Source organism: Pimephales promelas, chromosome 3, assembly GCF_988280905.1.
Source record: "Pimephales promelas chromosome 3, fPimPro1.hap1.1, whole genome shotgun sequence".
NCBI lineage: Eukaryota > Metazoa > Chordata > Actinopteri > Cypriniformes > Leuciscidae > Pimephales > Pimephales promelas.
This window is the reverse complement of record NC_142771.1, coordinates 13683929-13756017: the sequence shown is the minus strand read 5'-3', so window position 1 is coordinate 13756017 and position 72089 is coordinate 13683929. Positions and strand designations below refer to the sequence as shown.

Here is a 72089-nt window from a genome sequence, read left to right as displayed (position 1 = left end):
GGGTAACACTGTCGTTTTTTTTTTCAGGTCGAAATTTTGAATTTTGATATCTCAGCTCTGGAAGGGTCTAGAACCTCCATTTTTGCACTCAGGTCAAAGTCTTGTGGCCCTCTATCAGAATCCAGAGTTTTGAGAAGATTGGAGAAACTTAATTTTTTGCCCGAAAATGAAAAAAAACGAAAGGGGTAACACTGTCGTTTTTTTTTCGGGTCGAAATTTTGAATTTTGATATCTCAGCTCTGGAAGGGTCTAGAGCCTTCATTTTTGCACTCAGGTCAAAGTCTCGTGGCCCTCTATCAGAATCCTGAGTTTTGAGAAGATTGGAGAAACTTAATTTTTCGCCCGAAAATGAAAAAAAACGAAAGGGGTAACACTGTCGGTTTTTTTCGGGTCGAAATTTTGAATTTCGATATCTCAGCTCTGGAAGGGTCTAGAGCCTCCATTTTTGCACTCAGGTCAAAGTCTCGTGGCCCTCTATCATAATCCAGAGTTTTGAGAAGATTGGAGAAACTTAATTTTTGCCCAAAAACGAAAAAAAAATGAAAGGGGTAACACTGTCGTTTTTTTTTTTCGGGTCGAAATTTTGAATTTCGATATCTCAGCTCTGGAAGGGTCTAGAGCCTCCATTTTTGCACTCAGGTCAAAGTCTCACAGCCCTCTATCATAATCCAGAGTTTTGAGAAGATTGGAGAAACTTAATTTTTCATCCGAAAATGAAAAAAAACGAAAGGGGTAACACTGTCGTTTTTTTTTTCAGGTCAAAATTTTGAATTTCGATATCTCAGCTCTGGAAGGGTCTAGAACCTCCATTTTTGCACTCAGGTCAAAGTCTTGTGGCCCTCTATCAGAATCCAGAGTTTTGAGAAGATTGGAGAAACTTAATTTTTTGCCCGAAAACGAAAAAAAAACTAAAGGGGTAACACTGTCGTTTTTTTTTTTCAGGTCAAAATTTTGAATTTCGATATCTCAGCTCTGGAAGGGTCTAGAACCTCCATTTTTGCACTCAGGTCAAAGTCTTGTGGCCCTCTATCAGAATCCAGAGTTTTGAGAAGATTGGAGAAACTTAATTTTTTGCCCGAAAACGAAAAAAAAAACTAAAGGGGTAACACTGTCGGTTTTTTTTCGGGTCGAAATTTTGAATTTCGATATCTCAGCTCTGGAAGGGTCTAGAGCCTCCATTTTTGCACTCAGGTCAAAGTCTCACAGCCCTCTATCATAATCCAGAGTTTTGAGAAGATTGGAGAAACTTAATTTTTCATCCGAAAATGAAAAAAAACGAAAGGGGTAACACTGTCGTTTTTTTTTTGGGTCGAAATTTTGAATTTTGATATCTCAGCTCTGGAAGGGTCTAGAGCCTCCATTTTTGCACTCAGGTCAAAGTCTCGTGGTCCTCTATCATAATCCAGAGTTTTGAGAAGATTGGAGAAACTTAATTTTTCGACCGAAAATGAAAAAAAACGAAAGGGGTAACACTGTCGTTTTTTTTTTCGGGTCGAAATTTTGAATTTCGATATCTCAGCTCTGGAAGGGTCTAGAACCTCCATTTTTGCACTCAGGTCAAAGTCTTGTGGCCCTCTATCAGAATCCAGAGTTTTGAGAAGATTGGAGAAACTTAATTTTTTGCCCGAAAACGAAAAAAAACGAAAGGGGTAACACTGTCGTTTTTTTTTCGGGTCGAAATTTTGAATTTCGATATCTCAGCTCTGGAAGGGTCTAGAGCCTCCATTTTTGCACTCAGGTCAAAGTCTCGTGGCCCTCTATCAGAATCCTGAGTTTTGAGAAGATTGGAGAAACTTAATTTTTCGCCCGAAAATGAAAAAAAATGAAAGGGGTAACACTGTCGTTTTTTTTTCGGGTCAAAATTTTGAATTTTGATATCTCAGCTCTGGAAGGGTCTAGAGCCCCCATTTTTGCACTCAGGTCAAAGTCTCACAGCCCTCTATCATAATCCAGAGTTTTGAGAAGATTGGAGAAACTTAATTTTTCATCCGAAAATGAAAAAAAACGAAAGTTTAACACTGTCGTTTTTTTTTCGGGTTAAAATTTTGAATTTTGATATCTCAGCTCTGGAAGGGTCTAGAGCCTCCATTTTTGCACTCAGGTCAAAGTATCGTGGCCCTCTATCAGAATCCAGAGTTTTAAAAAGATTGGAGAAACTTAATTTTTCATCCGAAAATGAAAAAAAACGAAAGGGGTAACACTGTCGTTTTTTTTTCGGGTTGAAATTTTGAATTTTGATATCTCAGCTCTGGAAGGGTCTAGACTAGAGCCTCCATTTTTGCACTCAGGTCAAAGTATCACAGCCCTCTATCATAATCCAGAGTTTTAAAAAGATTGGAGAAACTTAATTTTTCATCCGAAAATGAAAAAAAAAACGAAAGGGGTAACACTGTCGTTTTTTTTTTTTTCGGGTCAAAATTTGGAATTTTGATATCTCAGCTCTGGAAGGGTCTAGAGCCTCCATTTTTGCACTCAGGTCAAAGTCTCACAGCCCTCTATCATAATCCAGAGTTTTGAGAAGATTGGAGAAACTTAATCGAAAGGGGTAACACTGTCGTTTTTTTTTTCGGGTCGAAATTTTGAATTTCGATATCTCAGCTCTGGAAGGGTCTAGAGCCTCCATTTTTGCACTCAGGTCAAAGTCTCGTGGCCGTCTATCAGAATCCAGAGTTTTGAGAAGATTGGAGAAACTTAATATTTTGCCCGAAAACGAAAAAAAACGAAAGGGGTAACACTGTCGGTTTTTTTTCGGGTCGAAATTTTGAATTTCGATATCTCAGCTCTGGAAGGGTCTAGAACCTCCATTTTTGCACTCAGGTCAAAGTCTCGTGGCCCTCTATCAGAATCCTGAGTTTTGAGAAGATTGGAGAAACTTAATTTTTCGCCCGAAAATGAAAAAAACGAAAGGGGTAACACTGTCGTTTTTTTTTTTTCGGGTAGAAATTTTGAATTTCGATATCTCAGCTCTAGAAGGGTCTAGAGCCTCCATTTTTGCACTCAGGTCAAAGTCTCACAGCCCTCTATCATAATCCAGAGTTTTGAGAATATTGGAGAAACTTAATTTTTCGCCCGAAAACGGAAAAAAATGAAAGGGGTAACACTGTCGTTTTTTTTTTTCGGGTCGAAATTTAGAATTTTGATATTTCAGTTCTGGAAGGGTCTAGAGCCTCCATTTTTGCACTCAGGTCAAAGTCTCGTGGCCCTCTATCAGAATCCTGAGTTTTGAGAAGATTGGAGAAACTTAATTTTTCGCCCGAAAACGGAAAAAAATGAAAGGGGTAACACTGTCGTTTTTTTTTCGGGTCGAAATTTTGAATTTCGATATCTCAGCTCTGGAAGGGTCTAGAGCCTCCATTTTTGCACTCAGGTCAAAGTCTCGTGGCCCTCTATCAGAATCCTGAGTTTTGAGAAGATTGGAGAAACTTAATTTTTCGCCCGAAAATGAAAAAAAATGAAAGGGGTAACACTGTCGTTTTTTTTTTCGGGTCGAAATTTTGAATTTCGATATCTCAGCTCTGGAAGGGTCTAGAGCCTCCATTTTTGCACTCAGGTCAAAGTCTTGTGGCCCTCTATCAGATTCCAGAGTTTTGAGAAGATTGGAGAAACTTAATTTTTCGCCTGAAAACGAAAAAAAAACGAAAGGGGTAACACTGTCGTTTTTTTTTCGGGTCGAAATTTTGAATTTCGATATCTCAGCTCTGGAAGGGTCTAGAGCCTCCATTTTTGCACTCAGGTCAAAGTCCCGTGGCCCTCTATCATAATCCAGAGTTTTGAGAAGATTGGAGAAACTTAATTTCTCACCCGAAAAAAAACCAAAAAAACGAAGGGGGTACCACTGTCGTTTTCTTTTCGGGTTGAAATTTTGAATTTTGATATCTCAGCTCTGGAAGGGTCTAGAGCCTCCATTTTTGCACTCAGGTCAAAGTCTCGTGGTCCTCTATCATAATCCAGAGTTTTGAGAAGATTGGAGAAACTTAATTTTTTGCCCGAAAATGAAAAAAAACGAAAGGGGTAACACTGTCGTTTTTTTTTCGGGTCGAAATTTTGAATTTCGATATCTCAGCTCTGGAAGGGTCTAGAACCTCCATTTTTGCACTCAGGTCAAAGTCTTGTGGCCCTCTATCAGAATCCAGAGTTTTGAGAAGATTGGAGAAACTTAATTTTTTGCCCGAAAACGAAAAAAAACGAAAGGGGTAACACTGTCGTTTTTTTTTCGGGTCGAAATTTTGAATTTCGATATCTCAGCTCTGGAAGGGTCTAGAGCCTCCATTTTTGCACTCAGGTCAAAGTCTCGTGGCCCTCTATCAGAATCCTGAGTTTTGAGAAGATTGGAGAAACTTAATTTTTCGCCCGAAAATGAAAAAAAATGAAAGGGGTAACACTGTCGTTTTTTTTTCGGGTCAAAATTTTGAATTTTGATATCTCAGCTCTGGAAGGGTCTAGAGCCCCCATTTTTGCACTCAGGTCAAAGTCTCACAGCCCTCTATCATAATCCAGAGTTTTGAGAAGATTGGAGAAACTTAATTTTTCATCCGAAAATGAAAAAAAAACGAAAGTTTAACACTGTCGTTTTTTTTTCGGGTTGAAATTTTGAATTTTGATATCTCAGCTCTGGAAGGGTCTAGAGCCTCCATTTTTGCACTCAGGTCAAAGTATCGTGGCCCTCTATCAGAATCCAGAGTTTTAAAAAGATTGGAGAAACTTAATTTTTCATCCGAAAATGAAAAAAAACGAAAGGGGTAACACTGTCGTTTTTTTTTCGGGTTGAAATTTTGAATTTTGATATCTCAGCTCTGGAAGGGTCTAGACTAGAGCCTCCATTTTTGCACTCAGGTCAAAGTATCACAGCCCTCTATCATAATCCAGAGTTTTAAAAAGATTGGAGAAACTTAATTTTTCATCCGAAAATGAAAAAAAAAACGAAAGGGGTAACACTGTCGTTTTTTTTTTTTTCGGGTCAAAATTTGGAATTTTGATATCTCAGCTCTGGAAGGGTCTAGAGCCTCCATTTTTGCACTCAGGTCAAAGTCTCACAGCCCTCTATCATAATCCAGAGTTTTGAGAAGATTGGAGAAACTTAATCGAAAGGGGTAACACTGTCGTTTTTTTTTTCGGGTCGAAATTTTGAATTTCGATATCTCAGCTCTGGAAGGGTCTAGAGCCTCCATTTTTGCACTCAGGTCAAAGTCTCGTGGCCGTCTATCAGAATCCAGAGTTTTGAGAAGATTGGAGAAACTTAATATTTTGCCCGAAAACGAAAAAAAACGAAAGGGGTAACACTGTCGGTTTTTTTTCGGGTCGAAATTTTGAATTTCGATATCTCAGCTCTGGAAGGGTCTAGAACCTCCATTTTTGCACTCAGGTCAAAGTCTCGTGGCCCTCTATCAGAATCCTGAGTTTTGAGAAGATTGGAGAAACTTAATTTTTCGCCCGAAAATGAAAAAAACGAAAGGGGTAACACTGTCGTTTTTTTTTTTTCGGGTAGAAATTTTGAATTTCGATATCTCAGCTCTAGAAGGGTCTAGAGCCTCCATTTTTGCACTCAGGTCAAAGTCTCACAGCCCTCTATCATAATCCAGAGTTTTGAGAATATTGGAGAAACTTAATTTTTCGCCCGAAAACGGAAAAAAATGAAAGGGGTAACACTGTCGTTTTTTTTTTTCGGGTCGAAATTTAGAATTTTGATATTTCAGTTCTGGAAGGGTCTAGAGCCTCCATTTTTGCACTCAGGTCAAAGTCTCGTGGCCCTCTATCAGAATCCTGAGTTTTGAGAAGATTGGAGAAACTTAATTTTTCGCCCGAAAACGGAAAAAAATGAAAGGGGTAACACTGTCGTTTTTTTTTCGGGTCGAAATTTTGAATTTCGATATCTCAGCTCTGGAAGGGTCTAGAGCCTCCATTTTTGCACTCAGGTCAAAGTCTCGTGGCCCTCTATCAGAATCCTGAGTTTTGAGAAGATTGGAGAAACTTAATTTTTCGCCCGAAAATGAAAAAAAATGAAAGGGGTAACACTGTCGTTTTTTTTTTCGGGTCGAAATTTTGAATTTCGATATCTCAGCTCTGGAAGGGTCTAGAGCCTCCATTTTTGCACTCAGGTCAAAGTCTTGTGGCCCTCTATCAGAATCCAGAGTTTTGAGAAGATTGGAGAAACTTAATTTTTCGCCTGAAAACGAAAAAAAAACGAAAGGGGTAACACTGTCGTTTTTTTTTCGGGTCGAAATTTTGAATTTCGATATCTCAGCTCTGGAAGGGTCTAGAGCCTCCATTTTTGCACTCAGGTCAAAGTCCCGTGGCCCTCTATCATAATCCAGAGTTTTGAGAAGATTGGAGAAACTTAATTTCTCACCCGAAAAAAAACCAAAAAAACGAAGGGGGTACCACTGTCGTTTTCTTTTCGGGTTGAAATTTTGAATTTCGATATCTCAGCTCTGGAAGGGTCTAGAGCCTCCATTTTTGCACTCAGGTCAAAGTCTCACAGCCCTCTATCATAATCCAGAGTTTGAGAAGATTGGAGAAACTTAATTTTTCATCCGAAAATGAAAAAAAACGAAAGGGGTAACACTGTCGTTTTTTTTTTCCGGGTCGAAATTTTGAATTTTGATATCTCAGCTCTGGAAGGGTCTAGAGCCTCCAATTTTGCACTAAGGTCAAAGTCTCGTGGCCCTCTATCATAATCCAGAGTTTTTAGAAGATTGGAGAAACTTAATTTTTCGCCTGAAAACGAAAAAAAACGAAAGGGGTAACACTGTCGTTTTTTTTTTCGGGTCGAAATTTTGAATTTCGATATCTCAGCTCTGGAAGGGTCTAGAGGCCCCATTTTTGCACTCAGGTCAAAGTCTCACAGCCCTCTATCATAATCCAGAGTTTTGAGAAGATTGGAGAAACTTAATTTTTCGCCTGAAAACGAAAAAAAACTAAAGGGGTAACACTGTCGTTTTTTTTTTCGGGTTGAAATTTTGAATTTTGATATCTCAGCTCTGGAAGGGTCTAGAGCCTCCATTTTTGCGCTCAGGTCAAAGTATCGTGGCCCTCTATCAGAATCCAGAGTTTTAAAAAGATTGGAGAAACTTAATTTTTCATCCGAAAATGAAAAAAAACAAAAGGGGTAACACTGTCGTTTTTTTTCGGGTTGAAATTTTGAATTTTGATATCTCAGCTCTGGAAGGGTCTAGAGCCTCCATTTTGCACTCAGGTCAAAGTCTCACAGCCCTCTATCATAATCCAGAGTTTTAAAAAGATTGGAGAAACTTAATTTTTCATCCGAAAATGAAAAAAAAAAACGAAAGGGGTAACACTGTCGTTTTTTTTTTTTTCGGGTCAAAATTTTGAATTTTGATATCTCAGCTCTGGAAGGGTCTAGAGCCTCCATTTTTGCAGTCAGGTCAAAGTCTCACAGCCCTCTATCATAATCCAGAGTTTTGAGAAGATTGGAGAAACTTAATCGAAAGGGGTAACACTGTCGTTTTTTTTTTCGGGTCGAAATTTTGAATTTCGATATCTCAGCTCTGGAAGGGTCTAGAGCCTCCATTTTTGCACTCAGGTCAAAGTCTCGTGGCCGTCTATCAGAATCCAGAGTTTTGAGAAGATTGGAGAAACTTAATATTTTGCCCGAAAACGAAAAAAAACGAAAGGGGTAACACTGTCGGTTTTTTTTCGGGTCGAAATTTTGAATTTCGATATCTCAGCTCTGGAAGGGTCTAGAACCTCCATTTTTGCACTCAGGTCAAAGTCTCGTGGCCCTCTATCAGAATCCTGAGTTTTGAGAAGATTGGAGAAACTTAATTTTTCGCCCGAAAATGAAAAAAACGAAAGGGGTAACACTGTCGTTTTTTTTTTTTCGGGTAGAAATTTTGAATTTCGATATCTCAGCTCTAGAAGGGTCTAGAGCCTCCATTTTTGCACTCAGGTCAAAGTCTCACAGCCCTCTATCATAATCCAGAGTTTTGAGAATATTGGAGAAACTTAATTTTTCGCCCGAAAACGGAAAAAAATGAAAGGGGTAACACTGTCGTTTTTTTTTTTCGGGTCGAAATTTAGAATTTTGATATTTCAGTTCTGGAAGGGTCTAGAGCCTCCATTTTTGCACTCAGGTCAAAGTCTCGTGGCCCTCTATCAGAATCCTGAGTTTTGAGAAGATTGGAGAAACTTAATTTTTCGCCCGAAAACGGAAAAAAATGAAAGGGGTAACACTGTCGTTTTTTTTTCGGGTCGAAATTTTGAATTTCGATATCTCAGCTCTGGAAGGGTCTAGAGCCTCCATTTTTGCACTCAGGTCAAAGTCTCGTGGCCCTCTATCAGAATCCTGAGTTTTGAGAAGATTGGAGAAACTTAATTTTTCGCCCGAAAATGAAAAAAAATGAAAGGGGTAACACTGTCGTTTTTTTTTTCGGGTCGAAATTTTGAATTTCGATATCTCAGCTCTGGAAGGGTCTAGAGCCTCCATTTTTGCACTCAGGTCAAAGTCTTGTGGCCCTCTATCAGAATCCAGAGTTTTGAGAAGATTGGAGAAACTTAATTTTTCGCCTGAAAACGAAAAAAAAACGAAAGGGGTAACACTGTCGTTTTTTTTTCGGGTCGAAATTTTGAATTTCGATATCTCAGCTCTGGAAGGGTCTAGAGCCTCCATTTTTGCACTCAGGTCAAAGTCCCGTGGCCCTCTATCATAATCCAGAGTTTTGAGAAGATTGGAGAAACTTAATTTCTCACCCGAAAAAAAACCAAAAAAACGAAGGGGGTACCACTGTCGTTTTCTTTTCGGGTTGAAATTTTGAATTTCGATATCTCAGCTCTGGAAGGGTCTAGAGCCTCCATTTTTGCACTCAGGTCAAAGTCTCACAGCCCTCTATCATAATCCAGAGTTTGAGAAGATTGGAGAAACTTAATTTTTCATCCGAAAATGAAAAAAAACGAAAGGGGTAACACTGTCGTTTTTTTTTTCCGGGTCGAAATTTTGAATTTTGATATCTCAGCTCTGGAAGGGTCTAGAGCCTCCAATTTTGCACTAAGGTCAAAGTCTCGTGGCCCTCTATCATAATCCAGAGTTTTTAGAAGATTGGAGAAACTTAATTTTTCGCCTGAAAACGAAAAAAAACGAAAGGGGTAACACTGTCGTTTTTTTTTTCGGGTCGAAATTTTGAATTTCGATATCTCAGCTCTGGAAGGGTCTAGAGGCCCCATTTTTGCACTCAGGTCAAAGTCTCACAGCCCTCTATCATAATCCAGAGTTTTGAGAAGATTGGAGAAACTTAATTTTTCGCCTGAAAACGAAAAAAAACTAAAGGGGTAACACTGTCGTTTTTTTTTTCGGGTTGAAATTTTGAATTTTGATATCTCAGCTCTGGAAGGGTCTAGAGCCTCCATTTTTGCGCTCAGGTCAAAGTATCGTGGCCCTCTATCAGAATCCAGAGTTTTAAAAAGATTGGAGAAACTTAATTTTTCATCCGAAAATGAAAAAAAACAAAAGGGGTAACACTGTCGTTTTTTTTCGGGTTGAAATTTTGAATTTTGATATCTCAGCTCTGGAAGGGTCTAGAGCCTCCATTTTGCACTCAGGTCAAAGTCTCACAGCCCTCTATCATAATCCAGAGTTTTAAAAAGATTGGAGAAACTTAATTTTTCATCCGAAAATGAAAAAAAAAAACGAAAGGGGTAACACTGTCGTTTTTTTTTTTTTTTCGGGTCAAAATTTTGAATTTTGATATCTCAGCTCTGGAAGGGTCTAGAGCCTCCATTTTTGCAGTCAGGTCAAAGTCTCACAGCCCTCTATCATAATCCAGAGTTTTGAGAAGATTGGAGAAACTTAATCGAAAGGGGTAACACTGTCGTTTTTTTTTCGGGTCGAAATTTTGAATTTCGATATCTCAGCTCTGGAAGGGTCTAGAGCCTCCATTTTTGCACTCAGGTCAAAGTCTCGTGGCCATCTATCAGAATCCAGAGTTTTGAGAAGATTGGAGAAACTTAATATTTTGCCCGAAAACGAAAAAAAACGAAAGGGGTAAGTAACACTGTCGTTTTTTTTTCGGGTCGAAATTTTGAATTTCGATATCTCAGCTCTGGAAGGGTCTAGAGCCTCCATTTTTGCACTCAGGTCAAAGTCTCGTGGCCCTCTATCAGAATCCTGAGTTTTGAGAAGATTGGAGAAACTTAATTTTTCGCCCGAAAATGAAAAAAACGAAAGGGGTAACACTGTCGTTTTTTTTTTTCGGGTCGAAATTTTGAATTTCGATATCTCAGCTCTAGAAGGGTCTAGAGCCTCCATTTTTGCACTCAGGTCAAAGTCTCACAGCCCTCTATCATAATCCAGAGTTTTGAGAAGATTGGAGAAACTTAATTTTTCGCCCGAAAACGAAAAAAAATGAAAGGGGTAACACTGTTTTTTTTTTTTTCGGGTCGAAATTTAGAATTTTGATATCTCAGTTCTGGAAGGGTCTAGAGCCTCCATTTTTGCACTCAGGTCAAAGTCTCGTGGCCCTCTATCAGAATCCTGAGTTTTGAGAAGATTGGAGAAACTTAATTTTTCGCCCAAAAATGAAAAAAATGAAAGGGGTAACACTGTCGTTTTTTTTTCGGGTCGAAATTTTGAATTTCGATATCTCAGCTCTGGAAGGGTCTAGAGCCTCCATTTTTGCACTCAGGTCAAAGTCTCGTGGCCCTCTATCAGAATCCTGAGTTTTGAGAAGATTGGAGAAACTTAATTTTTCGCCCGAAAATGAAAAAAACGAAAGGGGTAACACTGTCGTTTTTTTTTTTCGGGTCGAAATTTTGAATTTCGATATCTCAGCTCTAGAAGGGTCTAGAGCCTCCATTTTTGCACTCAGGTCAAAGTCTCACAGCCCTCTATCATAATCCAGAGTTTTGAGAAGATTGGAGAAACTTAATTTTTCGCCCGAAAACGAAAAAAAATGAAAGGGGTAACACTGTCGTTTTTTTTTTCGGGTCGAAATTTAGAATTTTGATATCTCAGTTCTGGAAGGGTCTAGAGCCTCCATTTTTGCACTCAGGTCAAAGTCTCGTGGCCCTCTATCAGAATCCTGAGTTTTGAGAAGATTGGAGAAACTTAATTTTTCGCCCAAAAATGAAAAAAATGAAAGGGGTAACACTGTCGTTTTTTTTTCGGGTCGAAATTTTGAATTTCGATATCTCAGCTCTGGAAGGGTCTAGAGCCTCCATTTTTGCACTCAGGTCAAAGTCGCGTGGCCCTCTATCAGAATCCTGAGTTTTGAGAAGATTGGAGAAACTTAATTTTTCGCCCGAAAATGAAAAAAAATGAAAGGGGTAACACTGTCGTTTTTTTTTTCGGGTCGAAATTTTGAATTTCGATATCTCAGCTCTGGAAGGGTCTAGAGCCTCCATTTTTGCACTCAGGTCAAAGTCTTGTGGCCCTCTATCAGAATCCAGAGTTTTGAGAAGATTGGAGAAACTTAATTTTTCGCCTGAAAACGAAAAAAAACGAAAGGGGTAACACTGTCGTTTTTTTTCGGGTCGAAATTTTGAATTTCGATATCTCAGCTCTGGAAGGGTCTAGAGCCCCCATTTTTGCACTCAGGTCAATGTCTCACAGCCCTCTATCATAATCCAGAGTTTTGAGAAGATTGGAGAAACTTAATTTTTCGCCAGAAAACGAAAAAAAACGAAAGGGGTAACACTGTCGTTTTTTTTTCGGGTCGAAATTTTGAATTTCGATATCTCAGCTCTGGAAGGGTCTAGAGCCTCCATTTTTGCACTCAGGTCAAAGTCCCGTGGCCCTCTATCATAATCCAGAGTTTTGAGAAGATTGGAGAAACTTAATTTCTCACCCGAAAAAAAACCAAAAAAACGAAGGGGGTACCACTGTCGTTTTCTTTTCGGGCCGAAATTTTGAGTTTCGATATCTCAGCTCTGGAAGGGTCTAGAGCCTCCATTTTTGCACTCAGATCTAAGGCTCATGGCCATCTATCAGAATCCAGAGTTTTGAGAAGATTGAAGAAACTTAATTTTTTTCGCCCAAAAAAAAAACCCGAAAGGGGGTACCACTGTCGTTTTTTTTTTCAGGTCGAAATTTTGAGTTTCGATATCTCAGCTCTGGAAGGGTCTAGAGCCTCCATTTTTGCACTCAGGTCTAAGTCTCATGGCCCTCTATCAGAATCCAAAGTTTTGAGAAGATTGGAGAAACTTAACTTTTTTCGCCCGAAAAAAAAAAACGAAAGGGGTACCACTGTCGGTTTTTTTTTTGGGTCGAAATTTTGAGTTTCTCTGATCTTGAAATTCTGCATTCTGATAGAGGGCCACGAGACTTAGACCTGAGTGCAAAAATGGAGACTCTAGACCCTTCCAAAGCTGAGATATTGAGATACCACGTAGCATTTATGCAATTATAAAAATCTCAATATCTCAGCTCTGGAAGGGTCTAGAGCCTCCATTTTTGCACTTTGTTTTGCAGTAATTACTCAATAATATACAGAATTCAGCTTTGGAATGAACCCCTTTTTAAAATCCTAGTAAGCAACCACCCTACAACTACAGAAAACATGTACATGATAAATCATTTTCGGACACGGTTCATAAATTGGGCTGAAGTGAAAAAAAAAAAAAAAAAAAAAAAAAAAAAACAGACACATGATTTAATTCCAAAGAGAAAAAAAAGATCTTTAATCCTTGGAAAGACACATTTGCAATTGAACAGCCTGAAGACAAAACACAGACAGGAATTGCACTTTACATTTTCTTAAAAAATTAAAAAGCAGGCTTTTTCTTCAATATATTTCTGTCATAGAAACAACTGCAAAACTGTACAACAAGCTTTTTACAAAGCATTTGGGACTTCCGTTTCAGAATGTTCTTTTCACATTTTACACATTCAACAGCCAGGTCTGCTACATTGTGAGCGCAAGAGAGTAAAAAAAAAAATAATCTGAAAATATCAGTCTTAAGACATGTCAGGAGAATTCAAAATTGGCTTAGTAAATAAAAGTCCAACTTTAGTTGTTTTTGCGGGATGTTTTAAGAGCATGAGCCATGTCACAGGGAATGCTGGGACAGCAGGCGAGAGGTTTCTGCATCGATACTGCAGTCTATACGGACCTAAACCTCTCCTGTCTGCAGACACAAACAGCTGCGCGCAGGGTCACAGTTCCTCGCGACAGGGCGGATCGTGTGGTTTCCTGGAAAGAATTCAGTCTGTGTCCAAATGACATGGGTTGGTCCCTCGCTGCTGTGCGTCCTGATACACCCTAAGGAAGTCCTTGTACCGTGGAGCGCAACTGAGCCAGGCCTCTCCAAATCGCACCGTCCCAGTAAAGAGGAACTCACCATCCCCTGGTTTAACCCCGCACTGGCTGGGCATCTTCACAAAGCCCGTCCAGCGTTTGGCCCGGCCGCCCCCAGACACAAACACTTGTGTCTTCTGTCTGTATAAGCGACTCAGGGACACGGTAACAGAGGTCTGGTCCTCTTCCTCTGCCACACCAAGAATATTCCCCCGTGCCACTGTAGAGAGCAATAAAACTACATAAGGAACATAGTTGGTGGGATTTTTACATATTGATTGCATTACAGGTTATCCCTGGTCAAACAATCCTAAAAGAATGTGTATGGAATTCCCATTAGCACAATAGGGAACCCATTCTAAAGGATATACATTGGAATTTTCTCTTAACATAATTTTGTATTATGAAACATTTTTGATTCCAACATATTTTAAAAACATGCTCCAAATATGGCCATCATGATTCTAACAGCATAAGTCCCCTCTTAAGGAAATCAACAGGAAAAGTATGTTGTTTTTTCAGAATTTTAAAGCAATGCAAGTTTTGATAAAGACATAATAAGGGCTGATATGATTCAGAGATATGCATAATTAGCCCTCAATCGGGTCATGGGGTCTATACGACCCCAATCGACTACTTAATAAAAAAAGGTTCCCTTCATCTCAGTGGAATAAGATTTTGTGACTTTTCATACATTATCTATCTATATATACACACAAAAACTGGGTTGATTTGATTGTTCAGAAGGTATGTAAAAAAAAAAAAAAAAAGTTTACACTTCTGGTGTTCGGGGTCAATATGACTCCACATTGAAATGAATGTGAAATGTGAGAAAAACTAAATATATTTTAAAAAAATCTGACATATCTGAATTTTTTTACACAGAAATGAAGGCCTAATACTAGAGCATAAATGCAATGCATCATAAAAAAAGCTAGTAACTAATGGATACTAGCTAATGGTGTGGTTGAGGAATTGTGGTATTTGGATACAAAAGTACTTTATATCTCCAAAAACACAGCATTAATGAATAGATGAGAAGTAAACAAAAAAAATGATATATTATTTGTATGATTAAAAATGTATTTTTTGTACAATTACTCAATCAATTGTTGGGGTCGTATAGATCCCGAAGCCCAGGAGTGTAAACAGGAAACGAAGACCATTTGAAGGTTGATAAACTGACAAGATGTAAACAAACTCTAGATGGATAGATAGATGGCTGGATAACAGTATTCATGAAGCTTAAATAGTGCCAGGTGAGAAGGATGCTTTAGGATTGTTTACCATATAATTGAAATGTAACTTTAAACTTCATTACGAAACATGTAGGCATTTATTTAGATTTTTAACTAATGATCATTAAAAACATTAAACATTTCTTTTAAGATGTGGCTCGTCTTACCAAAATCACTGGTGCAAACGGCCAGCAGGACCTCCGTATCTGTACAGGGTTGGCAGGGTGCTGTGGAGATACAGAATAACAAAATCAGACCAAACACACCCAACTGCTTGATTCAAAGAAATCAACAACAAGAAATAACCATGACATGTGCAGAATGTAGCATGTTATTTTCAGAAATCGGTCACAGATCAACATCTACACCCGCCACGTGCTCCCAATACACATCAGACCTTCAAAAGACATAATTAATTTCTGCTGCAGATTTATCGAGCGTGCAAGAAGCCGACTTTATCGTCACGGCTAGTTGGTGTCTAACCAAACATAGATGTGGGGCGGCCTGCAAGAAAAACCTTCTCATTAAAAAAACTAAAACATCTGTAATTAACCACCAGGACGTTTTGTTGTTGGAGAGGAGGGGAACGTCTCGACCCTTCCCCCTCTAGAAAAACACTGACAAACACACACAGTGTCCTCACACCCTAACGCAAATTAGATCCAGCTGACAACAACTCAAACATGAAGCAGCGACTGCAAGGACTAGAAGCTCTGGGTAAAAAAAAAAAGAGAGCAAGAAAGAAACCTCCAGAAGAGCCAACACTGCACAGCACTTCCACCTGTGCCAACAACCTATGGTGCGGCGAACACTTTGTACTATTTTACAACCCATAGCGACACATGACAAGAGAAAAACACTCCCTCGCTTTCAGGTCGCCGCAGAATCTTGAGTTGGCTACAAGGCAATCAGCAAAACCTAAACACTGGCTGTACCGTGTCGGCTTTGATCGGCGTGTTTTCTCTCTCCAAATAAATCAGGCTCCGGGGTCATTACGGCCCCCACGCGCAGATTTAGTCCAGCACGTTTGTCTGGAGGGTCTCAGAGAGCGGCTGGTTGATTCAGGTGGCTGGGTGAAGGGTTTATGGGTGTTTTACAGGTTTATGGATTACGGTCTGTTGAGTTGGGCATGCTTGTCAGTGGACGTTGTCCACAGCAACCAGACAAAAGTTCAGTTGTCTATTAGTACAGGTAGATTGAAGGGCTTCAAAAACATTTTCAAAACAACATTTTTCCTGAAGTAAATGTGAGTGGAGGTTGGCCAAAACTCTGCCACAACGCTAGGATTACTATGTGGTTTTTCGAAGCAATCGCTAGCAGGAAATAAATCTTCCGTGTTTTTGGGAGAGGAGGAATTGGAGTTCAAACCTCACTTTCAAAAAGCACATACAAAAAGTAACAAATACAATACAATTTAATTTACAAAATTTCAAACAAATTAGGTCCTATATTGCAACCGACGCTGCTAAATCTTATCTTCATTGTATGATTTTTTCCCATATTGAATATTGTTTCACAGTTTGGTCTTTTGCCGGAGTTACTGCATTAAAACCCATTAATCAGTTATATAAAAAAGCAGTCAAGGTATTTGACAGGAAACCACAATCGTTTCACCTTTGTCCAATTCTAGAGAAGTACCAACTTCTAAATTTTGAAAACCTAAACATTTTTAAAAATAGTTGCCTAATTTATAAATCTATGAATGGAATCGCCCCACCGCCATTGGGGGATTTTATAAAAAAGAAAAATAGTGAGACTAGGACAAGATCATTTACCCGGGGGGATTGTGAAGTACCATTTAGAAAATCTTCGTTTGCACAAAATGTTCTCTCTATTAAAGGCTGCACAAATTGGAATAGTTTGCCAAAGGAAATCAGAGATAGCCCAACTTTTGCTTCTTTTAAGAAACAGCTTAAGAGATGGCTGAACAAACATCAAAAATGTAATCATTTGGTATAAAGATTGAATTTGATCGGTAGATTTATTTAAAATATTTATAATAAGCATCTTCGAATGTCTATATGGCAGTTTTTGTAATGGATACTGCAATATGTATATTGTATGTATGTATGTGTGTATAGTGTATGTATATATGTACATATATATATATATATGTGTGTGTGTGTATATGTATGTATATATATATATATATATATATATATATATATGTATATTTTATTTGCCTTGTGTTTTCTTGATATGTATATTGTGTGTCTTTTCTACTTATTTTTGGATTGTGTTTGTCTGTGTTGGGAGACAACGGATGGAAATTAGCATTGTGCTAAATCTGGCATATTTACGTTCGACTATGTTTGTACGTTCATTGATATGCATTGTCCCGTCTAAATAAAAAAAAATAAATAAAAATAAAAAAAAAGTGTTAAGGATACACTGATCCCTAGCTGTAAAGTACAACAAAATTGTTACAAAGTGTTGTATATTGTTATGGTGTATTTTCGGGTTAAGGTCACTATTCGGGTTTCTGAAACATAAGGAATAACCCGTTTACATGAGTGAGCAGAGAGAGTTTCTCCTGTATGGGATTGCAATATCCCGATGTAAATGGCGACTCGCGGTTAGCATCTAGAAGTACGGACAACCTTAAGACCCAGACAGCAAACTGACATTGAATCAACGTGGAAACGACGTCTCTCGTGACATTGAAACAACGTTGATTTTGCTCACCGAATTAACGTTGAACCAACGTCAGACGCGGCATTCTTCAAAGCTAAATGAAAATCGAAAATTGGTTTGCTTTCATAACGTTGAAACAACGCGTTGATTTCAAGTTGATTTTCCGTTAGTTTTGAAAAAATGACGCGTCTGACGTTGGTTCAACGTTAATTCGATGAGCAAAACAATGTCAGATCAACGTTGTTTCGATGTCATATTTCCACGTTGATTCAATGTCAGTCTGCTATCTGGGAAGGCAATATGCGTCATTTCCGATTCTTCTTCCTGTATCCAAAGATAACAACAGCAGCACGCGGATAATGAATAGTTCGGGGCAGATAGCGATCGCCTTTGTTTGCGCTTTGATGCTGGTAAAGTTACCGACCTCGCTCCAAAAGTATGCTGTGCCCGCTGTGCCTCGCCATGTTTACTTCCTGTATACTGCACGCGGATTTGTGTATGCGCCGAGAAGTTTCTCTACTCAAAAGACCAAGATTCCTTGCGAATAGAACATGCGCAGAACACAAATCACTATGGGGATATGCCTATACGCGTTTACATGACCAAAAATTCGGGTTAGAAAAGGGGTACCCCAGGTATAATATCCCGGTTTTTAAAATCAGGGTTATGAGCATATTCGGGTTTTTGCCGGTGTTTACATGGCCGTTCGTGACCGGTTAATTGCTAATATCCCAGTTTTGAATGGGTTATTGGCCGCATGTAAACAGTCACTGACGGATGACGCTGGATTGACAACAGTAGCAATAGTGTAGCCGCTACCATGCTGTTATGAAGTGTCGTGACTCTACACTGGGAGTAGCAAATAAGAGTGTCCAAAAAAAAAAAAAGACATTATAAATGTCTTTACAGTCACTGGCCCTTCACATACTGTATGAACAGAGCTGGTACGGTCATGAGGGTGAGGAGAGCGGACCAGAGGCCACCCGTTGTTGCAAAACAAGGCACGTCGCATCACCAACAGGGCCGGAGGTCATCCAGGAATCGGCTTCGCAACAGCTGGCAAACGCCAAAGCTTCAAAGCTGGTGATCTTTCAGAACGCTAGGCCTCGCAGAGGTTTGATGTGAAGCGTTAACTGCTGCCAGCGCTTACGTCCTGAACGCGAAAGCTGGGCTTGAAGTGCAGATGGGCTTTTTCAAAAGCTTTGTGGCGACTCGCATGCAAAAAGTTGAAACGGGACCGCAGGAATGGCCTGGCATCTGAGTCAGCAGCCCTCGCTGCCCCAAATTAATGCAACGCTGCTGGAATCACAACCACTTCACACGCTGGCAGGGTGAAAGGGGGAAGATAGGGTCCCAGCTGCATCTGGTCCCCCCTCTGCATTCCATGCTAATGCAGAAAAGATTCATATGCCACTCTGCCTGCATCCCAACCACTTCAGAGAGGCGGAACGAAAAGTAATGAAGGAAAAAGTGAGGGAGGGGAAGCCATGGAGACAGGGGAAAAGAGGAAGAGGAAGGGAGTAGGGGAAAAAAAATTGGAGATAATATGTCCTCCCAACAGCTGGTCTAAGACACATTCCACAGTGATGGAAAGCAACTCAATTCCAGCACAGCAGGTCAGCATTCATGAGGTGAATGCAAAGAAAAAAAACACACACAAGCTCGGAAAAAGGAAAACGGGTCACCTTACAGATCACTGAAATCAAAAGCAGGCGAAACACACAAGCTTGACAATAAAGGACACATTAAACCATGTGTAGAAAAAATTTGACTGCCCATTTTCTGGACGTAGTAAGCTGTCCAACTTGAAAACGCACTAGGGTGCAATAGTGGTATTTATTGACAGTGACGAAGAAGTATGAAATATCCACAAAGTGCAAAGTGTTCACACTTTGAGGATATTTTCAATGCTACTTCCTAGTATATTATAATATATACAGGAAAAGGGTTTATAGTACACACAGGCCCAGAATACAGAAACCGTTTAAAGTTGCTCTGGTTTTAGTGTATACATGTCAGCAGAAAGCAAACTAAATGCTGTTTATCAAAGCACAGATTTACAAGGCAGCCATAAACGTGTAACCCTTGAGGGGGAAACACACCGAAACAATACTTTAGCTTTGTTTGGGAGAGGAAAAACAGACCTGATATCTACTTTGCTTTAGGCCATTCAGTTTCAGCAGGTGCACTGCTTGAAATTTAATTTCTCAAATGAGGCTGTGTGTTTAACATGCTTTTCCGGAGTAAACGACAGATAGAAGCAACGGGGCGCTCGCGGCGTCTCAGCGTGAGACCTACGCCACAAGTCCTGAATAACACAGTATTTAATCACACGGCAAACAAGGTTTAAATAGGTATCACTTTCCAGTATAAATATTAGCACAGATCTCAGCATCACAGAGGGGTGGATGTTTCCTGAGGTAAAGATATCATCTGTTGCTGGGCATTAAAACATTGGCAACGGATCGTGTACTTTTTAAAATAAACAAACCCTTGGTATTGCTTGCATTAATATACGTGTACCCAAAAACCATGGAGTCGCGGAAATGTAATAACGCTTTTTGCTGAAAAAAAGCAGCAACTGAATAGAATTTCAAAAGAAACTCTTCCAAATTCAGAATTCATTAAAGAACCCAGAACAATATGCATCATGGTTCCCACAAAAACATTAAGCAGACCAACTGTTTTCAACATTGATGATAAGAAATGTTTCTTGAGATATCAGTCTATTAAAATGATTTCTGAAGGATCATGAGACACTGAAGACTGGAGTAATGATGCTGAAAATTCACATGAATAAATTACATTTGGCAAATTATTCAATTAGCTTTACAATTTATTTTGATAATCCACTTTAGAAGATTCTACTAACTCAAAGTAACAACATCTCAACTAACTCCTTAATTTGCAACTTCATGCCAATAACTCTCATTAGAGTATTAGTAGACTTTTAGCAGACTATTAGGTTAAAGGGTTAGTTCACCCAAAAATGAAAATTCTGTCAGTATTTACTCACCCTCATGTTGTTCCAACCCCGTAAGACCTTCGTTCATCTTCGCAACACAAATTAAGATATTTAAGATATTAAGATCGCTCCTGCATACAGTCCATAGGCTTCTTGAGGGACTGGCTCTTGCTGTCCTCGAAAAGTCATTAAAGACATCGTTAAAATAGTCCAAGTGACTACAGGGGCTCAATCTTAAGTTTATCAAACGACGAGAACACTTTTGTGCGCAAAAAAACAACAAAAATAACGACTTTATTTCAACTATTCGTTTATTTCTCCCTCTGCACGAGTCAGGTTACTAGTTTAATAGCGTAAGCTTCTGTTATTGTGCGTCACACGCATCACACACACGACCAGCGTCGGCCAATAGTGAGCCTACGTGTGACGTAGCTCTACGCAATCACACTACGTTAACTGACTTACAGGCTCATGGAGAAGGAAGTGAATAGTTGAAATAAAGTCGTTATTTTTGTTGTTTTTTTGCGCACGAAAGTGTTCTCGTCGTTTGATAAACTTAAGATTGAGCCCCTGTAGTCACTTGGACTATTTTAACGATGTCTTTAATGACTTTTCGGGGACAGCAAGAGCCAGTCCCTCAAGAAGCCTATGGACTGTATGCAGGAGCGATCTTAATATCTTAAATATCTTAATTTGTGTTCCGAAGATGAACGAAGGTCTTACGGGGTTGGAACAACATGAGGGTGAGTAAATACTGACAGAATTTTCATTTTTGGGTGAACTAACCCTTTAAGGTTAGAGTTTAGGGTAATAAGTTGTCATATAGTTGCAAAGTTACTTATAGTCAGTAGAATCTCTAAAGTGGACTTTGGAAATAAAGTGTAACCTTTTTTTCTTCCCCCAATTACTATTCAAATAAAATGCCGCCTTGGTGAGCATGAGAAACTTCTTTCAAAACCACACACAAAAAAATCTTACTGTTCCATCAAAGAATCTAGGAAATCAAAATTGGGCTTTTTAACTGATGTCTGTTGGCTTTGAGGCCATTTTCTGTTAGATTTTTTTTTTTTCTCTGAACACTGAACTCCTTTAATTTGACGGAAAAAAAAAATTCTGTTTGAGAAAATACTTGACATGAAAGAAAACTGTGCTCGTCAAGGGAGTCTTTAAAGATCAAGAAAACATCATACCAGATAATGACTGTGGATCAGCTCCTGGTCTGTGGTTGACCAGCTCATACTGGAAGGCTGTGATTTTTCGGCTGATGTCCCTTTGAGGCACTGCCTCGATGAAGAGCGCCCCGTCCTGGATGCTGAAACAGTGCACTCTTCCCTCTGCCTGATCTTCCTCATGGAGGAGCAATCGCAGTTTTCCCAGCCGGTCCAGGTAGATGTGGGTCCCGCTGGACTCCGCAGAGGGTTTGATGCAGACGGAGAGAAGAGACGCCGCAGGGGACAATGTGTTTGGCCGCAGGTTGACGATGATGGCCCCTGTGGGGTAGAGCCACTCCAGGAAGCCTTGGGCGCAGCGGAGGTACACCTGTTCCACATCCCGCTTGTGTCCCTCATGGGTCAGACCACTACAAGAAGGCAGAGAAAAGAGATATAAGCTCCCTACTTTAAATGGCAGAATCCTGAAAAAACTCCACCCCAAAAGTAACATAGGCTGCAACCCACAAATAGCAAACCTTCAAATGAAACTGATTCCAATAGATTGTGATGAAGTTAACATTGTAATCAGCATAGAAAAATACACAGCTCACACAAATTAAATCAGGTGATGGCCAATGCAATGCCAATATACATGATAAAACCCAATTTAATAAGGCAAATACAAATTGGATTATAGATTAACCGATTAAAGACAGAATATTGCAGATAGTGGTTAACAGATATATTTTTGTGGGCGATGGTCGATAAAGCCAATAAATAAGATCCCACCATTTAATTTAATGATAATAAATAACACAAGCATAACAATTGCTGCCATTAAATCCATATTTATTTACATAATATTTACTGAAAAAATTGGAAATCAATCCATTTAAAATGAAAATTAGATTTTAATTTACAAAATAATCTGATAAAATAATGTTATTTATACTTAAAGTCCCCCTGTGGTGAAAATCAAAACCATATGTAAACTCATGTCAATTCCAATGCCGAGTATTTTCTCCTTAAAACTGCAGTGAAATTGCTGACGTCACAAACTTCCTTGTAACCAATCAGGCCAAAGTGTGATCGCCATGAGCTGGTGTGAGTGAGTGGAGGCTAATTTGCATATTCGTAAAACCGCATGTACTAAATGAGGTAAAGCTGTAGTCACATTCAAGCTATTTTTAAACGTGACGTTTTTTTCCCCAAGGAAACATTTTTTTAAATATGTAATTTTGGTGATCAAAGATTAGTTTAAAGGGATAAAATTGACTACAGGGGTCTAAGATAGAATTCAAGAAGTTTTCTAAAGTTTTCAAAGTGTTTATCTGTCTATTTTCTAAGCATTTACTATACATCTTATTGTCAACAATTCATTTGTGACTTTGTAATGCTTGATCAAAATATCATAACTTAAAGGGATACTCCACTTTTGTTTAGGCTCATTTTACAACTCCCTCAGAGTTAAACAGTTGAGTTTTACCGTTTTCGAATCCATTCAGATGATTTTCTGATATTTTGAAGACTATCAGTAACCAGACAGTTTCTGGTCTCATTGACTACCATATCAGAAAATCGTCTGAATGGATTTGAAAACGGTAAAACTCATCTGTTTAACTCTGGGGGAGTTGTAAAATGAGACTATTTCCAAAAAAAAGTGGAGTATCACTTTAACGCAACATAAAACGTACACAGGACTTCTCCAATCACTGAAACAACCACATCTCCAATTCCAATCAATAACCGATAAATAGAAACAAGTCCATTTTTTCTTTTTCGATAATCTGTTACACTCAGATGCCACGATACACAAGAAAAGATCGGTCACTTTCATTGCAAGTTTAAAACAAAGAATTATTTAAAAAAAAATTAAACACTGAAACCAGATCAGTGCGATCTGTTCTGGCAAAGCTAATTTAACATACAGTACACAGTCAATATGATAGTTCTCAGTACTGTCAAAATAAAAGTCAAAGAAAAAAGCCAAATATTGGCCAATACAATGTATCAGCCAAGGCAATATATTGGTCACCCACTAGAGAAGATAAACTCAAAATATGGGCCAACATATTGGTCTATCAATGGAAAAAAGTATATTTTTAATCGAATTAGTCTCTTTTTATCAAAACAATTCAGTACTGCATGAAAGTAAAATAATAATAATAATAATCATGTTGTTTATGTGCTGTTTTTAATATGCTTGCAAATTCACAAGTCAATGCCATTGCTGAGTATTTTCTCCTTAAAACTGCAATGAACCAAACACTCTTAAAAACACGGTTTGAAATCACTGGTTCAACAGCCTTCTATCAAGTCAACCAATTTGGCAGGCCTAATCTGCATATTCATAGAACCCATATACTAAATGAGGCAAGGGTGTTTACATTCAAGCTATTTTAAGGGAAAACAACTTTTTTTTCAAGGAAATATGTTTAAATATGTAATTTTGATGATCAAAGATGAGTTTTAAGGGATAAAATTATTGACGACAGGGGACTTTAAATACAATATTCTAATAAATAAATAAAATAAAAAAAACAATCCATGTCTCTTTCGGCTTCATGAAGGTATTATGTTCACTAAGCGCATTAATTCTGATATTGGCTTATTAATGAATTCTGCCAAAACAAATGATTTCAGAAGGCAGCCTTAATTCTGTTGCCTACAGTCTGGAAGCAATCATATGTTGCCTTAAATCACTGGAAGGGAAATGGGAGTTCACTAAGTTTTGGAACAGGTCAGTCGTCAAACATCAAACATTTTGAAGTATTAGGCTACTTATCCAATTCTGACATTGGAGTTATAGCTGGCAAATTTTAACAAGCAACTACGTAGATTAAACGAGGCAAATCAGCCTGGTTTGAAGCAATTGGTGGCATGATCTCACACCAGGGTAATCCCCTTAATAAAGATGGTTGGATCTTATATCGGTGGCCTTTAACGTAAAACACAGCAAAGGAAACTTCAAACATTAGGGCGATTGTTCTGAAAAGTCTGCGCCAGAGTCGAGTCCAAAGCTGAAGCTCATATGAAAGGAAAGCTTTTCTCCGAGCAGGAAGAATGAAGTTAATGTCTTTTCACACAAGGTGTTAAGACCCACGCGCAAGGCTTGCTGCATGACCCGTCACGTGCAGGCATGCGCACACACATACACATTAACCGTCTCTCATTTTTCTTCTCTCCTTCTTTCCAACGCTTTGGCAAGATCCAACACTGGGCATACTGCCGTGGGTAGCATTTTTGAAGCGCAAGTCAATGGCTCCTAGGACACACAGGCCTCTCCGCAGACAAGTGCGGAGACAGTAGCCGAACCCCGAGCATGCAAGTGCAAATGCAGGTCACGCAGTCGAACCTCCCCTCGCTTTCAACTCCTCAAAATGACGAGGATCTTCATGTCCGGGCGGCAGTCCTGCCGTTGTCCAACGGCCACACAAAAAGACTCTCTCCTCTACTTTTAGACATCATCTGCGGTTCTGCGCCTCGAGTTTGTGGCCTGATGTCAGTTAGGCAGAAAATGAGCCATCTGCTTCCGAACCCTCCAGCGGTTCTACAATCAGCGATGAATTTAGGGCCCCAGATTAAACTCTCACCAAAATGAGAGGTGAGGACCCAAAACTCATGTGGAGCCTGGGGTGACACATGTGCGGGGCAGACTCACAAGCTGCCGTGTGTGTCCTCATTTATAACGGCTCCTCTTTAATTAAGAGCGTTTGAAATGCAGCCCCGCCGTAATGAGAGGCTGAACCAAGACCATGGCGAATCAACAGCAGATTATGGCTGCACAGTCAGAGTACAGCACACTCAGCCTTTTTACTGTAACAAGACTTCACAGAGAGCCGATGTACGTGAAGTTTTAAGGAAGAGAGCTATTGTTGAGGAATAACAAAAAGCGGAGAAAATCTAAAGCATGAACTAAGATTTATCGTCGACACAGGCGATCAAAACATATTTCACATTTAACTAAATGCTGCTAAGATGACCAAATAAGATTGTATTAAACTAAAAGCTTCTCAGTTTTCTAGAAAATGTCATAGCCGGTGTGAGTGTGAATAGGCATTCGTTTATTAACTCAAGAAAAGTTCATCTGTCCAAACAAACAAAGAACAGAGTGATTTGCATATTATACATGAGAGATTAATCTGGGTTAGGTCAAACCAGTGAGCAGAAATGAATCACTGATCAGATTTTGCTTTCAGGTTATCCCAGTGAGGTTCAACATACAGCAGGACAGAATAACAAGACTGTACACTGTAAAAATATATTTAAGTACTATCAACTTGGATGTTTAAGTAATTTCAACTTTAATTACATTAAACTGACTTAAAAGAGCTGAATCTTGTTTAACCCAACAAAAAACATTTTTTTTTGATCATTTAATCTAAAAACATTGTGTTCAGACTCATAACTTATTGATCATATATTTTTTTTACAGTGTAGGCTAAATCTGAGTAAGGAAATCTACAGACCAAGAGAACAGTTTATGAGCTGAAAAAATAAGAATATAACGATACAATGTTAATTAATACAGAAGCTACAACCACTTCCACTCATAACAATATCACTCCAAACAAATAATGGCCCTGATACAAAAAAACAAAATAAAAATAAAAAACTACAATTACTCAACTCATAAACATACCTTTAATAGCCTACTAATGATAGACTACCACTGCTCATACTGAAGCTTCACAAACTGTAATTATATTAATCGTGATTTAATGTTAATATTCTGTTTGTTTTAGTATCAAAATCGCTCACGTTTTGATTTAAAACCGCTCAACAACAACATTGATCGACATCTCCAAATTAAATCTTGGATTTTAAAGAGTTAAAACCCCTACTGCAATTTACTCATTTGAAATTAATTTTACATTTGCAAAAGAGTAATAAGGGCTCACTTGTATAACGTTAATAGTAAGTGAATGTTTAGCGTGTCTCACCTGCCCCTCCAGCTGCACTGGTCGCTTGAGTACTGGGAGCGCGCAATCCTACACAGAAACACAAGCGACAGAAAATACGCCAAGAACGGCGAGAGCATGTTTGTCCCACCGCTGTCTACTTCTCCTCCAGCGCGATACTATACAACTCTGCTTTGCAGGTAAAACAATGTAACAGTCCAGCGTCGGTATTTGCACTACATCGTGTTTTTCTTCAGTATCGTTTTACTTTCTCACCAATGATTTACTCAAGAAGAGCAAATAAAGCCGAAAGTCCGAGAAGCGCGCTCGCTCGCTCACTCATGTCGCGCGCAGTGAGTACTTGAGTGAACTGAAGACGGCGTTGAGGAATCCGAGCAGTCAGAGACGCTCACTGAACTTTGAAGAACGCGCATGCGCAGTCATCAGCAGCGCTCTACTCCACTGGAGGCGCGTTCCTCAAGAGTTCAATGAGTGGCTCTTCTCGGATTCCTCTGCGCGTCACCGCCAGCTGACTGACACAGGACGCATACGGAGAAGGTACTTCAAGACCCTACAATTTTTCTGGCTCATTTGTTCATTAAAGGCATTGCATAACAGCCTAGCAAAGAATTGGAGACATTATTTATTTCCAAATACATCAAAGCAAACATTCATTGGGGTCCAAAAGTCTGCGAAACTACTAGTATTTGCATGTCACCACAATATCAAAATGGACTTTTTTTTTTCGTTATGGAATATTGCAGTATTTATTATAAATAATTTATTCGTTCACAACACTATTTTTTGTTTATTCGTGTGCCCTCATAATCCTCATAATCAAAATAACTTCCTCTCCTTGCAAGCAAAATTCTCTTCTCTTCTCTGATGACGTGTTTACTGGCGCGAGGGCGGGACAACCTGTCAATCGCATGACATCACAGCAATAGCAAACCACAATACAATCATCCAATCAATTCCCCATGGACAAATTCAAGTCCCGCCTTACATTTTTCTTGATCTGGAAACCACATAAAAGTCATAGTATGGGGAAAAGACTATTAAAACTTATTTGTCATGCTGACTTAAATATAAATTGCTTGTATTTTGCATTATGTTTCAGTTTAACGCAACCTTATTCAATAATAATTAAATTATCAGCAAGAAAATATTAGTAAATGATTTTTTTTAACACAGGAATTTACATGTTTCAACAGGAAACATGTAGGTCTATACATATGAATAAACATTCAATGGAAAATGAACAGTGATTATGATAACATTATAGGCCTACATGTACTGTAACTATGAAAAATGGTAGCTTGATAAGACAATTATGTATTTAAAAAACTCTTACCCTCACTAAGCTGAGTAAATTACTGCTATGATCATATGATGTCTCAAAGCTTTTTGAGGATGTTCCATTTCATTTGAATCCAGCTTACAAATTTAACCTCGTGACTGATAAACAGACAAAAAAAACTGCACAGACATGAAGTAGCAATATCTAGGGACCAAATATCAGAGACTTGGAGGTGGGCTCTTTTGACTTGGGTCAGTTACAATCAAAACACACTAGCATAGTGGCAACAACCTTTCTACATGTAAGCATGTTTTCTTTCCCTAAGAAAACATAAGAATCTAGTTTTTCACATGAAATGTGATATTCTATTCTTTCACCATCATCATCATCATGTCTGATCAAGAAACCCGTTAGTCAGGAGAGACTAGGTGTCAGAGACAATTATTTAACACTGGTTTCAGGACACAATGTGATTAAGAAATGTTTTTGACCGTGCTTGTTTTGATAGAGGCGCACTGCTGGCCTGCCGCTGTCTCTCAGGATAATGACACAACTCCTCCTTAAACGAGAATAACGTGCATGTCAGGACAAGCGAACCACAACTCAAAGACACCTGCAGATGTGTTCCCATATTATTCCCTCTCTGTGTTTGTCTTTTAGGAGACCACAAGCAGAACAGAGCTTCTATAGCAGAGCATATGTAAACAGTTAATATATACAGTTCATCTTAGGTTTCAGATCCCCAGAGTAACTCAAAACAACCCACACTTCTGATATCTGATTGCTAGAATGGATTCTGTTTAGTGTGCGAGGACCTCGGACTCATTCTCGTGTTGGCTGACTGTGCCCCTCTGTGTTTACTTAAAAAAGAAAAAAAAATCTAAAATGAAAATTCTTTCATTGTTTATTCAATCTCATGTCATTCTAAACTGGCATGCTCTTGTTTTCTTCTTTTTTTCTCTTCATGGAACACAAGGGAAGATTTTTTGAAGACTCTTCATGCAGCTATTTTCCATACAACAACCAGTTCTAAAGATTCAATTCAGTGAATAAAACTAAAACGAATTACTATTAAAAAATTAGTGCCATCAAATCGATTAACATAAAAGTTTGTACTTTATTATATTATGTCATACAAACTTACAAGATTATAAAATATTATAGAAACTTATATTAAACAAATTAAATACAATAGATATTAGATTAAAATAATAAACTTAAGAGGAAACTTAAATGAAAATTGGAAGCTAGCTGAAATACCAGATTACCAAACTGAAAAAAGTTAAAGATAAATTGAAATATTAAAAATAAAAATGAAAAAATATAAAGTACATAATATAATAACACTATTTCAAAAAGTATAGAAAACACTATAAAGGTATAAATTACTTTAAAAAATGATGTTCTAAAGAATATTTCAACTTTTTAAACATTAACAAAAATCAATTAAGGTCAAAAGCCAACCAATCCAACCAACCAACCAACCAACCAACCAACCAACCAATCCAACCAACCAACAAACAAAATCAATCAAGGTCAAAAGCCCCCAAAAATAACAGAGGTAGCATGAAATGAATTAATGTGACTCACCTGATATATTCTAACTCTAGGTGTGACATGATCACTTAATATAATAGACAGATTCAAATGTAAGCCTTTATTTACTCTCAAAGCAAAATACTAATCACAGACTACATCAAATACCAAAACATGAACGTTTAGTGCAAGAACCACTAAGCCTATTAAATCATGTTTGAGGTTCATACCAACCAATCAACCAATCCATCAACCAACCAACATACCAACCAACCAACCAACCCACCAAACCAACCAACCAACCAACAAACCAACCAACCAACCACCCACCCACCAACCAACCGACCAACCGACCAACCCACCAATCCAACCAACCAACCAACCAACCAACCCACCAAACCAACCAACCAACCAACAAACCAACCAACCAACCACCCACCCACCAACCAACCGACCAACCGACCAACCCACCAATCCAACCAACCAACCAACCAACCAACCAACCAACCAACCAACAAATCCAACCAACCAATTTATTCTCCTGTTGTGATCCACAGAAGAAAATAAATCATAATTGTTTGGAATGATAAGTAAATAATTACTAAATTGTAATTTTTGGGTGAACTTTCCCTTCAAATGCTTTCTTCTTTCGATGGAGAGGATTTTTGAGGAGCACAGTGCCAGCCTAAATTAAGGTTACACTTTATTTCAATGGTCCACTTTATATACGATGGTTTGGGTTCGGGTAAGTAAGTTGACTTTGTTGTAAAGTCATTTATAATAAGTAAGGTCTGTTGGAAAGCATCAAAACGAAGTCTTAGTCTACTCATCTAGTCTAATAAAAGTTAGTTGACATGTAGTTGCAAAGTTACTTTTAATGTCTAAAGTGGACCATCAGATCCACCTGAAAAACACAAGAACCAAATCTAATAGGAGATTCATATGGAAAGAGCTAGATTTTTGGGCAGACTGATTTTGGTTTCTGAGTTATTGCCTAATTGCATTGAGTCACTCAGCTGTTGCACATCCAGTTTCTGAGCTGAAAAACAAACGCAAAGTGGAGTTAACTTCGGTCAAGGTGTGTATGTGTGTGTGTGCAGGAACAAGGAAACCAGTGTATTAAGGAGAACTATGCATTGCTGAATGACATCATCATCTGATTCACTTCTCCAAATTACGAGAATTATTTTTTTTCTAACTTTGTAAATTGAGAACCGGAGATAAAAATACCAAAACAGTGAGGCAGGAAATGAACCAACCAGCTGTCCTGCTCTAATGCGTTGCTCAGGGAAGATGTGGGGCAGGCAGTGCTGTTTCACAATGCCAGAAATCACAGCATATGTCAACCAGACAAGTGTGTTTGATAAAATGCTGCTATGAGCTCAGAGAGAAGTCCACTTGTAAACAGGGACTGAAGCAATGAATACTTGTCATAAATCTGGCACTTGTGCACTATGTATAAACCAGATACGTTGCATGCTTCAGGATGTTTTGAAAACATCTTTTTATCTCTCTGAAAATGAAAGAGAATATGTGTATTTAATCTCATTGGCTGAGTGCAGTACTGTTCGACCTGAAGTGTAGTGCAGCGCTGTCAATCATCACTGTTGTTCTTGCTCCTGGTAAAACTGCCACCCATTCAGACACGTTCAGAAATAATGTTAGTGCCATAACTCAAGTAATAGATCATCCAAAAATGATAATCTGTCATTATTTGCTAACGCTCATGTCATGTCGATCATTTCAAAACCTGTATGACTTACTTTCTTCTGCGGAACACAAAATAAGATGTTTTGAATGCTTGTATTGGTCACTCCATATAATTACAGTCCCTTGGAAAGTAAAAAGAAGTGCACTTATTTCTTAATTCTGTCATCCGCCTTCATGCCTTATTAACCTTCATCTTGTTCTAAATCCATAAGTCTTTTGTCGATTTTTCATCTTCGGAACATAAGTGAAGATATAAAGTATATCATTAAATCTCTTAAATTTCTGTTCCTCAGATGAATCTAGTGGTTTAGTCCAAGTCTTCTGAAGAGAAACAGTCACTTTGTATGACGACCAGATTTAATTCAGGCTTTTATTCACATACAAATAACATACACATACACACATACAAATTCACATCAGAGAACGTACAGTATAGCATCCAAATTTGGTTATGGAAGCTAAAGCATGCTTGACGCGAGATAACGCATCACGTTTGAGCTTTCACAAGAACCAATGAGGTTCATTCTCGTGTGTTACGCAGCATTGTTGAGCTTTCACGAGGGCCGATGAGATTCAAACTCTTGCGCGTCAAGCAAGTACAGTTGAGCTTCCGTCTATGCACGCCAATCAAAGTTATTGTGAGAACACTAAAATTCTTGTTTCAGGTTCCAATGAAAAAAGAAGTCATATGGGATTGGAACAACACGAGGATTAATAAAATAATAAAGAATGTTAATCTTGGATTATCCTATAAATAATGAAAGTAACAGTAATGTTTCTTTGGATACTGCACATTGTAAGCACCTAGTATGACATTTTGCGTGTGAATGTGTGCACTGTGTATTACTCTTGTATTACGCTGTATCAGCCCTTTTAATGCTTTCAAGCTGTGCGTCAGTCAGCCTTCAGCGAGATCATACCTCACTCCCACTCCTTTCCATAAATCTCCACCATCCCTCACGCCAAAACCCCTTCTCCAGAAGAATTATCGGTCAAAGAAATACTCACCCCAACAGGTGAAGCTTAATGCTTTTTGAATGCTGATGCAACGGTAGATACTCTCATTATGGTTTAGTAAAGTTTAATAGCCAAAATATGAAATTAAGTATTGTGCCATTAGTCATCTGATTTTAATGATCATGACTAAGTTTCAGGTACTAAGTACTCAGTTTGTTCCAGATTATTTGTGCTCTTTGAGAAAGAACACTATATTAGTAACAGCTGGGTGTGGGCGGGAGCTTCACTAATGGCTGTTGTCATAGAAATTGCATTAGTAATCTGTGTTTGACTCATCTTTAGGAGGGGCTTTTCCTCTTTTCAGATCAGAATCACTGGATAGATTTTGATACGGCCCCTGTGGTGAAGAAGCGGCCTCCTCTTGGCCGGCATTCCAACCCTGGTGTAGGAGGAGAGATTACTATTTGCTTGCTGAAGACAATCATTTTAGATATGCTTGAACTGCAATGTGGGCAGACCATAAAAGCATCAACTATTGGAGCAGCTGAAGGCAGTGGACAGGCATGGAGATCATAGAGTGTGGATGAAATGTTCAGTTCCTCGTAAAGTCCCAGAGGCTTTCCTGGCTTAACATATAACATGCTTCTCTTTCAATTCAATTCAGCACATACACAATTTTCAAGATAGAAGATTCTTAATTTTATTTTACAAAGGCAACAGCAAACCTCTGGTTTCTGTCTATGACTTTTGTTCCATGACTGCAACTGCAACCACAGGCCAGTGACAAGTTCTTTGAAATGTTTTCAAATGATGCTTCGATCTGACACCACAGAATACTTTTTTGTCTGATGAGTTTATGCTATAATACAACTGGAAATGCTTTCAGATTATTAAAATATAAAAACATTCATAAACCTAAAGAATCATAAATAGATCTGGACCCAAAAAGCTTTTTTAGAAAAAGTATTCTGGTCAAATTCTCACGCAGTATTGTATGAAGGAAATTCCAGAATGCAACTAGCAATGAAAAGTCCATCCAAGATGGCAGACCAAGCGACAGAAATATCTTTGATAAATATAATTGTAATAGTTATGTGCAGTTTCGTTGTCATTGTGTTTAGTTTTTCCTGTCTGCCTACCCGTCTGTGTTCCTAGTTAGTTTCTTTGGTTGTTAATTATTCTACTGGTTAATATTCCCTTGTATCCACTGGTCCCTTCCAGCTCCAAGTCTCCTGTATCTCAACTGGTCCCGTCCAGCTCCATGTCTCCCTTGTCTCCACTAGTCTCCAGCTCCAAGTCTCCTGTGTCTCAACTGGTTCCGTCCAGCTCCAAGCCTCCCTTGTCTCCAGTGGTCGCAGCTTCAAGTCTCCTGTGTCTCCACTGGTTCCGTCCAGCTCCAAGCCTTCCTTGTCTCCACTGGTCTCCAGCTCCAAGTCTCCCTGGTCTCAACTGTTCCCGTCCAGCTCTAAGCCTCCCTTGTCTCCACTGGTCTCCAGCTCCAAGTCTCCTGTGTCTCCACTGGTCCCATCCAGCTCCATGTCTCCCTTGTCTCCACTGGTCTCCAGCTCCAAGTCTCCTGTGTCTCTACTGGTTCCGTCCAGCTCCAAGCCTCCCTTGTCTCCACTGGTCTCCAGCTCCAAGTCTCCCTTGTCTCCACTGGTCCCGTCCAGCTCCAAGTCTCCCTTGTCTCCACTGGTCTCCAGCTCCAAGTCTCCCTTGTCTCCACTGGTCTCCAGCTCCAAGTCTCCTGTGTCTCTACTGGTTCCGTCCAGCTCCAAGCCTCCCTTGTCTCCACTGGTCCAGCCCAGCTCCAAGTCTCCCTTGTCTCCACTGGTCCCGTCCAGCTCCAAGTCTCCCTTGTCTCCACTGGTCTCCAGTTCCAAGTCTCCTGTGTCTCCACTGGTCCCATCCAGCTCCATGTCTCCCTTGTCTCCACTAGTCTCCAGCTCCAAGTCTCCTGTGTCTCTACTGGTTCCGTCCAGCTCCAAGCCTCCCTTGTCTCCACTGGTCCAGCCCAACTCCACGTCTCCCTTGTCTCAACTGGTCCCGTCCAGCTCCAAGCCTCCCTTGTCTCCACTGGTCTCCAGTTCCAAGTCTCCTGTGTCTCCATTGGTCCCATCCAGCTCCATGTCTCCCTTGTCTCCAGCTCCAAGTCTCCTGTGTCTCTACTGGTTCCGTCCAGCTCCAAGCCTCCCTTGTCTCCACAGGTCCAGCCCAACTCCACGTCTCCCTTGTCTCAACTGGTCCCGTCCAGCTCTAAGCCTCCCTTGTCTCCACTGGTCTCCAGTTCCAAGTCTCCTGTGTCTCTACTGGTTCCGTCCAGCTCCAAGCCTCCCTTGTCTCCACTGGTCCAGCCCAGCTCCAAGTCTCCCTTGTCTCCACTGGTCCAGCCCAGCTCCAAGTCTCCCTTGTCTCCACTGGTCTCCAGTTCCAAGTCTCCTGTGTCTCCATTGGTCCCATCCAGCTCCATGTCTCCCTTGTCTCCAGCTCCAAGTCTCCTGTGTCTCTACTGGTTCCGTCCAGCTCCAAGCCTCCCTTGTCTCCACAGGTCCAGCCCAACTCCACGTCTCCCTTGTCTCAACTGGTCCCGTCCAGCTCTAAGCCTCCCTTGTCTCCACTGGTCCCTCCAAGTCTCCTGCATGTCCTGTGACCCCGCCCAGCCTCTCTTGCCCACCTCATGTGTTGATCTGCCTTGGGTCTTCCGGTTTCCTGCTCTGCCTGCCCTGGCTCCACCTCTAGCCGCCAAGCTAGCTTGTCACTCCACCTTGGCTTGTTGACCTCCCTTGGCTCCACCTGGGACCATCGTTCTTATGGCACCATTGTCCCCAGACTCCATTGTCCCTCCTTGGTCAGATGTTGCTCTGCCTGTGCTACAGACTTTCTAGGCTTTCAGCGGTGCTTTGTCCATCCACCCTTTTGGCTCAGCCTTGGTTCTCTGGCACCCTGGCTCTACCTTTGATGCTTGTCACTGCGGCTCTACCTCGGTCTCCTGATCCATCGTAGCGCACAGTCTCGTCGGCTCTTCGGCTCCGGCTGGGTCTCCACCTCCATCGGCACCAACTCCATCTGTGATCCCCCTGGTTAAACCTGCCAAGTCTATATCATAGCTCCTCCCTCCTATGGCGGATTCGCCATGGGCCTTCGATCTCCGTCTGGCTCCTCCTGCTCCTGGTTGCTCCCACCATCATCGCCTTCCTGGTTTCTCCTGCTGACATTTTCTGTTCCCTGTCCTTCACCCTTCGTCCACCATCACAGCCCCCACCCTCCCTAATCTTTTGGACTTTCTTTGTTTAAGGTGCAAAGATTCGCCTTCCGGGGGTGTATTGATACGGTTATGTTTTATGGTCGTGTTTGGTTTTCTCTGTCTGCCTACCATAGGTCTTCCTTAGTTAAATATTTGAGTATTTAAACCCTCATTTCTGTCTGTTCATTGTTCCGTGTTGTTTGAGGTTAACATTGTTATGTATTATATCTCTTGATAATAATACATATCTATAAAGCTCTCCAGTGTGTTTATGTTTTTACTTGTCTGACCTCAACGGACGGAAAAGAAGAAATGAACCACTATTTGAAATCCATAAACAAACTCCAAACAAACTTCGCTTTGGCCTGAATTTGTTCATAATGACGTCACACTAGTTCGTTCTCCGATTTACTTGAAGTACATACATTTTGCTTAAGCTTTCAAATACTTTTGGGGGCCATTGTACATGTACACCTGCAGAAACAAATGCATGTATCTTCTAAACTGCTTTTGAATGCTTTCTGTAACTGCGTTCTACAGTCTAGAGCGGATGACAGATAAACCCACACATACACAACACTTTCTGGAGAACAGTGATTTCATTGTGCACATGTTTCTCTCAGAGGAACTGTAAACAAATGATTTAGATCACAACCAGGACTCTGGCCCTTTTTTGTTCCACAGAAAGCCTTCAAGATTGTTTGTCAAGATAACTATGTCAACTTATCTTTAAAAATGTATGACTTTATTAGCATCCACAATCAAGAGTGCTCAGTTCCTGGAGTAGCATGTAAAACATTAACTATTGTTAAAATGTTAACCTAGTTGTTTTCATCGACTACGCCATCAGATATGTGGCATAAAGCTTTGGCGTTGTTCTCCTGGGACATTAACAGGCACACATTGACTTTGGCGGTCAAAGGTTATCATAATTCGGTGATGCGGCTGTGCTTTTGTGTAGTCTTGGGATTCAAACAATTGATCTCCTGTTTCAAAGATTGTGTTCTTTACGGCTTGAAGACTGATGCTGTTTTACAGGTGGACACCTGTTTCATTCACTCTGCTCAGAAAAGGGTGATGACAGCTCTGTGAGTAAATATCCTAGCGCTGATATACATCAGTGGTACATATCAGTGGTCTACGCAATGAAACTAGATCTCACAATGTGAAATTTCATAATTACTTTACTTGAAGGGAAAGGAGAGGAAGCAACGATTATTACTCAACCAAAGGTCAACTAAATTAAGTTCAAAGATTTACTTCAGCTTTCTGCTTTCGAAATGAATTGCTTATTCAGCTTTTCGTTAACACTGCTCCTTATTTGTTCTTGTCCTCCGTATTAAACCTCATCCTGAGATTTTCAGAAGTTTTGCAGGGTCTGGCCATGATAACTTATGTATAATATAATTAATTAGTTTGACAAACTTTCCATAATAACACTTTATCTGACCGAGCTCTTCTGTGTTCACAAATCTTTTGATAGTCGGATAATGTCCATTTAGTTTTTCGCTGAATATTATTTGTTTTCATGCCTGTTGCAAGACATTGCACAATTTTATGCTTTTCATCCTCAGAAAGATATTTCTTCCTCCCTATATTACACAAGAACTATGACTCGCTTAACAATGTGGAACAACCTCTTTAAGTAGGATTTCCATTTACCTAAGAAACCTGGATAACTTACAAACCTGTCTGAGATTGACACTAGTTATCTTAAAAGATATGAGGAATAAAACAAACACTTTCTTTGAAAAAGTCAAACCTGATTTGTTATTGTCCTGAACACAGTGTATTGTATATACTTTCTAACTCACACACACACAATTTTTTTATCATATTTCCTTGCCTATAGGTGGAGTACAGTACAATGACATATTCATTTCTCTCACAAAAAGGTCATATGTTTCTTATACTTGAAACAAAATCTGCTTTTGTTTTCAATTGACTAGTGTTGATTTCTTACATACAGACTTGTCATTTCAATTGGACTATCACAGTGTTTTACATTAATAAGCACCACAAAACTTATAGTCAAGATCAAATATACTGTTTTTCATCAACATTTCAACATAAGCCAAAAATCTAAAATAATTTTTTTTGCTAAAATAAATACGCAGAGACAGAATCAGTCAGCAGTGAGCTGAGAAGAGGAATTTCTCAAGTTTTATAGGTTTTTCCGAAATCTTCAGACCTGATCCGCTTCAGACCACATTTTCGTTTCATTTCATGTCTTGGCATTCGTGTGAGAGTTCATCTTTCTGGTGAAAACGGAGTGAGTAAATACCCAGAAGAGGTTGGCTCATTTGCTGCCAGGCTCTTGCAAAATATTTAATTTGCAGTCATTGTCCCACTTGCCAAGGCCTAGGCCATTACATATCACAGTGACAAACATATAACCTGCCGAGACGGTTACTGGAAAGGGTTTGTCATGGAGAGGACGTGCCAAAACAGCCATTGATAAAGGGGCAAAAAAACATTTGAGTTCCCAGCTTACAGAGAAAAGGGCAGAAAATGGCTTCCAAACTGTAAGGTATGTCTGTGGAATAGGACAAGCGCAAATAAACTGCAGCCTGGCCTTTCTTCCAAAGGAAATTGGTTTGGAAGCTTTGGACAGCTTTTAAGGCAAATCATGTCTAATGATCTAAAACAAATTCAAATTAGCTTCACACAATATTTCATACTCCAATGCTTAGATCTTTTCTGTCATCATTTTTTAAAATAAATTTACATTAGCAGTTTAACTTGTTGAACTGTGTTGCGACCGCATATACTTACACTATTTATAACAAAGTATCAAATTATCAAAGTAACAAATATTTCAGGACTGCTTGAAATCCTTCAATATGAAAACATGACTCACAGAATTCAAAACTTCCTCACCAGTGTGAAAAAAGAGTGTATTTCACCAACATTGTTTCACAAGGCCATTTCAATCCACAATTTTTGTGACACATTTCAGTGCAAGCTGTTTGATTCTCACATTGTCGATCCTGTCACAAGATAATGCAAGTGTTACAAAATGCCTGCTTTTAAAGAATGAGGCAATTTTAACTTTTATACTCCTGAACAGCACACCCGCAGTTAGCAGGAAAATACTGTATCTCATTTCACGGTTTTACATGGAAATCTTGAAGTCCCACTGAAGTGCCTTGGAACGCGCAGCTTTGTTTGATGCGTTGACAAACAGGAAGCAAAGGCGGGACATATTGAATGGCCCCTCCCCCTTTTCAAATCGTGTTTAGTTTACCTCACAGACTGCAGTTGTATTTGACAGCACCATGGAACCGGATCCGAGCGCTGACGATACGTTGGATTCAATAGTAGAGGAGTGAATAAATTCTAGCCATTTCATTCTTAACCAACGTACAGTTGGAAAACGGAATAAAACTCGAGCATTTGAGCAACCGAACACACATAACCAACTCATATTGATCTGTGACGTGTCAACGGTCGCTTTGGCCAGGTGGCATTTATAGCATTAGTGTTCAATGCTATAATATATGATGATAGCCTATATTTAGATTCTATAGAGCATTTAATGCGACAGAAGATGTGACGAGAACCTGAAGTCCGCAGTGATGTCATAAAACTCTGTGATATATTTAACAGACTTGAGACTTTATGAGACAGAACAGACTTTATCTCCTAAATGCAATTTTTGTCATTGTTTTGGAACACACCCGCTTATTCATATACTAAAAGATAAAAATCTTAATTTTTAAAATCGAAATAATAGCTTTTGATTTCAGGGGCCCTTTAAACTTTGCTAATAAAAAAAAATCGCTAATTAAAAAAAAAAATCGCTAATTCAATCTGCATGCTTAAAAAAGTTATGTAAAGAGGAGATTCTTGGCTTTTATGATGATTTCGGGAAAAGATGATTTGTCGCTTTCGGAGATTCAGAGGATTGTGAGTGATTGCGTCATCAAGTTTTGATCAACATTCGTCAAAGAAACCCAATATTTCTTAAATAGTTTGTGAAAAGCATTTGTATTTTTGTTGATATCTGGTATAATCTGGTATACAGTATTTATCCATTCTCAGACAAAATAAATGAAAAATTGGGAATTCAAATGAGCTAGATTAAACCTACAAATTCTCCAGTTTAAAATGATATATTTCACTTGATAATAGCTAGAGAAACAAAGAAAAGAACAGGCGAGTCAGGTGCTCCACAAATGTTCTGTCTCTTTAAGAGTTAAAGGCACAACAGCATAAAACAACCTGTTTAGTTTTAATATAAGGGAGTAGAAAACGGTCATAAACTTTTTTGTTTTTTGGTTCAAAAGACTTTTAATATCATTTCTCCCTCAGGGAGAAAATTTAAATAGGAAAATTCATGATACGACCCCTTTAAAAATGAAATCCTGAGCAGGTGCCGAGGGAAGTAAACGGTGTAGACAAGCCCTTGGATGCGAATGAGGTTTTTCTTATTAAGATCTCGTTTCATGCACGCTGTGCTGACAACGTGGAACAGAGTGACCGCAGCAGGTCTGGTTGAGTCCTGCATTATGAGTCCAGCTGGAACAGCACCGTTATAGTCGTGGCATTGAAAATGAGAATGAAAAGGCCGCCTGACCAGTTCGTAAGCAGTATACCGCCGCAGGCCTCAGCACCGCCCCGTACACACGAAGTCGCACTCCTCGCACGCCAACAGGCACACGTCGTCGTCATGCTCCAAATCACGCATGACACATGCAGCCGCGAGCGGGAAAACAGTCTCAGGCGAGTTCACAAGGTCGTCAAACACAAGAAGAACCCCCCCAAAAGTCGAAAGAAACACTGCAAATTCAAGTATGTATTCAGTTCGAGTTCATTTTACACGGTTGGTGACGTACAGTTCTCTTCATTTAAAGAAAAAAAAAAAAGAAGCAACTCTTCCAGTCTTGTCAGTGATTAGATTTTTTTGTTTTGTTTAAAACACAGTGATGAATAGAGCCACGGCACAATGCCTGCAGGGCTAAAAGAGGTTCAGTTCTATTGCAAAGTGTGGAGAGGTTTGTCTTTGCAAACACCTGTTGGATCGCATTAATCACCACAGACACCGATGCAAGACCAGGCATGAGTTAGTGCAGGTGAACTGAGAATAAAAAGGAGAGAGAGACAGAGAAAGAGAGAGAGACTGAATGGCTGGATTCAGGTTGTTTTCAGAAGCTTTAGAAATAGCTGGTTAGTAGTGAGTACATCAACAACAAAAAAATTCAGTAGTGTGAAAGCAGCTCAGTTGTTTTCAGAACAGTGTAAGTTTACCCTTAACCAACCTTTTTTTTCAGCTCTAGCAGTGTAGTGTGACAAGACAACGCACTGTTGTTTATTTTACATTGCATAGTGCATAGCCGTTCGCACACGCAGTGATTTAGCTAGAAGTTACTGCACTGCACTGCAATTGGTCTCTGCCCACATACAGAGAAATAATAAAAACGTGGTGTGTGGAAAACTGTCAGAAATTGTTATGATGCATTATACACTGCTGCAGTTTATATACAAACACTGTCATCCCTTCGGAATGGACATTTGAAATGCAAAAATCTGTTGTGTTGTCAAAACTGAAGAACATGTTATGTGTCATTTATGATTAGATTTTCAAAAGCTGTGTTCTGTTGTGCATCCAAACGTTAACATTAGCAAAACAATAAACAATAAAGCTACTTATGACATATCCTAACATAAAATCACTGCATGGACGGCCCAATGCAACCAAAACATTCAAATTGGTTTAAAAGGTTTGGATCAAATACGGTCACTGTTCACTCATTATAACTCCAAAAGAGACTGATTGACATTTTGCATTTTTTTTTTTTTGAGTCAAAAGAAATATTAATTAAGACTATTTTACTTTTGTTACAAAGAGTTTCTATTTCAAATAAATGCTGTTATTTTGAACTTTTGATTAATCAAATAATCCAGAAAACAAGTATTGGGGTTTTCACAAAAACACAACAGTTTCCACTGTTTTCAACACTGATAATAATCAGAAAAGAATTTTGAGCAACAAATCATCATATTAGAATGATTTCTGAAGGATCATGTGACACTGAAGACTGGAGTAACTGAACATTCAGATTTGATCACAGGAATAAATTACATTTGGATACCGTAATAAAATGGTTATTTTATTAAATTGTAACAATATTTCACAATATTCCTGTATTTTTAAATACAGTAAATAAATGCAGCCTTGGTGAACATAACCAACCAACCAACCCACCAATCCAACCAACCCACCAACCAATCAATCAACCAACCCCAACCAATTGCCAACCAAACAATTTGGCTTAAAAAATGGTAAAATCTAACAAAAATCTTACTGACCCCGAACTTTTGAATGGTATATGAATTTGAAGGGTTTTTTGTTGTTGTTGTTGTTGTTGTTGTTATAATTAATTTTTATTTACTTTTATATTATGTTCAGATTTAATGCTGCAAATTTAAATGAAATGGCTCAGGTTCCTCATTCAGTGAAAATCTTACTCTGCGTCCGAAACAGCATAATCTAGAGTGGTTACTTATTTTGAAATAATAATTAGCTACTTTGCGAGCACTAAAAAATATGTTCAATATAGTATGAATGAAATCTGGATGTACTACATTCACCATGATGTCATCATCATGTGACCTTACGTGGCTTCACTGCCAATCATAAATCCTCTCCTGTGGCCTCATGGGATAGTAAAATGTCCATCATAGTAGGTCATTGGTACTTATTTTGCTTTCTCTTTTATGAGTACTGGGAATTCAGACATACTTCTTTTGTCGCACACTGTATGATTTTGGATGCTGCCAGTTACTCTCTCATCAGTTTTAACATAAAAACAGTAATCCTACACCTCAAGAAGTTACATGATTAAAGGTATCATTCATGTTTGTATAGCAAAAATGGGGTTTGTTCAAATCCTTCAGTAATGGGATTTATGTTACTACTAGCAATAGAAACAGAAGCACACTAATTTCACTTTTTTTTTTTTTTTTTACGAGAGGCTCTGTACGTGTGCTGGTATTTAGGTGTCTGTGATGACTGCCTTGTAAAACATCACATGCGCAGCGCTAAGCAGCTTTCTGCTCTCGCCATCTCAAGCGTATGATCAAAATCCCAGGACATGTCTCCAAACAAAGCCTATGATTCAGTGCTGCTCGCCACTTTACCATCAACACAGCCCACATTTCTTGATCTTTCTCTTTCTCGCCCTGCAAACCACTCTTACATAAACTCACACAATACTGTTAATAATGGATTCTTTGTTCACAACTATCGAATTGTGTTTTCAAAAAGTCAGGTGGAAAGCTTTCCACATAGTGTTTTTTTTTATATTTCTTTTCAGTAAAACTTGAGGAGACAGGAAAAGAAAATCTCAGCTGCGTAAGAAAAACAAGATCACACCTGCAGGTAGGATTTGTGCACCGCCAGCAGACCTCCTTCTCTGGGATCAGATCAAGCCTCTCGTGTGCCTGCTTTCCGCTAAAGCTGTTAAAAGGAGTTTTTCACAGAAAAGAGGATTGTAAGCTACTACGTAGACATGCGCTAAGTTTGAGAGCTCAAAAGTCCACCCAGACCTTTAACTAAAAACTTTCATTCAGAAATCTCAAATCAATTAGATTACATATTAACATCTGAGTTACTATTATTACCAAACAAGAGAGGAAGAATAGATCAGAGTGAAGTCTGTCAAACCTTGTGTTGATCCTGTCGCTCTGCAGATCTGCACGAAAAATCCTTGTGCTAGAAACAACAAGATGAAATATATTTTTAAAATAAAATCAATAATACAACTTTTTAGCACGTATTGTTTTGTGAATGTCACAATTTTGATGCTGGTTTTACAAAAAGTCTGATTATTAAAAGATGGGCTGAGCCAAACAAACTCACAATATATACATAAGGACTGTTATACTTATGTTAAAATATTATAACAATTTACATAGAAATCTTAAAGGTTCAGCAACAAAAACACCAGTTTGATTTTAAGGGCCAGAAAGAGGGCAGATGATGGTTCAAGAAACCTTGACTAACATTATAAGTTAAAGTCGGCGTGAAACGGAAGTTTAAATTGTCATTTTTTCCGTCGAGACCTATATCCGAAATTTAAAAAAAAATGTAGCGCAGGGCTTGATTTCGTCCTTCGGGAATTGATTGGATTGTTGGAGGTTGGGCGTGCAAACAAAATGGTGGCAGATTTGAATGCGATTCTCTGAGAGACGGTGCACCGATAGCCACACCCTCATCGAATCTGGCCGCACCCTTTCGCCATGGCACGTGGCTGAAATAGAAGAGAGGTTGTTTCGATGGGGGAGAAAAGGGTAATGTCTTTGATTAAAGATTATAAGGCTACATGATTTTTTTTAAAAATAATGAAGTGCACAGATAAATCATTTATAATAAACACTACAGTATTGCAAAAAGACGATTGGTCAAATTTGATTTCATGCCGACTTTAAAGGATATGGTAGTGTAGTATGTTCCACAGTAACACTATTTCAGTGGTCCACTTTAAACATTCTATAACTATAAGTAACTTTGCAACAACATGTCACCTAACTCTTATTAGAGTATTAGTAGACTACTAGTAGCACTTTATTTTATAGCCCGTGTGTACATGTACCCTGAAACTGTTCCTAAACCTAATTTAACAAATTAGAATTGAGTAATAATTTATCAAATTTTTCCTTAAAAGTTAACCATTTAAAATGAGTAAAGTTTACACCAAAAAATGTAACAAAAATATCTCACTAACAGACAGACGTCAAAGATTAATTAAGAACTATTTATTTAAATATTGCCAACATTGAAGACACCTGATGTTAACAAGCAGAATCACGGAAGGAGAAAAACGTAATTTTAAAACAAACCTAAAACAAACACTGATCACCATAATGGTGACTTAAAATTATGTTTTTTTGGTTGTTGTTGTAAGTTTTACTCATTTTAGATGGTTAACGTTTAAGGAATTAATTTGATTAATTATTACTCAATTCTAATTTGTTACATTTAATTAATAATATTGCTTGTAATCTGTTGCCACAATTTTTTTGATTAGATAAAGCCTATTCATTTTTACAGTGTAGTTAAAAGAATGTTTAAAGGGTTAAAAAAAAAGTCTGTTCCACTTCTAAGCGTGAACATTTCCAAATCATCCCAGCCACAAAAGGCTGTCGACATATTGTACATCTTTTGTGCATTACCATCCATCAAATGTGAAATTGTGGTGTTTTTAGATTTATTATTTTCCATACGAGCTCTTATCAGAAACAAGCACGCCCAATTCTAGGCCTGTCAGCTCACACTTCCTGCCAGTGTCCCTTACAACATCCTGAGGGACTAAATCAAAAAAATATTGGCAGAGCGTGGCGTGGAGTGGCCGGAAACCCTTTGGAAGCGTGGATGGTTTCTGGTGCGGGTCCAGACTGACCCCAGCCACCCGTCGAGGGAGCTTCTCTAACTTTCATCCGTTAAGGAAACATCTGGAGACCAATGACCCAGACTGATCTGTGCGCATGTGGACGTAGAGACTGTAAGTGGAATGCTAAGGCAAGCATCATTATTCATTTTGATCATATTGGGCTCATACACAACCCTCAATACCTGAAATGTTTTCTTCTGCTTATGCCTAGTCAATAAGATGTATATTGAATTTGGTCTTTTAAAATCCCTGTATTTGTACATAAGTGCTTAGTACAAACCTGGTAAAACTGCCTGGCAGACTCTCAAGAAAAGCCTTGTCTTGTCATGTGAAATATATGAATTGGCATCGATGGTTCCATAAAGAACCCTTAACATCCATGGAATGTTTCTGTTCCACAAAGGGTTCTTTGGATTATTTAAACGTTTTTCATACAGAGAAAATGGTTCTTTAAAGAACTGTTCTCTGTGGGGAACCAAAAATGTTTAGTAACGAAGGACAATGATCACAGACATGGTAATGTTTAACCCAGTGTGGTTAACTTGCTCCCAGGTTGAAAAACAACTTGGTTTGTTTCGGTTAGGTGGCACTTATTGAATTCCTCCGTATCATTCGTCACTGGCGTCTCCGTCTCGTCATCTTTCACCACCGATAGATACTGATGCTGAGTCCTGAACATGAAGAGACAAGGGTTGAGTTGTTTTTGAAGAGGAACACGCTGTTGTCGGTCCACCAGCAGGTGAAGGAGACAAAGAAGAGTTGTAGCATTCATCCTCGCGTCTGAGGGAAGAATAACCACACGGTGTGTTGACAGAGGTGAGAGGGATGGGGTCAAAGGTCACACCTGCTGATAATTCAGCTGTCTGAACAGACAATTCACCCACATGGATGTACCTTATTGAAACCAACAAATAGTGGACTGGAAAAAGTCAAAACAACATCTGTTCTTCTTTGAGATGCTCTTAAACCCATGAATAATAAAGTGCAACTAAACATATGCAGATAGCTAATTGGCTGAAAAAGTTAAAAGGTCAAAGGTTTGGTGCAAGTTTTCAGGTTGCACAGGTTGAAAGGTTGCATGATGCACTTACCCTAAAAAAAGGTTGATTTTATCGTTTTATTATAGCTTCATGCACTATTTTTTTTATCAACACGAATGTGGGTTTCATTAAAAAAATACAATATATTTGAGCAAAAATAAATAAAAACATTTCTGGATCGAATACAGACCGATGATCAAAACATAAATGGAGCAGATTGAGTCTATCAAAACCCCCAAAGCTTCACAGTCCCATACCTCGTCCTGGGTCGACATTTCATTTAGTAACGTTAGGCAGTTTTGATTTATATGCTGTTCGCGTTATTTTACATTCGCATCTGCTTACTGTACATATGGTATAGCTTGTTTTTTTCTTTTAATCTGGATATTCTCTACTCTTTTAGAAGATGTGTATAGCCCCCACTACTGTAAAACAGTGACAACAGAAAGACGGTAAATTCCATCAATGGTGGGGAATTCTCATAAATTACGAACATTTCGGCCAATGGAGTTGAAAGAGTTAATTTGCGCGTAATCATCAGTAGAACTTGAGGACGGAGGACACTGTGATCGGAGCTGTGTTTTTGTTGTGTGTTTCGTGATAACTGAGATGGAATAGACGTTTAGTTATGAGAAAATAACACAACGCCACAAAGGCGACAGATAAATGGCGTTAACATTAGCATTCTGTTTGTTTGTCTTTCTACGAACGTTAGTTCGGGGAGTAAATATATGAAAATGCTGTGTGTTTACACAGATTTTTCAAAATGGCGGGTGCCAGTGTTTCGCATGGCATCCGTTCGACCAATAAGTGTGCATTTACATCACTGAAAATTTATTTTGTGTTTGGTTAAACCCTACTCTGAATTAGAACCCAAAAGGCTTTCCTAAAACTAAGATTGTTCCCAGGTCCTGCGGTGCAAAAATCCCAAAAAGTGGGTACTTCTGCCAAAAGTTATAGGAAATTTAACATTATACTATAACTACAAGGGTGCAAAAGACTCTCACGGCATTGCTGTGAAACCTCCCTTTTTTAACCTTTCTTTTTTTATGGAGGGACCACCAGTGCCAATTGCTCCTACTATTGACTTAGGCTAATGATTCTTTTGGGAAATGCAGCCCATAACTACATGGCTAAACTGATCTATCACAATGCGCAAACAGAATGACCAATCAAACCCTCTTTTTTTGTTCAGAATAATAGAGACATGATATTTGGAAATTACATGGAGGATGTTGTGCTTCCTGTGCAAATCGACTTCTGACCCAGTCCATCCTCTCTACCTGCAGCCAGACCACGTCCTCGCTTTTCCTCTCTTCTCCTTTCTCACTAGCTCCGTCCTACATACAAGATGTCGTCTTAGTGCTGCATGACTGACCTGGCAGCTAAGACAACAGCCCTCTCTCCTGAGCTCCACTGTATAAAATCTGCTATTCTCTGCACCCACGGTCTCTCATCTCCTCTAATGTGGACTGACACCCCCTACTTTGAAGTCCATGGGTGCTCTCGACCTGGGCCCACCCAACAAAAGCAGCCTGATCCCCGGCTGACGCTCCAGCAGAGACACTTATGCTGACATAGGGTCGGAAAAAAGACAAGACCTCTTTCACGCTAGAGCTTCTGCTGCAGAACAGAGACAGTTTGATATCAGAGTTTGGTTCATTTCGATAGAGTGAAACAAAATGTTTTCCAACTTGTGGAAGCGAACTGCTTCAAATAATTTGCATGCTCCCAATAATGCATTTCTCAGAGCAGGTTGTCACCAAATAAATATCCTTCGGCAAACAACTAGCATTCTTTAAATGTTTTTTTGCAAAGCATAACTCAAGTTATATCTACTGTAACAGTTAAATCTAACAGGAGTCATTATAGCGACAATGAAAACACAGTTGCTGCTAGTACTCACAACGAGGATCCAAACGTAACGTTTAGAGATGGAGACACAAACAATGTAAAGACAACTTTAAACTCCATGTCCATATTCATTTAGGTATGACAGGCTGTTCCGTCAACAGTTACATTACCATCTAGAGGTAGAGAGTAAACCAGTTCCAAAGAAAGCTAGGTCATGCCAAAATTGCAAGCATTGTGATGGAAAGAGAGTTATGCAAAAATTTTTGTACCACCTCTTCTCTCTCACCACAAGTGAGAAGCGTCATTCCCATTCAAACACATAGCCCCTAAGTTTTTTCAGCCAAGTGATTTTTCAAGGCAACTTTAATTGAATACAAATTATTTTGCATGATTAATTATTTTTTAAACCGTTTAGCAGATATCACTTATTTACAGTATGTCTACATTTGAGTGGCACCTTCTGCAACGAATAATCTTTTCTGTACAAATACAGATTATAGACAATAATCCTTTTCCAAATAGAAAAGATTTCATCGACTCAAACAAAGGTGAAGCTGAGAGATAGTGTGAAGATAGGCTGTGTTAATAGGTTATTTTTTTAAACCTCACTACATGATATACAACAGTACAAAAATAGCTAGACTGTAAAAAAAATATTTTCAAGATTTGTTATCACAACATTTTTTCTTTTGTCAAATCAACTTAAATAATTTATTTAGTTGAGATAACTTATTATTTTGAGTTTCTGATAATTAAATAATTCTCCTCCATTGTATTAACTCACTTTTTCCAGTTCAATCAACTTAAAATTTTAAGGCAACCAGGTTACTTATTTTTTTAAGTTAAACCAACAATATTTTTTTACAGTGTATATAAAAGAGTGTACTTCATTCTCACTCTGTAAAAAAATATTGTTGGTTTAACTTAAAAATTAAGAGTTAATAAAATGAAGGAGATTAATTTAATCATCAGAAACTAAAAATAATAAGTTATCTCAACTAAATAAATGATTTAAGTTGATTTGACAAAAGAAAAAATGTGATAACAAATCTTGAAAATATTTCGTTTTCGTTTAAATACAAAATTTTTGTCAATGCTGTATTATACCGACTAAGGTCTGTATGACGACGTGGTCCTATAAAAACTGTGGTTTTACAATTTCCAACAGGGCACAGGCTCTGCTTGTTGGTGATGGAACATTGGGAAGAACCAGGATGTGGTCGGCCTGAAGTGGGGAGGGATGGGCGATTGAAAGGCCCATTCATACCACTTACCACTGACCTACAGTTGAGGTCTGTTGTGCTAAAGCTCAACGAAAGACCGAATGTCAAAAGGAGAGAGGGGCAAAGAGTAAGAGAAAGGTGTTGTGTTGATAAATGCCCTCAGCATCAACATTTTATCCATTAAACTGGCCATAGTGAGCATTCATCATCAGCCCGACACAATGACAGTGAACGTGTTTAACTACAAAACAAAAGAATGTCTGGGAAACGCATCTGAATCCAACCGTGTCAGAGCTGAAAGGCACGCATTCTCTCGTCTCCCCAATCTCTGACCTCTCTCTCTTTCCCCGGAAACGTTAGGATATGCAAAACCTCCACACTCGTGATTTGCATGTGGTTAGAGGCCGTGAGGTTGCGGGCAGAAGTCGCTTTGTAGTGTGACAGCGCTGGAATGTGTCTGTGTTCACAGCACTAATACGTACGCACGAGGAAACAAGACAAGTTCCAACAGCTCGCCCCCTAAGGTCCTTCACTGGCTTCCCCATGTGTTTGTTTTGAGAGCGCTGAATGAAACCATGCACTCTGGATGACATAGTCCCGGCATAATGCCGTCTCTCCTGCACCTCGAGGATTACTTTGTTTCTTTGTTCACCCCTCCACCCATCACGTATACGGTACAGTGGGCGCAAAGCATTTATCCACCGACCTCTTCTATCCTAGCGCCCCGCAGGCCCACACAGATGAAGAAAATAGAGGTGTGGAAAACGCAGCTTTTCTGCTGATCTGTCTCGGAAAATTTTCAGGACTGAAATCCTGAGAAGCTGATATACAGCACCATCCTGCCAACTGGTACGTGGCTTGAGAAGAGCTTAAAGAAGAAAACGACGGAAAGAAAGAGCTGGATGGGCAGTTCTAATTCGGGGACTATTCATTTGGGCTTCAATCATTCTCTTAGGCAGATAGAAACCTAATAAGATCTGCCAAAATGTTCCGTTAACAAGCACTTAATCTCCATTACCCAATTACTGTCTCCCGGGGCAATTTGAGTCAGCGTAGCTCAAGGTAAACATATCATTTAAAAGCAAGTTATTTATATCTGGTGCATAAATCATGGCACGGCGGTGAATGGCAGAGGTTGTTCATAAGGATAAGAATGGGTGTCGAAGAACGAAGTGCTGGATTCATTCCGTTCCTAAAACCTAGCAACTTGTGCCAAAGAGCAGTTGCATCTGTTTAACCAAAGGCCATTTATATGTGGAACCTTGAGAGAGCTTTGCATATGGAAATGATGGCGGTCTTTAGCAGCAGGGTTGTAGTAATGTTGCCAGGGGCTCATCTGGACTACTGTTAAACTATGATGTTTTGCTCTGGGGCTGCACCGTGACACATGATTGCCTGATCGCCTCTTTGCATATGTGAACGAGCATGAGCGTAGATATATCATCCTGCAATAAACCAGAGAATTACCTCAGTGCTCAAAAACGCAGCATGTTCTATTCACTACATCTGGTTCACTTTAGCTCCAGCATCCCAAGGAGCTTTCACCTCCAAAAGTGCGCACACACACACACAGCACATTAGATTTGTGTGTGCGCGGGGTGCCGTGTTGCCATGGATTTTCTTGAGGTTTTAGGGCTAATGTTTTATTTATCAATAACTTTACCGTGTTATGCTCAAAAGAGCCATCCATATTCACAGGAAGACCCGAAGGGAATAGGAGCGTCCAACTCCACTTTGTTGGACCTCATCAGCTCGTCTCCCTTTCATGCACTCGAGTGCTCTTCCATACGGGGTTGTGGTTTGTGATCCAAGCTTGCAATAAAAGAGGAACTGATGAAGAATTTTCTTGAATGTTTTCTACATAAGTGCAGCTGGAGCCATTTTTAGCTCCGAAATGCAAAGTAACTGGTCGCGATATGAGACCCCGCGGCAATTACTCGATGAGGAGGAGGTAGAAACCGTTTCAAAAAGGTGTGCGTGAGTATATCTGCCAGCAATTGAGATGGATAGAAGGAGAGGGAGGGGAACAGAGCAAAGGAAAAACAGGAATGGAATGCATATGGTGTTTATAGTCACAGTCGGTTAAGACTGTCAAAGCCAAAGTGTATAATCTTCAACTCCAGGCAGTAGAAAGTGTAAAGAGATGCCAAACCCTCGCTGAATGCCAAGACTGTCAGTGTAGAAGGAGCCCCTCAAAACGCATGTAAAACATTGAGGTTCACCTCTGTACCTTTAAAGGAGTCCCATAGGCAGACCGGTCCCCCTCTAATGAAACTACACTGTACCATTTCCCTGAACTGAACAAAGATTTCTTTGTTCCACTGGTAATACCGAGGAAAAAATGCCAGTAATACTGTTCCATGCTGTAAATCACTCCAAGCAGATGGGTCACAGTTATGGGTGCAAATTATTATCGCATGAACTTATGGGATATCAGTCCCTGGGGCTCTTATGAATTTGGGAAGCGGCTGCATATCACATCAAGTTTCTATTTCAACTCATTGCTCAATATGGTCAGCAAATCATTTAAACCTGCCTTTCTATAAAACTCAAGATATTTACAGTGGTAAATATTATGTGCGATGAAGCGCAGGAATTTTTATATCACAAGTGGTTGGTGATGGCGCAGTGGATAAGACACATGCCTTTGGTGTGAGAGACCTGGGTTCGAATCCACTGCGAGACACCAATGTGTCCCTGAGCAAGACACTTAACCCCTAGTTGCTCCAGAGGCGTGCGACCTCTGACAAATATGACAATTGTAAGTGGCTTTGGATAAAGGCGTCAGCTAAATGAATAAATGTAAATGCAGCAAGGATTGTGCCTGAACACAAACTGGGGTGCGTTTCCCGAAAGCATCGTTAGCCAACTATGAAATATCCTTCTTAGAAAAGAGGGATTTGTCTGATTGACATGTATACAAGCAAATAATTCATTTCCAGAAACTGGTGATACTAGAATAACAGATCAAAGTGCAATTATGGTTCATTTAAAAAAAAAAAAACATGTATAGCAGTATTCTGTGGTCATATTACTGTAGTCAGAAGCCTTTCATCCAAAAGTAATAGGTTACCAATCATTTCATGGACTTAATGCATAAACCAAAGTAAATGGCTCGATTGTGCACAAGATTATCATTTTCTTTTTAGTGACTGCCACACGACCTTCGAAAAGTTAATGGCACAATCCTTGCAACCTGTTTTAAATCCAGTGACCGGTTCTTCCTTTAGAATAACTCATTGTGGCGCTAACTTTTTAACTGGATCAAAATGATTCAAACTAGTGATTTTGGAAAGCTCCTGCAATTATGTATAGTGAATGGTTCGTTAACATCAATCTGAGGCTTCTTGTACAATCAATTTATTGTCATTGGAGGATGACCATATAGCATTGCGTGTTTTAATGATGGAAAACTTTCCTATTTTCTTTGGATTTTGGAGTAAAATGGGTTTAAACATCATACTGCACTCAAATTGATACCTAGATGTGTCAACAAACCACTATAACTGCGAATGACTGGGGTTTCAGTTGTGGAAAACTGCTGAACTTTTTACTGCATGGATTCCATTGTTGTTACTATTTAATGCTGCTCTTAATGAGTGTGATTTGGTAATATTATCTGAGGTCAGTTTTTACGCTGGAGGCAAACGATTCTGGCAAACACCATAGACCATTGCCACAATGGTCACTTGACAACTAATCATAAGAAAAGAACAATAAAATAGCTACAAGCAAATCTGTATTTTTGTGGGAGTATAAAAACAAATCTGGGGCCAAAAATACAAGCAGACAGAGGGAGGAGAGGCACTCAGAGGGAAAGGAGGCGGGAGAGCAAACTTAATTTTAGCTGTATGTGATGCTGTAATCCAATCTCCACAGCAACTTTTTGTGTGCTGTGGAATAAGACTGTGGGCTTTGGCACTCGCTGATTCCTACCCTTGATAAAACATCCACTTTTTTTTCCACATAAGATGACGCTTTAATACAAAGAGTAGGGGGGGGGGGGGGGGGGAGAAAAAGAACATGGAGACAGAGGAGTTGGGGGAGTTTTAGATGACAAATTGAAGTAGGGCGAGAGATTTGATGATTTGAGGAGAAAGATTGATGTTAGAAAAACAGGGTAAGAAAGCAATAGACTTTAAAAAAGAAAAAAGAAAAAGAGCCAGTGAAAAGGGAACAGTGTGTGTGAGAGAGGGGTGAACTGAAGTGCAAATAGAGCTGGGTGAGAGGAAAGGGACATTCCTGGGCCAGCTGTGGCTTAAACGGGAATTTTGACAGAGTTGGAGAATAAGATACAATGCAAACTCCTCAGGAACGGATTGAAATGGTGATACCACCAAGCTACTCCTAGCTTTTACTGACAGAGACCAACCCCAAAGCCAAGTCATGTGACCTTTGACTCCAGTACCGCCAGCTTAAAGTCATTGTGGGCCGAGGAGCCAACTGAGGAAATGAGTAGCTATACTGTCCATCCCCAGAGACAGGTGCTGAAGTGTTTAATAAATAAATGGCTTGAGCAAGAGTCAGAGTCTGAGGCTGACACTTATTGTTAACACTGATTATGCTGCCAGTCATAACATAACTACTGTTCCACTGAGGAGCGATCGTTCACTGCAAACTCTAGATCTCTCAGGGTAGATTTACTTTTGGCCTGTATTTGATGATTTGTCCTCAGCCGGCCCTGGTAGCTAAACACAAGGAGGGGTGTAACATGTGGATATCTGGTTAATGCTATCTGTTACAGCATTCATTTCAATAGCAGCTGTTCGGCTGCCGCAGGACCACAGAATGACCATCTTTGACATCATCACAGCAGCGATTGGCTAATGACACTGCAAGAATCCCAAACCCTTCGGTAGTGACCATCATGAGCAATGAAGTTAAAGGCAACAGACAGAAAAAAAATATAAGTCCATGTCAGTTCAATTACCCCCAGTTTCACCGACAAGGATTTTTAATCCACGATCAACTGTCACCGTCCCACAGGTGGGACGTTTGCCACTATATTTTTAAAACAATAATATCTTAGTAAATACCTTAAATAATATTGGCAAACTATATATCATTTGAAAGCTTACAATATCTAGTTTCCATATTTGGTGACTGATTTTCAAAATATATTAGCCATAATTTATCAATATGCAACAAGAATATTTTCATACTCATAAGGCGTGTTCAGACCTTTTTAAAATAGCAGTAAACATGACAAATCATGAAAAAATGGTAGATAACTCGGTTTGTTTTCATGCCAAAAGTTCAAAAGATAGAATCCATTCAATTATTTTAGAAAAAAAGGTCTGAAAAGTTTGAAATATCAGGAAAAAAACAATAAATTCACCATTTGTGACGTGGCAGCTAGCTATGACTTACATGCGTGTTCTTTGTATGTGTTTCTTAGAGGTTCAATTCATTTCAAAATCTGCCAAACTTCCCATACTACTTCTGAATAGGATCTCTACTTCAGAAATTGTATGAAAATTGTGAAAATAATGGTTCATATCACTCAAAACACGAATGGAAATGCAGGCGCCCTTATATGGGCAGTAATGGAGTCTGATTGTGCCCTAGTGAAAAAGTTTGGTACTGCGCCCAAACTAAATCTCACTGAAAGCTCATTTTTTGAGATATCAACCTAAAATTTGAAACTTGTTCAGATTTTTGGCTTTGATCTTTCTGCCGTTTTAGAGTAGCCCAGGTTTTGAAAATTTTATCTAATTTTTTTTTTTATATATATATATAAAATATATTTTATATAAAATATAAATAATTAATATTTTTACATTGTACATTTCCCTAAACTCAAACTTCTATAACTTTTTTTCTGTTTCACTTTCTTAATTTATTTCACTTCTACAAAAATCTGCCAAATGTCTTCTTTAAAACAAGACCAATCATATGTCTATATTCCAAAGCATTCTTGAATTACAACCATTTAAGTTTGAAATGTGCATTTTCATGTCTATTCAAAAAAGGGGGGGTGACAGTTAAGAGGTGAAGAACCAACCTTTTAGGGCCACTAATCTGTCATTTCAGATACGCAGTTGCAAAATGTACCTGTAAAAAAAATATGTTCAAAATTTGTCACATTTCTTCTTTTGTCAAATCAACTTAAATAATTTATTTAGTTGAGATAACTTATTATTTTGAGTTTCTGATGATTAAATTAATCTCCTTCATTGTATTAACTCACCTTTGTGAGTTAAACCAACAATATTTTTTTACAATGTGCCAGATTCACATTCATCGGTTTCTCAGACTGAACATGATTTTTGAAACACTTGCTAAAATTTAATTTGCAAATATCAAACTTTTTTTTTTTACTTACTATTGTTATGCTCTTAGTTAAGTCTCAATAAGAAAAGCGTAGGCTAGGGAAAGACTAAACTGGTAGCTAATTTCAAGCTTTGCTGTATAGTATCAGAGCTAGCTTTCAAAATGTAAACAAGCGTGGCTTTGTATTCATTGGGTGACATAGATAACACAGGATTATGTTTTGTCTATGCTAGCTTTGAGTAGCCTTGCTCACAGTTTATCTCTGCTGGGGAGTGATATGACCTGTCAACAGGCTCAAATCTTGGGGGAAAAAATGGCGCAGACGAGGCTGGGTTTCGGCCAAGGCGTCTGCTATTAAAAACACAAACCCTCAGTAAGATAATGACCTCTGTTCACCTCATGACTAACAGATCGTCACCCCCACACCTGCTTCGCCGTAATCTTGCTAACTGTTACTACGGCATACTTGTATGAACCTGCATCTGTGTTAAGAGACGGTGAGTGTTTTTAGTCTCTTTTGTCCTTGCGTAAGGTTGTAAGCCCTAGGTATACATCCTGTTTCCAAAGCGCACTGTGGGGCCACGCTGACCCCAGAGGGCCACACACACATGTGGGGCTGGCAGGGACAGACACACATCCTGGTCCTGAAACAACAGGTCAGGCAGGCTCGGAGGGAAGAGCACCCTGCCTGTGGCCTGAGCCATTGTGACACTGTTTATCACCATGGATCTTTGCCCAACACAACATTTGCACATGTCATTGTTCCTACACATTGTCCACGCCTTCTCAGTAAACATGAGCAGGGAGTGTGTGTGTGTTTGTCGAGGTAGCTGATCAGGATTACAGTAATCACTTCTTTGCTATTCACTTATGTTGAACAAGAAACTGTAACTATCTGTCTTTGTGTATGTAGTCCTATTTCAAGAGTGCGCGTGCTGTTATTGTATATGTACTGTACAAGTATGCACAAGGTGTAGCTTTTCCTGATAGCATAACTGCATATGGAGCACTGAAGGGATGATGTCAAAATCCGGAACATTAATTCACCACTGGTTCCCCTCGAGATTTTCCTATGTATCCTATCAAAATGAATACTTGATTGAATGGTCATTCTATGACAATATTTTATCAACACAGAAAACGGTTTAAAAAAAGTGAATAATTTGAATAGTATTGGCGCTTTTCCATTACCAGTACCAGCTCGACTCGCTTTTTGCTCCGTTTTTCATTGCAGACAGTACCGCCACAAAAAGTACCCGGTCGTCATAGCAACACCTTTCGTTCCTCGTTGCAGGATCAACTCTTTGGCAACCAAACAAAGGAAAGTCTGCACCTCCTCGTTTGACCACAGCATATGCCATAATAAGAATAGTAGTAAGTTAAAAACTATCTCTGGCCAAACTATTTCTGGCACGTGCAATGATGACGCAGTGAATGGTGACGATTCTCTCTGACCAATCAGCAGTCGGTATTGTTTTCACGTCACATTTTAGAATCGGCTCAGCTCGCCTTAGCTCGCTCAGAACCTTGCCGGAGTTAATACAAAAAAAAGTACCCGAAAGCAGGTACAGGTACACCTATTACACAGTGGAAAACCAAACAAAGCCGAGCCGAGTCGAGCTGGTACTGTGTAGTGGATTACACGTAATTATGTGACAATAAAGAAAATTAGACAAGCTTTAGAAAAAAGTAGCAACATACTACAATCAAAAAGTAGCTAAGTAGCTAAACCATAGAGCATGCCGCTAGCAACACCAAGGTCATGGGTTTAACTCCCAAGGAAAGCATGATGTGAGAGAGAGAGAAAAAAATGCATTCAGGGAAATGTAATTTCACTAAATTTTCCATAGTAGTTCAGCTGTTTTTGCAGCAACAAGAAAGCAGAATAGAATTGAGGATGCCAATTAAATACTTAAAATGCAAGAAAAATACATGCAATAGGAATTTGAAGTAGAAAAGAAAAAGTTGTCAAGACTTTGAATATTGGCTTGAGAAAGTCAAGCCATTTTAGAAAAGAATTAGAGAAATTTGAATATTTATAGGCATTAAATGACGATTTTTTTTATATTTAAGAAGTTTCCACTGCTAGACGAACTAATCTGAGAACAATTTTAATCATTTTTTGTACAATAAAAATAAGTAATCGGACCCTTTTTGAGTAACTATCCCCTCTCGGTGATAATGCTAATGCAGACAGCAGTCACTCCATCGAGAACTGTTCGCAATAGAGCAGACAGGAGGCTCATAATGGAGCTGTTTGACTGGCTCACAGCAGGCCTACTGGAGCAGATAACCACAGAATTCAAAGCCCCTTTTGTGGCGAGCAGAGCGGGACAGGCCCATTTCCGGCTAGCGCTGCTCTGATCTAACCAGCCAGCGAACAAAAGATGAGCTCCATGTGCAAGAGGCTAACCACATCACACACAACTCCAGCTTTACTTTAAGCGACTCTCTAATGTACACAATCCCTGATTTGAGCCCTTCTCACCCTGTCCTTCCTTCCTTTGTCTAAACCACACAAAACATATTGCGGCGAGCACGGGACTTTTGTGAGACACTGTCAGGCCGTTGTAACGGCAGGCTTATTATTGAAATGCTTATCTGTTGTGACACACATCTGCTTCAGAAGGAAAAAATTCAATCCATTTTCGCTACGTCCACATTAATCTAGATGCGTTTGAAAACGGCGGTTTTGTTTAAAAACGATCTCCGTCCAGACTAGCGTTTTCCAAAAATCTCTCATCCACTCTGAAATGTCGGAAAATTCGCCTCACTGCGCATACGTAAAACCTCACAAAAGCTCACTGAGATGATACAGATGGAAAGTTAAATAATTAAGTTATCGCACAATTCTTCTGGCAGAATTTTATTTAACAAGATATATCACCATTCACTGAGTGCACTATTCGCAATACGTTTGGTCTGAAATGCAACTGCTCTCATGTTTTGCTGCAGGACAGCAAATGTGAGTACATTTTCTGTCATCTTTGCAGGACTGTGATATGAAGAGTGTGCAAAGTAACATATTAGCAGTGTGAACGTGATTAGCACATAACAGGCACAATACTGGTATATCCATGAATATACTGGTACAATATGCGTCACATGAATAATCGTACGCCATCGTTTTTAAATACCTCTGTTTTGACAGTACACACTACACTCTCGCAATTGTTGAGCGTTTTCAAAAAGGTTTGTTGTCGTTAATAAAAATGTCGTCTCAGTGTTGACAAAAGGCCAAAACGGAGAGAAAAAGTCTTCAAACGTGTGGACAAGGCCTTGAACTAAACATCACATTTTGTTGTCGTCAACAGTGACTGGGATGCAGATATCCAATGAAGGGAATCAAACATGCAAAATCCCGAGAGAAAAAAATGGCATCAAGCAACAAGACGTCAGGATGAAACATTAACAGGTTCGTATAAAACACTTATGACAAGCAGAAAATGGTTGGGATGGAGTTTTGTAGTTTCCACAACAATAACCAAGCATGGATTCATCCACAGAAACCACATCCACAACCCTGCTGACATCCCCAACATCAGTTCTCATTGACTGCCAACAATTGGAACGCCTTGCTTAAAGCCTGGCTAAAGACAGAACAATGGCAGCATTCAGAAAACAGCTCCAACACCTCTGCAACGGAGGCATCAACCCATGACAGTGACTCAAGGTCTGACTCAGCTCAGCTGGTGCTGTCCATTGCTCTGTGGAAAATGTTTTGTTCTAACTAAGAAAGATGGAGGCCTTCCTCTAAAGTGGAGGGCTGATGGAAGTGATTATAGGCGTCTGGGCGTAATTCAACTCCCCTCGGACTTAGTTCTTTAAATAGCTTGATGGAGTGGGCTACGGGTAGAGCGGATGTGGGAGTTCCTGTGCTCTGATGTGGGGGCTGGGACCACACGACCATGGCGGCATGCCCACCCCCTGGGGAAGCGATACGCATATGCCATCCAGCTCAAATAAGGAGCCCTGCACAAGCCCTGTGTTTAGAACTGTAAGGTAGATGTGGCAGATGTGTAGCCAAACTGAAAAGCTTCCACTTTTAAAGCTAATTCTGGCGACACTGGTAAAGTAATTATTCATTCACATTATGACCCCTAACTTAAAGGATTAGTTCACTTTTGAAAAAACTTTTGCTGATAATTTACTCACCCCCATGTCATCCAAGATGTCCATGTCTTTCTTTCCTCAGTCAAAAAGAAATTTAGGTTTTTGATGAAAACATTCCAGGATTTTTCTCCATATAATGGACTTCAATGAGAACCGGATGGTTCAAGGTCCAAAAGACAGTTAATAACTGTTTCAGATGCAGCTTCAAATGTCTTTAAACGATATCAGACGATGAATACGGGTCTTATCATGCGAAACGATCGGTTATTTCAAAACTTATTCCAAAAATGTAACTTTTATAAGTACAAATGCTAGCCTTTCTCCATTCTGTGAGGCGCGTTTGCAACATCACGTATTACGTAATTACGTTCAAAAGGTCGCGGGCGACGTAGCCGAAAGTACAGAGTCAGTATTTACAAGTTGAACGCATAGGTTGAACGTGCAAACTAACTCAAACGCCGTTTACAAAAAAAGGAATTAAAAGGTAAAACAACAATGTCGGACGATTTTGATTCTGTACTTCCGGCTACGTCGCCCGTGACCTTTTGAACGTAATTACGTATTACGTGACGTTACAAACGCGCCTCAGAGAATTTTGCAAGGCTAGCATTTGTCCTTATAAAAGTTAAATTTTTGGAATAAGTTTTGAAATAACCGATCGTTTCGCATGATAAGACCCTTATTCATCGTCTGGTGTCGTTTAAAGACATTTGAAGCTGCATCTGAAACAGCTATTAACCGTCTTTTGATACTTGAACCATCCGGTTCCCATTGAAGTCCATTATATGGAGAAAAATCCTGGAATGTTTTCATCAAAAACCTAAATTTCTTTTCGACTGAGGAAAGAAAGACATGGACATCTTGGATGACATGGGGGTGAGTAAATTATCAGCAAAAGTTTTTTCAAAAGTGAACTAATCCTTTAATCTGATTGAGCTTCAGGCATCACAAAAGACCAACTGGACAGGATTGTCTTTATCTTTCATATGCAGATTTATGTTCATGGTAGCTTCATCAACTTGCACCTATCATAACATTAGTAGTATTAAGTTATAATATTCAAAGTTAGTTTGAAGATCTTTCAGAGTTGTAAAACAGGATTTTTTGTTGAATGAATGTTGAATGTCCATCGCAATGGACATCAGGTGTTAAAAGATATCATGAAATGTTAATGTTTTAATTTTAATGTTAATTTATTAAACATGGTTAATATGATTTTATTCATGTCTTCAAAGTGAACCTAAATTGTCCATCAATTTTTCATTGGATTCAGTGAGAAATAGCCACAGTGGACGGATGTGAGATCAATGAATACACAGCAACACACTGTCTCACACACACACACACACACACACACACACACACACACACACACACACACACACACACACTGATGTATTGATGCTATAATGTACACAATAATATATTTATTAAAACAATCAGCAAGTACACACACATACACAAAGACATATGTATACTCAGATTCACCCACGGCAACCAACAAAAGAACAACTTTATATCATCTTACCTTTTTTCTACATTCTTATTGAATCGCTCGTTCTTACAGTGTGTCTTCTTTTCAAAATCTTCTACACTATTTTAACACTAATTCACAAACTCTAGTTCGTAAGTATGGTTAATATATGAGGATTGTTTTATGTTGCTTCAGTCGTGATGTCCATCGTAGTGGAGATGTAATATAAAATAATAATAAAATAGTTAGTTGGCAAAACTTTTGTATTTGTATTTTTTTATAAATGCTCTGTGGATATATATATATATATATATATATATATATATATATATATATACACTTTGGTTTATTTGCTACTAAGTGCAACAAACCAAACTTTCAACATCTAAATCTTCTGAGCATCTAGACTTTTATTGCAAACCTCGCACACTTTGGTAAATCCATCAACTACTTTAGCCTCAAAAGCCCTCATCTAAAACTGAGACTGCAGGAGTCTCTACAAAATGATAGATTGGGACCATTGTGCCTGTTTCCACTACCTGAAAATAAATGTACGCTGTCTGTAATTTAGGCTCCTGTTAAAGAACACAAGAAACGCTTTATAAAGACCAGTAGCGCAGTCAGCCAACTCAAACCAGAGTCAGGTCAGGTAATAATCAGTGTCTTTGACACACATCCAGCCATATCCATGAGGTTAACCAGGCAGGCAAGACTAAATACCCACCAGGAACACAGACAATCAAAGCGATTCAGCAGAGCTCAAATCAATCCCTAATTCTAAAAGCAGGATTAGCTCAAGAATAGACACATTCTTAGCTTTCAATTTTAAATGTAACTGCCTTTCCACCAACACAAAACTAAATTGGAAGGGGATATACCTTACAAACGAGGCCTAATCTACATGGTTCCATTGATAAACTGAAATATTTCACGTATCAGTCGACAATAATAATCAGGTGAATGCCACTGATGCAAAGTATTGAAGAGCTCATATGAGCAGGAAATGCATGACATTGAATTAAATGACCACAAAACCTCCCCCTGGCCTGCATCATATGACAGAAAATTATAACCAAACGTTGTAAAGCGTAAACACACAGACAAAGAGTGAAACACAAGGGAGATAATCTAATTTGGATGTCCTGTGACGTGCATTTGAATTCCTCTCTCAGTCCTGGGACCCCTGAGGGTGCACATTTCCATTTGTTTGTGATCACAAGTTTAAGGCCTAAGACTCACTCACACACTCCCCCCACCCACAACGATCGACGTTGTGTCCTTTGTTTGCACCTATTTGCCAGTCACAGCTTCATCACATGCTTACAAGATTATAATCTTTTCTATTTAAGGCATCTTCTGACTACAGTGTGTTGCCCTGTGGTGCAGGTTCTCTCACTTTAGTGAATAATGGGGATTGTAGCCTAACGGTTAGAGATCAGGCAGTTTTGGCTAAAACTGTCAAAATGAGAACATATCAACATTAGCGGTAAATACGGGTGCACTAATATGCATTAATTCATGCTTAACTAATGCACAGATAATCATGAGTTAATGTATAACTCATGAAGAACTAAACCGTTAATTAATGATTACTGCATCAACAACAAATAAAGAGTCTATATGATAAATAGATTAAGTAATACATGAATTGCTATTAATGCAATGTGTCATTGTGTATTAATTCCTTATTAACATATTTTATTAACTAATAGTGTAAATTAATCTGTTAATTACCACAACTAGTCAAAGCTATGCACTTCAACTTCCAGTTGTCTGCTTTAATTAATCATTAGCTAATGATTTGCAAAGGTATCATTATGTTATGACTTTACTTGTTGGGGCACATCATTATTAACTAGTCATTTAGCAATTTGCACATGCATTTGCACTAACAATGAAGTAATTAATCATGTATTAATGCATAGTAGTGTACCAGTCATATTATCTGGAAGTTGAAATACAAGGCTTTGGCTCAGTCTGGTAATTAACATATTAATTAACACTGTTAGTTAAAAAAAATATGAGTTATTATGGAATTAATCCACAATTACATATTTAATTAATAACAGTTAATGTATGAACTAATACATTAACCTTACAGACTCTTAATTAGTTCCTAAAGTGGTAATCATTAATGAATAAATTAGATAATCATTAGTTACACATTAATTCAGTATTTTCTGTGCATTAGTTAAGCATGAATTAATGCTTATTAGTGCACCCGTATTGTAAAGTGTTACCACATTAGCATTGTCCCTGTCTTATTCAAGAAGACTCTGGTGATTGCACAATAAGAGCATTGACCAGTGTTGCTGCTAAAGCATTTACTTAATCTAATAACACAGTAAAGCAGAAAACTCATACTGACGTAGAAAGGTAAAACAGTGCCTATGAAGAGTTTCTTCAAGAGAAAAACAGCAGGTAGACCTTTTATAATCTAAACAAAACATTGCTAACTACATTCTGTAAACGCAAAGAGTTTTATAGGGAGGAAAACCTTTCCTTGACTAATTTTCCTTGAAGGAAAACCTTTACCACCTGGAGTTCTCTTTCAATGATTTATGGGTGGAACTATTAAAGTAATGACTTCTGAAGAGTGTGTTGCAATTTCCATCATTCTAATGAAAGTCTATACTGAAGCGATCCGAAAGAAATGAAAGAGAAAGGTATGTAAACAAAGCATTCTGCCATAAGAAGTATAGTAAAAAATAAGCCTCGTCAAAGGAGATTTTATGGAGTGCTGCTAAACGAATCAGACAAGCTGTGCAAGAGTCGGTGACTCGCATTTGACATTCAGTCGGGGTTTCAGCTTGACCCTAGAGAAACAAGTCCCTGGATCCAGCTGTGCCTGAGATCCAGAGGTGTCCAGGGTTGGCCAACGGGCCCAGAGTGTAAGGAGCCCTGCCATTGACCCCTCCTGGCCTGCCTGTACATGTTTGGATTGGCTCAACAAGATCCCAGGGAATAGCCGTTAATCTACAGAAAAACTTATTTTTAATTATTGAAGAATTCAAAAGGAATTGAATAATGAAATCCAAATGCAGGGTGTGGGCAGGAGAGGGTACATGGGAGAAAGGAGATACGGCTCTGTGGCTAGTGCTGACCCCTGGCTGGCCCCACACATGCATGGCCTCCAGTAGATTGACTCCAGGTTGAGTGGGTTACTGTGAGCTGGGACAAAAATCCTGAATAACATTCTGACTAATGGGAGCACTAGTCCTCCATACTACGCAATACATTCCCAACGGATGCCGTACTACACAGTGAAAAGCGTCGGACACGGGGAGAACAAAAATGGCGGAGAGATTAGAAAGGTCGATTCTGTCAGTTCTGTATGATCTCTCTGATGAGGCATAGATATTAATAGGAAGGCTGCTGGACGTTGACATGTCAGGACGACTAAAAAATGTGATATGGTGGTCAATAGTTCAATGCCTGCCTACAATTTAATTGCATTAACTGCCCGAATAACGTTAGAAAGTCTTGAAAATAACAAATAAAAAATGACATGACAACTTATCGTTATAAAATCATTATTTATTTTAATAAACGTTAAGAATTCAGGCTTGTTTATCAGTACCATAGCAACGATCAACTTCCGCTGGAATTGTCGGATAGGAACCGTCCGTAGCTTTTCGCAAGAGTTCAATTTTTAACGCATCTGGATGACCAACGGACACGATTTTCTTCGCGCCGCACTCGGACTGACCCGTTCCGGACCCATTCGCATGCGGTCTGCGAATCTCCATAAGAAATAAATGACTCCTGGTCGTTTCCGAGCCGTATCGGAGAGGATTTCAACTGCTAGTGTGAAGGCGGCGTTGGAGTCATATAGGTGACGCTATATGACAAAACGGCGAAATACTACGCACATGGCACCCTTTATCGTTAATATAACATGCGAACCCAAGTCGTCATAAATCCTTTAGCGTAATATGAGACTACCCTACCCTACCCACACCTAAACCTACCCATCACAGCACGTGTTATATTAACGATAACGGGTGCCATATGCGTAGTATTTCGCCGTTTTGTCATATAGCGTCACCTATATGACGCTAAAGGATGAGAATGCGTTGGATCAACCTTCAAACCCACACTGATTGGCTTCATGCGAAAAAAGCCATGTATAAAGCCAAAAGTCCAACCTTAGACTCCTGTTGCGGGTTGAGATCTAATAGTAGTAATTTAATAGCGCTATGCAACAGACATATCACATCACACTGTCAAATCCGCATACAACATAATACCGGAGCAGCCTCATTCGTCTTCATTCAACGTGACACACAATCACGATTATGATGCATGGCATTCCATCTGTGTTCCTACTCCCAAGACGCAAGGGAAGTCTGGAAAGATAGAGTGGACTTACCATTAAAGGCGCTTCACTATAACTAGAAAAACACCACAAAAACAAAGTACAACATCCTCCTATCACTTGCATCTGAGGACAACACACTCTAAATGATTTCTCAGTGGACCACCCCAAAAGTCGGACTGACCTCTGTGTCTCTGGCTGCTCAGTTCTGGAGTTAGGCCAGACCAGACTAGATATCCTCCCTCTACGGGACACATCGCAGTGAACTGACTCTACTGCTGCTCAGCCAGGCGCCGGAGGACTATTCGGCAGCCTTTGGCTCAGAAGGAAACAGACTCTAGAAGGGGTTGGGAAGAGCATGAAGGCCGACACTGTGCTCCCAATAAGGCTCAAAACATGTACATAGCAGACAAAGGTCAGGGGACCAACGGCCTCATCACAAGCTGGCTGCTCTTTCGGTGATGAGCTCATTCTGGACAAGAGCCAGACAGGCCCTAAAGCTTTAGCTATCCTTATGAGGTCAGCACTAAAACACACTCTTACCCTGCCGAACCAAACACCATTACAAAAGGGGTCGAGCGATGACGGACACACTGGTCATGTTACACCAATGACGAAGGTCCTGTTAAAGAACAAACAGTTCTGAATAAAAAAAAATCGGTGTCAATCACAGGGTGAGGTCAAGGCAGGCTGGCACGGGATAAGGGAGGTCAATCTCAGGATTTTTGGCTCCAAGATTCAAGAAAGTGCCAAGAAAAGCCTGCTGTTGCATTTTAAAGATAATAGAACCACATCCAAATAAATGGGCACTTTAGTAAGTGCATTTGTGCACTTGCAAATGCAATAGCTAATCATCAGCGACCCAGTCCTCAAAAGCAACTCAATAAACAAAAGTATGCAGATCAGGAAGTTCATGAGGTTCCATTTTTGTTGAAGTCAAACATCAGAACATGACAATGAGTTGGCCTCCACAATGGCCTCCACAGCTACTAAATCCAACAGGGCATATTTGGGATGTAGTGAAAGAGCAGAGCAGCTAAAGCATACTTTGCAGAAGCTTCTATATGCAACCTCGATTGCATTCGCCATTGTGTTTACGAATTACCTCAGACCGCAATTATACAGTTATGGATGGGAATCGAAAGGAACTGAAAAGTTTTGATTTCTCCTAATGGTTCTGGATCCTTAATGTGGCTATTAACTATTTGTTAATTACTTCTGAGGAAGAAATATTTGGAAAAAAGAAATGCAGTTCTTATTACATTTTCTTCCCTCAGAATTCTGTTGCCAAATGATGAGATCATTTTGGATTTCGAAATAACCAAAATAACACAATCAGACCAATAAATCTCATCTTACACTTTTTGGAAGCACCATAAATGCAGTCCTTTAAAATTGGCTCCAAGTATAGGCTAAATCAAATATATATATATATATATATATATATATATATATATATATATATATATATATATATAGGAAACTACAGCAAAACTCATATTTCCGGTCAGCCAGGATGCAAGTAATAACTTCTTGTTTAGTAAATTATTGAGATTATTTAAGCACTTTGTTTGATTTATGAATGTTTCTCCTTCATTAAAAAAGAACTGGATAATAAGATTGCAATAAGATTGTTTGTTTGGCACTTTGACTCAGCGGTGTTTAATCTAGTTTAATCCGGTCTGACAAAAATCATGATCCTAACCTTCAGTACTCCCAGTTGGCCAGCCAGTGATTAATCTTTTCTGAATCATTAAAATATTTAACACGCCCAGAGACTACTGTAGTTGTGAGTTATTAAAGGTGTGCTAAAAATGAAATAGTGCTCATAAACGGCTGTATTCTCACTGAAATGGAGTAAGGCTTGGACCCAGCAACAGTTGACCAATTTGATGTCACAACTTAACAAGCGGATGACACAGGCATTTGAAGGTAACTTTATGGGTGCCTTGAGTATTGAGGTTTGTTACTGCGGCAGTATCACAAGAACACACAATACAAGGGACTATTGCAATGCACTGGCATTGTCAGCATTTAACTACTTGCGTACAGTATGTTTTTTGCCTTACTCTTCTTGGAACATCTGACACACACACACACACACACACACACACACACACAGGGGAATCTGGTAACTTCAGACAGAAAGTGACGAGGAAATGAGAGGCTAATTGGGGGCAGTCTACTTTATCTACAGATTCAAAGAGGACAAAGACACAGGAAGCCACAGTATTCATAAACCAGCACAGGACTCAGTAGCCAATCTATTTGAACATAAGACAGAACATATGTGCTATAATGCAAACAAAAACATCCCTGCAATTTCAAAAACCAACAGCTTAAGTGTTATGACACCAGGCATAATGACACTAAATTTAAAGGAACAGTTCACCCAAAATTAAACGTTTTGTCAATATTTACTCAGCTTCATCTTGTTGAGTAAATGTCAAAGTCAAACCTACATGACTTGTGTAAAGAGTCACGGGTAACACTTTACAATAATGTCCCATTAGTTAAAAGAATAGTTCACTTAAAAAGTAAATTCTGTCATCATTTACTCACACTCAAGTTGTGAACTTGACTTCGGCTGAACACAAAGGAAGAATGTCGGTAACCAAACAGTCGATGGACCCCATTGACTTCCATAGTGTATAAAAGTCAATGGCGTCCATCAACTGTTTGGTTACCAACATTCTTCAAAATATCTTCGAAATAACAAGATTCATGTATTTTTGAAGGAAGCTTGTCTTTGGAGATGCTCTGAAGGGAAAGTGGGATCTTATACTTTCAAATCTTGCTAGCTATTGCTAGCCTCTCTGAAATTGCCAAACCAACCTTTAAGTAATATTAACAGTAAATTTAGTTTTTAGTGATATATCAATAATAGCTGAAATTGACTTTTACTAACGAATGGTTTAGATGGTTCGTGAACTAATGTTAGTAAAGTGTTACCAAATTGCATTCTTTTCCATGCAATTACTGGAGTACTTTTATGATAATTTTATAGTGCATTTTTAAGCTTGAATACCTCATGGCATGGTGAACTGTCCCTTTAAGTTTATCCGTTTATACTTCATATCGGATTTAAACAAAAGCAAGGGGGGGGGGGGGGGGGGTGATGTGAGCACAGCACATTGCTTCATTTCAAATGTAAACAGAAACAAAACAAAAAGTAAAGATGTGAGCACAGCACTTTGCTAACCTAAAAAAAAACCATGTCAATTAAACTAATCTATGACCTCATTAGCTATAGATTTGACATCAACCGCATGTCAGCAACCAAATCTGACCCCTCGAGTCAATTAGTGAGATAATCTATAGGCGTCCTGCTGCACACGCTATATAAAAACGGCCTGCCCATTAACCTGTGGTCTATAAAAGCACACGACTTAGCAATTAGCCCACATTCCCGTCGTGATCCAGCAGCCTCCTTCCCCAAATTACTATAATTCCTAACAACAACGTGGCAATTTCTAAGGCAGGGAGCGTATGCCTCTCAAACTGTTCATTAAGGCTTTTGGAAAGATATAAGAAGTATGGTTTCCTGGAGAATGACCGCATCAGCTGTCATAATCATAATTATAGCATCTCTGCTATTTCTACTGTAATCATATAATTACAACATATCTGGTATTTCAATCATATAATTACATTATTTGGCCATCCCCACAGAAAGATACCCTCTCTTAGGCCTCTCTACTTTCTAAAATGAAATATCTGTGGATGTCCACAGATATTTATCCATGAGCGAGCCACGTGTTTGGCGTCGGGACCTCTTGTTTGAGTCCACAAGCTCTGATAGATGATAACATGACGATGAACGGGCAAGAATTTCATATAGCCTGTCTATTTTGTCAAAAACCAAAAAAAAATGTCCTGTAGATTCTCATCCCGCCACACACAGGGAATAAGATCTCAAAACATGATTCTTTTTGAAGCAGAAATCCCTATCTGAAAACAAACATTGGCTCATTCGGTTTTTTTAACAGCATTGAAATCTAACTCTGTGTGGGATAAAATGTTATTTTCCTCTTTTATTATCCTTTGAAAGTTTTTTGGTGCCGGCAGCTGCCATGTTATCAAAACAATGAGCTCAGGCAAAACTCTGATTCAGTAAACATTTTTCTAAAATGTCTGCACATTTTGGACTTATTCCTCTTAATTCTGTCTTAAAAAAACAGCTACCTAAATAAGACTCAAGGTCTGTTAAATGCAGACCACCACAGCTTCTCTTCATAAAATCCTGGCCATTATCAGGACTCGCCAAGCAGTCTGTGGCCAGGAGACGTTAATGAGCACAGGGTGTCATTTCTCTCTCACCAGGTGATAGGAGCTCCAGGACTTGTGTGCTGTAGTTCCACCTGGGCGTAATTAAACATCCCACATATTTATAACGATTTTATAAAGGGCCCCACATAGTCACCAAGGGCTGTGTCCAACAGAGCTGACTTTATGACTCACTGTCCAACCCTTCTACCTAATGAGATACAGAAGAGTTGGTTTCCTATAAGAAACTGCTGAAATAAACATAGCAAATTAAAAATTAATGTACCATGTGGAAACCATCATTTGGGTATGTACAAGAATATCATTACACACAGGCCACACCACAAAAGTGGAACATCTGCTCTTTCTTCAACATTATCCATCGTGTGTGCGTGTGAATATATTCCTCACTGTATTGTTATTTATATAACTTTTAGGTCGTCTTGATCCACTTTGAAATGCAAATTCAGCTGAAAACTTTATTTGTAAAGAAAAATGGAAAACAGATTTGTTAGTCCAACTATTTAACAAGTACAAGGATAAAGCTATATTTTTTGAACATTAATATCACAATGTGACTACAGACAGAGTTACCTTCATGATCAAAAATGTGCATTGATTAAAAAAAAATCGAAGTGATACTGAGCTAAGATACTAATTTGTATTATTATGTTCAACAACGTTTTTTTTTTTTTTTTTAAATGTATAACCCCAGACAGCAAACTGGCATTGAATCAACGTGGAAACGACGTCTCTCATGACATTGAAACAACGTTGATTTTGCTCATCGAATTAACGTTGAACCAACGTCAGACGCGCCATTCTTCAAAGCTAAATGAAAATCGAAAATTGGTTTGCTTTCATAACGTTGAAACAACGCGTTGATTTCAAGTTGATTTTCCGTTAGTTTTGAAAGAATGACGCGTCTGACGTTGGTTCAACGTTAATTCGATGAGCAAAACAATGTCAGATCAACGTTGTTTCTATGTCATATTTCCACGTTGATTCAATGTCAGTTTGCTATCTGGGAACACATTATACGAGTCTCTTATTTTTTAGCCAAAGGGATAAAAAAAGGAATTACAGTGTCAGGTTTATGTTCAGCTTGTTTGTGTTTTAGTTTAGTTTGCCCTGTTTGCCTGTATTCACTAGTTAGTGTCTTGGCAACTGATTATGTTACACACCCGTTTCAGTTTCTGTTAATAAGAACCCCTTGCATATATTTAAAGGAGCTGTATGCAAGAAATGTGTTCCAAATAATCAGAAAATGGCCCTGAAATGTCACTAGACATTAAGAAATCATGTTAATTTCATATACTTCTATCACTAACAACAGTAGTCCGGCCTGGATATTGTCATTTAAAAAGTGAAGTTGCAGCCCTCGACTGATGTTGATGTTGTCATGTTGTGTTTTGGTCTGATGCTCCACCGATCTACCAATCATGAAGTCAGTAGTGTTGTGGCATTTGGGTTGCCAGCTCTGCTCTAGTTACCACAGCTGCAGCTAAAAATGTGTTAAAAAAAATGTTGGATCTGGCAACCTCAAGTCAGGGGGGAGGGGATACACTGCTCTACAGTAATTTGAAATTGATTGCAGTGCCAGTTTTGGCCACAGTCTGACATACGGCTCCTTTAAGCCTTGAGTTCTGTTGTTTTGTCTCTGTTTACATTTTTAAACATATCTCATATGTGTTCCCTGATTGATTAAAACACTGAACCCCTTAAAAAAATTATTAAAGAAATGGACTTACCAGCGGTCTGCCTTCTTTGCCTGGAGCAGGAGCATAGTTCCCTCGAGGACCGCACAAGAGATTTTTTAGAATCGGCGTGCCTAACACACTTCTCGGATCACTCTGCCTTTGTTTTTTTTCCGGTGTAACCTTAATGAACAAACTGAGAAGTGGGTGCTGGTTACCTGTGAGTCACCTCCATCTGCCTTTTGGACAAGGCCAACCCCAGCTCCGCTCCTGACCCAGAGCCAAACCAGACATTAGACATGCCCCCAAGAGCCAAGAGCCTGGACCAGGTGCGTGAGTCGGGCAACAACATCCATCAAGAAGGCCATCCTTGTGGAGTTTGACGGCACGGACTGGAGCCTCGCCCATACTTCCACCACTGAGGGTGAGCTTCACAAGTTTGGTTCCAGGAAAATTGGATGAGGAAACGGAAGAGGGATTTTCCTGTTCTCTCTTGTCCGAGTCTCCTTAATCTCCGCTGGTCCCTCCCACCTTGTCTGTCTATGCCTCCGCTGGCTCTATTCAGTCCCTTGTCTTCTCCTCACTCTGCTGCCCGGATCCGGCTTGAGTCTTCAGGTTGCCAGCTACCCCTTGGTGCACAGGTCCCCTAGCTCTGCCTCTAGCCGTAGAGCCATAACTCCACCTCGGCCTGTCAACCAGTCAGCTCCACCTTTGCTCCTCGCCCGCTTGGCTCCACCTAGGACTGTGATCCTAACGACTCCATCTGGCTCCTTTGTCCCTCTAGCTCCAACTTGGTCAGTCGTCAAGTTGCCTGTGCCACAGACTTTCAGACCTTCAGCACCTTGTCTCCTTTGGCTCTGTTGGGCTCTGCCTTGGTTCTTGGTCCCACCGGATGCACCTCAGTCCTCCGGCACCATGGTTCCACCTCGGCCACTCGCCACCGTGGCTTCGCCCTGGCTCCCCCAGGAACTACTGTGTCATTCGGCCCCTTTGACTCTTCAGCGTCGCCTGGGTCTCCACCTCTGTGCGTGGGGAGAGGGGTTGTAATATCAGGTTAATGGTCGGCTTGTTTGTTTTAATTTGCCCTGTGTGCCTGCCCGTCTGTGTTTACTAGTCCGTTTCCATTTGTTAGTTTGTTTAAACAAACTCTTACGTGTTCCCTGTTGGATTTATTATTAAAGACTGTTTGTTTCTCGAAATCTCCAGTATCATGCTATTTATTAACCAACCCGTGATGCCTTATACCACATTTTCAGGAATTTCATCAAACATTACTATGTTGTGATACCATTGGCATGATATAACATTTCTCATACCTTCAGATAAGATACTTGTTACCAGCATGATTATTGCGCATATGGTGATGTAATTCAATATGATGAATAAGTGAGGAAATTAGGTTTAATCAGACACGCCTTTCTTTTCCTGAACAAGACAGCCGTAAGAAGAAACTCAACAAGGCCTCCTCTTAGAATGACTTTCCGAGACAGACGCTGCTTCCTACAAGAGCACACATTGTTCTCTCCAAAAACATAACTGAATGAAAATGTGTAATA

General features: G+C 39.3%; 1 protein-coding gene across 2 annotated transcripts; it reads right to left on the bottom strand.

Annotated features, from left to right (window-relative positions):
• Nucleotides 1-12598: 12598 nt before the first annotated feature.
• Nucleotides 12599-71485, bottom strand: metrnla (meteorin like, glial cell differentiation regulator a). 2 transcript variants are annotated; one of them, XM_089128286.1, is made up of 6 exons: nt 70588-71485; nt 42550-42597; nt 42259-42342; nt 21272-21660; nt 14650-14709; nt 12599-13464 (listed from the first exon to the last, which is right to left on the bottom strand). In XM_089128286.1, the coding sequence occupies exons 1-6, from the start codon at nt 70620-70622 to the stop codon at nt 13151-13153; spliced, it is 930 nt and encodes a 309-aa protein (XP_088984412.1). In that variant the 5' UTR covers nt 70623-71485; the 3' UTR covers nt 12599-13150. The 2 variants fall into 2 exon arrangements, with proteins under 2 accessions (XP_088984412.1, XP_088984413.1); XM_089128287.1 differs by lacking the exons at nt 42259-42342; nt 42550-42597; nt 70588-71485 and adding an exon at nt 26176-26545.
• Between the last annotated feature and the right edge of the window lie 604 nt (nt 71486-72089).

What these genes read in the sequence shown, in the direction of transcription:
- metrnla (XM_089128286.1), bottom strand. Translation starts at nt 70,622, where the DNA reads ATGCTCCTGCTCCAGGCAAAGAAGGCAGACCGCTG. An exon ending in TGCACAAATCCTACCTGCAG is followed by an intron (nt 21,661 to 42,258) that starts GTGTGATCTTGT and finishes GCCTTCTTGTAG; the next exon opens with TGGTCTGACCCATGAGGGAC. An exon ending in CGTTTGCACCAGTGATTTTG is followed by an intron (nt 13,465 to 14,649) that starts GTAAGACGAGCC and finishes TGCTCTCTACAG; the next exon opens with TGGCACGGGGGAATATTCTT.